Source organism: Leguminivora glycinivorella, chromosome 19 (assembly GCF_023078275.1).
Source record: "Leguminivora glycinivorella isolate SPB_JAAS2020 chromosome 19, LegGlyc_1.1, whole genome shotgun sequence".
Taxonomy (NCBI): domain Eukaryota; kingdom Metazoa; phylum Arthropoda; class Insecta; order Lepidoptera; family Tortricidae; genus Leguminivora; species Leguminivora glycinivorella.
Genome location: NC_062989.1, coordinates 5,401,007 through 5,473,095, shown reverse-complemented (window position 1 = coordinate 5,473,095; position 72,089 = coordinate 5,401,007). Strand labels below are relative to the sequence as shown.

The 72,089-nt window shown below is 39.0% G+C and overlaps 2 protein-coding genes across 2 annotated transcripts; both read right to left on the bottom strand.

Moving 5' to 3' along the window:
- Positions 1–28,700: 28,700 nt before the first annotated feature.
- On the bottom strand, positions 28,701–34,184 carry LOC125236738. The gene is made up of 5 exons (XM_048143657.1): positions 33,951–34,184; positions 33,035–33,194; positions 31,984–32,075; positions 29,107–29,224; positions 28,701–28,803 (listed from the first exon to the last, which is right to left on the bottom strand). Exons 1-5 carry the CDS (start codon positions 34,182–34,184, stop codon positions 28,715–28,717), a joined length of 693 nt encoding a protein of 230 aa, XP_047999614.1. The 3' UTR covers positions 28,701–28,714.
- A 9,898-nt stretch (positions 34,185–44,082) lies between these two features.
- LOC125236737 lies at positions 44,083–46,123 on the bottom strand. The gene is made up of 3 exons (XM_048143656.1): positions 45,890–46,123; positions 45,181–45,352; positions 44,083–44,434 (listed from the first exon to the last, which is right to left on the bottom strand). The coding sequence occupies exons 1-3, from the start codon at positions 46,121–46,123 to the stop codon at positions 44,202–44,204; spliced, it is 639 nt and encodes a 212-aa protein (XP_047999613.1). The 3' UTR covers positions 44,083–44,201.
- Positions 46,124–72,089: the final 25,966 nt, after the last annotated feature.

The window sequence follows — 72,089 nt, the reverse complement described above, 5'->3', positions numbered from 1 at the left end:
TCGACCCTGTACCGTGAAGATGTTAACGGTTTGAACGCGCTGAACAAACCGTTGTTACCTGCGGCGTGTCGTCTTGTTTCCACGCGTACCGCGCACTCTTACCCGCTCCGGCGCAGATTCCGCAACGATTTACATAGACCGCCGTAAAATTGCCGCGTTTCACGACCAACCGCGCAACTATATGTATTCTCTGTGCTATTATGGTCAGTTATAATTTCAGTTTGGATTACGAAGCGTTACAATTGTATAAGACTGTGCTGGTGCCGTAGCCGAATGGCATTTCTCCGACGCGAAACGAAAACGAAACGCCGCTAAAGGTAGGGAAAGGTAGGTAAAGGGTATCTCTGTCGCGTCAATACGCAAGAGCGATAGAGATAGATATCTACGAGCGTTTCGTTTCGTGAGCGTTTCGTGAGCATTTGTACCATTCGGCTACACACCCTGAAGAGAAGACACAGTAGGTATGTAATTGTGTATAGTATAAGGCCCCATACAATCCATGACTCTTTTCGAGCAGTCTAGAATGCTGGTGACTGGTGTCCAAACGTAGTAGGTACAGTCAACCGATTGGAACCCTAGGCCACTCTACAACCATGTCAAAATGACAAGCAGTAAGAGATTTCTTACAATCTGATTTGTAACGTCACTGTGACATAGTTCTACAGTGGCCTAAGGTTCCAATTGGTTGACCGTACATAGGCCCCAATGAACTGTTTATTTTATTCTGGGACCAGGCAGACTTAAATATAAGAGAAGATACCGCCAATAGTGGCATCCAAACCCAAAAGGAAACTGAAATTTGGGTTGTATGTGTTAATACGCATAAACTGCCTGTATTCCCAAATAAAGCGGACAGAGCTCACGAAACGCGATTAAGATTTAGTTCACGGCAGTTTAGGGGTATTGCAGAGACAGGTTTAGTCGAATCCTATTACACCCACGGGAAGAAAGAAGGTGGTGAAATTCTCACCTTGTCAACACAAAAAAGTAGGTTCTTCAAGCTATTGAAATGATAAAATTGAGAACACGCCGAATGCCTTGATAGTCCGAGCCGAATAGTTGTAAGAACACCGTATGAAGTAACATGGTTGGACCTTTGCTCGCTGTTTTATAACACCAAAATAGTTATTTGTTTTACAAAGGGGCAAAGTTGTTGTTTAACCGCATGTGCCAATATTGATACCCGAGCAAGCGAAAGATTCCAATACTGAACCGCGAGCGTAGCGAGTGGTTCAAAAAGTGGAATCTTGAGCGCTACGAGGGTTTCAAACATACTTTGCCACCGAGTGAAATACAAAATTGTTCACCACATCAACACGATCAAAATAGAGGTACCTACTGACTTTAAAACATCAAATTAAATCACATCCATTAATATATTCAGTATTTATGATTAAAAATCATCATTTATTGGTTGGTTTGGTATGTATTAGCTTATGACATCAAGTTATAATTTGTATGAAATTACTTTGCACTCTTGTGGATAAAATGCAATTTGGCTATCTGTTTTCGAATAGCAAAGTAAGCCCTTACCAGTTGGTGTGGTGAAAAATGCTTTTTCAACCCACTGAAGTGAAAAATTTGACAACATCCCACGTGTCAGCGATGATCACACGCCGAATGGCTTGATAGCCCGAACCGAATAGTTATAATCGTGGTATGGGTGCACTGGGTGCGACATTTTTGCGCCTTGCAAAAGAGGGGTAGGGGCACCGTGAAATATCTCGTTTTGCGTAATGACGCGCATTTATTTCGACGACGAAATTCTTTGTAATCTTAGTTAGTAAATAAATAATTAATAAATATTGGGGACACCTTACTCAACTTCGCCCCAAACTAAGCAAAGCTTGTACTTACATACTTAAATAGATACTTATTTATATGTACCTACATAAAAAAAACCTCCATGACTCAGGAACAAATATCTGTGCTCATCACAGAAATAAATGCCCTTACCGGGATTCGAACCCAGAACCACGGCTTACCAAGCAGGGTCACTACCGAGCGTCTGAGACAGACCGGTCGTCATCAGTAAACTTCTTATTTAGTGTATATTTTTTATTTAGTGTAAGTACTATCCTTCAGACCTTCATTTTGGAATATATGAAGGCTTAACCAATGGAAAATTCTAGCATAAGTGCCTCATCATCAGGAGTTTGCTAATAATGAAAACCTCACAAATTAGGTTACTCATAATATCATAACGTACGTTTGATGTAAGCCTGTCTCATTTTCGTTTCAAAGATATTTAATCTAACTTAGACCCTTTAACAGATTTTGCCCAAAATTTTTGATTATCAATCAGAAAGTTATCAACAAAGCCTGCATACTTAAGTTCATTGGATTTTTCGTTAATTATATCATAGGGGTTACTGAAAAAGCACTGGTGGCCTAGCGGTAAGAGAGTGCGACTTTCGATCCGGAGGTCGCGGGTTCGAACCCGGCTCCTACCAATGAGTTTTTCTGAACTAATGTGCGAAATGTCATTTGATATTTGCCTGTCGCTTTCCGGTGAAGGAAAACATTGTGAGGAAACCGGACTAATTCCAATAAGGCCTAGTTACCCTTCGGGTTGGAAAGTCAGGTGGCAGTCGCTTTCGTAAAACTAGTGCCTATGCCAAATCTTGGATGGATGGTGATGATATCACAGGGGTTCCTGGAACATACTAACATTAAACACTAGATCTAAACCAAGGACTTATTTCCTCAATCCACTCAGAAAAAATGACATTCACGAGTCACCTGTTGATTGATGACGTGGAGCAAAAACCCGCGCATGACATGGGATGACATGATGCTAATTGTAGGTTTTCTAAGTTATTTATGACTTGGGCATGATCTTAGACTAATGACTCGGCTATCCGTCGTAACTACAGTATAATATAGATACTATACGTACAGTATAACTCCCTGCTTCCCGCTAAAAGTGCCATCCACCCGCTCTCGGTTACCTCGGTTACCGCCTGTCAAGAACGCGACCAGTCGATATCTCACTCATACAAGTATAGTACGCGTTCGCCTACACGATCTTAGACCGTGTGCGTAGGAACGCGTTTCTTTCATATTATATTTGATCGCCAGTGTCCGAGGTGTGGATTTCTGGTTAAATCTATAACTTTGTAATTTAATAGTTATTTGTTTTACAAGGGGGCAAAGTTGTTGTTTAACCGCACGTGCCAATATTGATACCCGAGCAAGCGAAAGTTTCCAATATTGAACCGCGAGCGTAGCGAGTGGTTCAAAAAGTGGAATCTTGAGCGTTGCGAGGGTATCAAGGCACGAAGGTTAAACAAACTTTAAATAAAATAAAATACTTCAATTTATTTAACGTTTATGATGCAAAATCATCATTTATACGTAAATTCCAACACCCAGCTTTAGACATCGAGTTAAAATTTGTATGAAATTACTTTGCACTCTTGTAGATAAAATGCAATTTTGCTATCTGTTTTCGAATAGCAAAGAAAGCCTTTATCAGTTGGTGTGGTGAAAACAAAATTTCTTGAGTTTCAAGAATCATCATCATCAGCCTATCGCAGTCCACTTTTGCCCATAATCGCCACGCTGGGCAGACGGGTTGGCGATCGCAGTAGGTTGGTGTTGTGCTGATAGTTGACGGCGCTGCTGCCCACCGCCAGCATGTTGACCTTAGTCGCCTCTTACGACCCCCACGGAAGGAAATGGGGTGAGCCTATTCTATGCCGGGCCCACGCAGCTCCAAATTATTGGGAAATTATCGATATAAATTTTCTTCAGTAATGAAAAATTGACGGACGAACAGACAGATGCACAATGATAGCGTTTCCATTTTTCCGTTTTGAGGTACAAGACCCTAAATTCATGCAAAGTTGGATACTGTCTCTTCGCATAAATAACGATTCCGCGTAACAAGTTTTCTCGATTTTAAAAATATACGTGCCAAAAACGTGTTAAAAACTATGGCAAATTGTTTTAAAAGAGTTGACCTTGGGGATTAAGTAGTACCCTAGATGGAAACTAATCGATCTCCCGATATTGCATGCAACTGCGTCGAAATATCGGGAGCTCGACAAAAATCAAAAAGGTAATCACGGTCTATATCCCGGTCAATATAACTCTAATGAAAATAACCGTGAATTATTCAAAACTCTTAAAAAGTTTAAGGTATCTAAGCGGGGCAAATCTCGACTGGGAGGCAATTGTAACTAATCCATTTTTTCCATTAGGTATTACACTACGATGTTGAGTTCTACATGTATCCACTGAACACGCCTGCCATATATAACCGGTAGACACTCTATTTACTAATGCAAACATTGTAAAACATGGAAAAAATGGACCAGTTACATTTGCCCCCCAGTCGAGATTTGCCCCGCTGTACCTTAACTATAAAAAAGTGTTCATTGTGTTTATATTGGACACAATTTTAATTTATCGCCACTTATACTTTTTCTTTTCCGCACTTGTATCGTAATGTTCTGTTGGTGTGCTAGAGTATTAATAAAATAAAAAAAATAAAATAAAAATAGTTTATTTGCCAAATAGTGTAGCTACATTTATATTTTTACCTTTGACCACCACCCTAGGCTAGGCCTGTCTCGTGGAGTCAGTCCAAACATTTCCATTTAAGGTCAATGTCGGGAAGACCGTCTACCTGGAAAGACCGTCTACTGAATATAACTTTAGTATTTATATATCTACGGCTTCTTACACCTCCGAAGGTAAGTATACCAGTTTTTCATCCTTAAGAGGATACGGTAGCGAAAATGGAAAAATCTTTAAAATCGAGGTTCCGCTCTCGACTCTTTCCTCCTTCAAAACTTAATCAATCGGGACGAAATTTGAGAATCTGAATAACAATGAAATAATCTATGTCGGACCGTTTAGCTTTTTTGGTTAATTGTTACCAATCTTGAGTATCACATCTTTTTTTGCGCCACAATGAAAAAGGCCGTTTTTGGAAATTTTTGATTGGCTCTAGAGTCTTTAAAAAGCAGAATATCAAAAAATACAAAACGGTCCGACACAGATAAAAATAATAACAATCTGTGTTGAAAAAATCATTGCTCTATCTTCAAAAACCAGGGAGGAAATAGTCGAGAGCGTTTGTATGGAGAATTGAACCCTACCGTATCGTCTTAATCTATTGGTCTTCAATAGATATTTAGTTATGTGTTTGAATTTATAAACTAACAGTATGTTTTTTTATAGCTTATCTCTTGATTAAACAAGTTGAGTCATTTTTAGCAATGTTCCCACATTAACATCAGCTTATAAAATATATCGGCGATCTAAGCCCCTTTGCTACAATCGTATTGTACAAAGTGTTGAAAGAGCTAATGCTTAGTGGAAGGGGTCGCGAATTGTGTGAGGTTTGTGCCTAAACGTATTGGTCTCTGAGCGGCAATTTTTTTTTGTTATGTCGTCATCTATGAAAATTGTGTATATTGGTTAGGTAGCCTATTTTTTCCTTGTTTTTTATACTTTTTTTTTTGTTAGCCTATTTGAGTGTCCCACTGCTGGGCAAAGGCCTCTCCCCTGGCTCTCCATGACTCCCTGTTCTCTGTTTCCTCCGGCCAGTTCTTCAAAAAGGCGTCAAGATCGTTTCGCCATCTTTGCCTGGGCCTGCCCGGCCCTCGCTTCTTCGTCGGCATCCACTTGGTGGCTATGTTAGCCCACCTATCCGGATGCATGCGATAGACGTGGCCGGCCCAGTCCCATTTAAGCCTGTCATGGATGTTTTCTATGTATTAAGTATTTGTATATTATATATATCGTTGTCTCAGTACCTGCAACACAAGCCTTCTTGAGCTTACCGTGGGACTCAGTCAATCTGTGTAAGAATGTCCTATAATATTTATTATTATTTATTTATGACTTATTACACTGTGGTGCCACAGTTAATACTCGATCCTCTTTGCTACTATTTATTACCTACTTCCTCTACAAATTCATAATCTATGGCCATAAGTGATCGATAGATCCGCTCGTGAAAGCTCCCGCGCACGTGACTTGCGCGTGGCGCCTCACCGACTCTATGCCGTACAACTTAAGGGTGATTTTGGTGTAAAATGGTTGGGAAAGGCGGATTTCGAAATGACATTAGTCTGATTGATCTGAGTTGTAAATAATGTGCTTATTAGTAAGCTCATTTGTGTGAAACGGTAGCGGGCATTAGAAACTGTTTGCTCGACTTCGTCGGTTTTTTTAATGGTATTTTCTTAAGACGATACAGGAGCGAAAATGCTAAAATGGAAAGGAGCCCCCCTTTAAATTTGGGAATTTTAGTTAAATATGCTAGTGTTATTATCTAGATTTATCGAAAAAAAAACAATTCAAAACAACTCACTTAAAAGATATTTCGAAAAATCTTTAAAATCGAGGTTCCGCTCTGGCCCCGTAGCCGAATGGCATTTCTCCGACGCCAAACGAAAGCGATACGCCGCTGGCTCTGTCGCGCCAATACGCAAGCGCGATAGAGATAGATATCTACTAGCGCTTCGTTTCGTGAGCGTTTCGTGAGCGATTGTGCCATTCGGCTAGCCACCCTGGACTGTTTGCTCCTTCAAAACTTAATCGAAACGAAATTTAAGAAACTGAATAACAATGAAGTAATCTGTGTCGGAGCATTTAGTATTTTTGGCTACTTTTTACCAATTTTGAATACCACACCTTTTTTGCGCCATAATCAATAAGGCTATTTTTGGAAATTTTCGATGGGCTCTAGCGTCTTTAAAAATAAGAATATCAAAAAAATCAAAATGATCCGACACCGATAAAAACAGTAATAACCTGTGTTGAAAAAATCATTGCTCTGTTATAAACTGAAATAGATAGCATACACTAAAGAAAAAGCGATCAAGCCCACTGGTGGCGAAGCCGGGAATCGAACCCGGGTCTCCAGCTAACGCGGCTGACGTGATAAACCGCTACACCACCCCGACCGCCGAGGTACCCGTCGAAATTTCTCTAGTGTTTGTTATCTCTGAAGGCTAGGCGCCTTTGACCAACTCTAAGGGCGAGCAATCCTAATAACGCAAGGAGATGATGATGATGTACATATACAAACAACGATCTATTTAAATATATCGTTGTCTGAATACCCACAACACAAGCTTTCTTAAGCTTACCGTGGGTCTTAGTCAATCCGTTTAAGGATGTCCTATAATAATATTTATATTTATAGATAATAATATGAATACAGTTTACAGCAAACTGCATAATTATTCCTAATTTTCGTAGCGTGCCCTCTCTATAATTAGAGTTGTGGGTGTCAAGTCAGCTTTTATTTAGCAAGCCAAAACAGAGGCTTAGCCACTGGTGCCCGCCGCCGCCGCTACGATTCTACTTGTTTGGTCTAAGTTACAAGTGACATGTCGGGTTCTTATTTCACAATCATTTTCGTGTTCAAATCAGACTCAAAATGTGTAGGAAAATTTTGAAATTAACATCCATTGTGCATTTAATAGCAGATATTGGAATCAAAAGCGGATATCGTAGAAACGTCGTGTTAATATAGATCTCTCTTGTTATTTACAGAAAAATACGCAGTTAAGCTACCACCACAAGCAATTTTTAGAAAAACTGCGTTACCTGCAATATTAAAAAAAGTAATTTCATACAAATATCAATTCTTACTCTCCATAAGGTTGAACATAGTTTTTCTGATACATATTTACTGACTCCCGAGATACAGGCTGCCTGCGCCTAGTTTGGGGCCGACGGATATAACCTTAATGGCAAAAATGTAATTTATTTTAAGTTCTGCTTGAAAAATGTACCTATGTAAATATTATTTTGGCAAATAAACGATTTGTGATTGTGATTTGTGACTATTGAGTTTGCTAGACTAGGTAATATTTGAACGTAGTTACGCGAAAACGTCCGATCCGATATCGGATGTAGGACCGATATGCTATATAAATATTAAAGGCCATCTTTGATTTTGCCTTTGACGTCCTACCTACATCCGATATCGGATCGCATAATGTGAAAACGGTCTTACGCGAAAATGTTCGAGCCCACAAAAATGTTGCAATAAAATAAACCATTTATGAATAGACTACTTTTTTAATGATATTTTTCTACTCCCGTACTGTTATTCGTGAGTTACAAGGTCGTGCATAGAACTTTAAAACCCTACATAAAAGATGTCAGGACAAGTCTATCTAGTCTATACCCTGAAAACATTTAGTAGCAGTAGCACGATATAGCTGTTACACTTCAGTAAATACATTGCTACCAACTTAACAAACCAATTCGCAGAGTCGAGACTCCTTCGTTTTCTGCTGCGTTCATTGGCGACGCGTCGAATCGCATTCAAATGTATGAGAACTCGATTCAACTCGGCTCGATTCGTCTTAGTGGCCAGGCTTCAAAGAACCATACCATAGACAGTTTTATTTTCATGTTTGCACTCAAACTGCATATTCAAAATGGTAGGCGGTCCACTAGATAACTAAAGATGACTGAAAGTAGGTATTTGTTGATTTATAATTTTCTTTCAAAATAAGTGCTTGGTCGTAGAAAAAGTATTGTATGCAACGGTGTTTAACTGAGTCAAAAAATGCTCGTGGCGTCTTTATTAACAATTTTCGGCTTCGCCTCAAATTGTTACCCACGCCACTCACCTTTTTTGACCTCTTTTAACCACCAGTTGCATAAAATACTATTTCACGGGACTAGATATTAGAAGAATTTTGCGTAGCTACGTCCATTTTAAACGGTTTTTAATGAGCGTGATATAATGTCAGTGTGCCGACATTATATCCCGCCAGGCGGCGCCTGTGCAAGTGTCTAGGCATGTCACTGTCATTCATATGTGAGAGATAGCAATTTACTAATAAGGTGGCGCTATCTATCATACCTTTGAGTGTGCCTCCTCATTGATTGGAATCCGCTCGCGCCCGGCACTCGTGCGCACCCCCAATGGCTCACACACGCGCGCGCACACACGGTGTTGCGTGAAATGTAAATTTTTGCTATTCATTGCGGGCGCTGTTTTTGCTCGCGCCCTCGAGGGGTGGCCCTTTACTTTCAAAGGGGCAGCTGGTACCGTCGCGCACGAAACTCGCTATTGAATTAATTCGCTGTTAATTTTGGAAAAAACGAGTCTTATGTCTTGATTTGAGATTAACAGCAATGAAAAACATCAGAAATGCTATAAATATATTGATTTAAACTAACACGCACTATACTGGAAGAAAGTCAACCTGTGGAACAGGCAGGGTTTAGAAAGGGCTTTTCGACAATTGACCACATTCACACTCTTGAGCTCCTCATCGAAAAATACCAGGAAAAAAGAAGGTTACTCTACATTGCTTATGTCGACTACCAAAAAGCTTTCGATACCATCTCACACAACAGCATATGGCAAGCTCTGGAAATGCAAAATGTAGGAGTGGATTACATAAAGATTATAAAAAACATCTACGAGAATGGCAAGAGCAGAATAAAACTGGAGTCACCAGGGCCTTGGTTTCCGATCGAAAGAGGAGTACGGCAAGGAGATCCCTTGTCTCCAAAACTCTTTATAGCCACCTTGCAATACATATTTAGTCAACTAGATTGGAGTAGACGCGGCATAAGGATCAACAATAAAAACCTAAGCCACCTAAGGTTCGCAGACGATCTGGTAATACTCGCGGAATCTGCCACAGAACTTCAATCAATGTTAAATGAACTAAACCAGGCTAGCACGAAGGTAGGCCTAGAGATGAATTTAGCTAAGACGATGCTAATGACCAACAGCAACACAAAACGTCCAATATTAGTCAACAAGAAACCTCTTGAGTACACTGAGAAATATATATACCTTGGAAAACAGATAAGTTTCGATAGAGCGAGTAATATTTGGGAGGTAGAGCGAAGAACACAAATTACATGGAACAAATACTGGAGCTTAAAAGAAATATTCAAAAGTAATATGCCAATTGCCATAAAAACTAAGGTATTCAACTCATGTATTATACCATGCCTAACATACGCCTGTCAAACATGGAAATATGACAATAAAGTTAGAAATAAATTAATCACATGTCAGCGAGCAATAGAGCGAAGCATGCTAAGTATAAATAAAATACAGAAAATTAGACATACAAAGATTAGAGATATTACAAAAGCAAAAGACGCTCTGGAGCAAGCATTGTCATTGAAATGGAAATGGGCAGGCCACGTATCACGTATCAGAGACCTAAGATGGACGAAAATTCTGACAAAATGGAAAGGCCCGTCAGGGAAAAGAAAACAGGCACGACCTTGCGCAAGATGGGAAGACGAGATCATAAAAACAGCAGGAAGAAACTGGCTACAAACAGCCCAAATAAGGGAAGACTGGCTAACTTTGGAGGAGGCCTTTACCTGCAGAGGGGTTCTTGCAAAACCAATTTAAAAAAATAAATAATAATAAAATTAAATAGGTATATAGTTTATTAAGTAAAAATTTAGTCACTTGTATGCAAGAAATAAAAGGCTTTTTTATTTTTTATTTTTTTATTTTTTATTTATTTTATAAACTAACACGATTAGCACTCATCATTTTAGAAATAAACGGGACTTAATCGCATAACACTTGCGTAAATTATCAAAAATGCTTTTATGTAGTAAAATCCTATTATATGTTAATTACTTTAGATAGAATATTTATGAAGGTACAGTCAGGTGCAGAGAGAGAGGACTCCCCCTGTAAATAAATGTATATGTAGGGTGGGGGTACTGGGGATCCACTTATTTAAGTTACGGTATCTAAAAAAAACTAAAAATTGATTGTTGTAGTTGTCCGTTTATGGGCTATTTTCATACAAAAATCAATTCGACTGTCGATGTTTACCTACTGTCTCGTTATATGCTTATACAGCGTGTGGATTCCATACGGGCGAATAATGTATCCAGTTAAAGTATCTGATGATACGAATCGTATAGGATAATCAATTTGTTAAAAAGTGTTCTTAATTAAGAGCAATGTACACCACAGCACCACACCATCCAATTAACTTGACATGACATAAACGTCATGTCGTAATGACGTTTAGGTAGGTACGCTAATTGATGTGGACATAATACATTGCGTGCTGAATAATAATTAATAATAATGTATGAAAAAAATATCTCATCTATTTAAAAAAAATAAACATGTAGTTAGGCTGCTTAGGTCCGATACTAATCGTCATTAAGATATTCGCCCGTATGGAACACACACGCTGTATGTATACGTATATGTATGTATGTATCAGACTCCGGCTGTCTCACTAATTGTCTAATTATTTTAGAGTAAAAAGCGAAATAGAAGAAACACTTTTGTCAACGACTCTACTGTACCAAACGATTGCAAGCAGTGCACATCGCAAGCATTCCCGGCGCGTCTGAACAAATTGAGAGGCCCAAGGGTCGAGTGGAGGAGACCGCCGCGGGCCATAAGTCCCGACGCGACCATTATTGTTGTGTTTTAGGGACTTTTATTAAGTTTTGGCGATTTCGCTTTGTGTAGTGACTATTCTGGGGCTACTAAAACCAAGTTTATTTTTAGAGGATCATCCGTCGGAAGAAAATTACAAGTAGGTAGCTCCTAGATAATGTACTGATCAAAGAGGATCGAGTATTATAGAGAGTTACTGTCTAAGTAAAATGTGTAATCACAGTGCATAGACTGCCATCTCTTGACACAGGCTTAAAACTTTTGAACCTCAGTTTTGACAATTTGTCCCATATTCTTAGCTTGATATGTGATAAAATGTCACTTATTCAAGTGCGTCCCCCTAAGGTGTATCGCCATCTAGGTCACCGTACCTTTTTCTGTATGGTTTTGAGGTACGTTTTATCTTAGACTTTAGCTGTCTAAAAGGGATTACATATATGTATTTGGTACTGAATGTACTGATGTAAAACTGTACCTACTTATCATTATTATTTAATTCAAACTATTATAAAAATAGTTCTACAAACATGTTTGTCACTAAAGCTGTAGATGTGAATACCGCCTGTAAAATATGTATACAATTCATAATTCATTTATTTCTTCCTTTTCTGGGTTTACAAATTTTACAATTATAGCGTGTGACACTGGCTTTACGCCTAACGCCTCTCAGAGAGGCGGCACGAGTCAAGAGAGAGATAGACGACTCCCTAAGAGAACCAATCGAGGTAGACCCCCGGCTCGCTTCCTGACGGACTAAGCCGCGGGTCAACCTTAGCTGGTTATTGTGTGCAACTAGCTTCGTTCAAAACACGTAGCGGCTGGCAGCGCGGCGTTTTCGTCAGACAGTGGCCGTTAGCTTTCACTCGAGAACGCACGCGTATCCGCACGACCCCTTTGTCTAATTTTTTTATTGTGTTAGAATGTTTAAAGTTAAACTGCTGTGTTACTTTAACTAAAATATAGCTTGGATTCATTAAACCGTTGTTGTTACTTTAAAACGTCCCGCTATATTCTGGCTGCCCAACGTTCTCGAAGTGTGTAGGTACGCCATATTCTGGCTGCCCAACTTTGTGGGTCTGGAACGTTCTCGATGTGGGTGTGTTACACTAGCTACGTATAGTGTTTTGTGACTATTTTTAGGGTTCCGTAGCCAAAATGGCAAAAACGGAACCCTTATAGTTTCGTCATGTCCGTCTGTCCGTCTGTCCGTCTGTCCGTCTGTCACAGCCGATTTACTCGGAAACTATAAGTACTACAGTGATGAAATTTGATGGGAATATGTGTTGTATGAACCGCTACAAAATTATGACACTAAATAGTAAAAAAAAGAATTGGGGGTGGGGCCCCCATACATGTAACTGAGGGATGAAAATTTTTTTTCGATGTACATACCCGTGTGGGGTATCAATGGAAAGGTCTTTTAAAATGATATAAAGTTTTCTAAAAAACATTTTTCTTAAAGTGAACGGTTTTTGAGATATCAGCTCTCAAAGTCGTAAAAAGTATGTCCCCCCCCCTCTATTTTTATAACTACGGGGTATAAAATTCTAAAAAAAATAGAGGTGATGCATGCTAATTAACTCTTTCAACGATTTTTGGTTTGATCAAAGTATCTCTTATAGTTTTTGAGATAGGTTGATTTAACTGTAATTTTGGTTAAGTTATTGGTTTATTATATTTGCTGCTACGGAACCCTTTGTGCGCGAGCCCGACTCGCACTTGGCCGGTTTTTGTGTTGCGTTTTCAAAATGTCTCGTGGACGTCGAGCTGGTAGACACTCGTTGGGGACGCATAACGATGACTCTGATGCTGACAACAACATCACGATGAATCAGGATGCTCTGACGGCGATGCTCACGACCTTGCAACAGACTCAGAATGAGTTTTGCCAGCAGTTGTTACGTGAAGTTCGGTCTTCTACCCCGTCACAGGCCGACGCCACGGCTGCTGCAGTCGCCGCGGCCACCACGTTTGCGGCGGTAAATGGAAATTTCGCGCAGTGTACGGCGCGTTACAGCGGCAGCAAAGACGAGCATTTAGAAACTTTTATTGACAGCATTGAAAGCTACAAGTCCTGCATGCACATAACGGATGAAAATGCCGTTCGTGGTTTGTCTTTGTTATTAACCAAAGACGCAGGTATTTGGTGGCAAGGAGTAAAGCTTGAGATAAGAACATGGGAAGACGCAATTAATAAGTTACGATGTGCATTCGGCGAGCGCCGTCCTCCCTTTGTCATTTACACGGAGCTGTTTTCTATGGTACAAGGTGAGGAGACCACGGAATTGTTCGTCGCGAAAGCAAGGGCCCTGTTAGCTAAGCTCCCGCCAGAGGACCTAAGCGAGCGGGTCCAGTTAGATATGGTGTTTGGCCTTTTGGATCGCCGTATACGTAAACGTCTTAAAAGAGAGAACATAGATTCGTTTGCTACCTTGTTGAAAAACAGTCAAAGCATAGAAGACGCTAGAAAAGAAAATCATGTTCCTGTTTCGAAGAAAAACATCGTTCAAAGCGATCATCAAGGTTCGACGGCGAGCGTTTCTCCGAATCGCGGCGGAAGGTCGCGCGCAAGTGGCGCGAGCGACGTTGCCACTCCGCGCGCCGCCGCCTCCTCTGTCGACAGCAGCGCTTCAACGTCGCAGCGTTTATATTGCGTATATTGTCGTCGCGGCGGTCACAATAAAGACAAATGTGAAAAGCTAGGTAAAAGTGAAAAAAGTGATAAGTGCGTAGATAACAAAGTTGTTGATAAGGTTAAGTGTTACGGTTGCGGTGCACCGAACGTTATTCGGTCAAAGTGTTCAAACTGTAACTCTAAATCGCCTAAATCCGGTTCGGGCTTGTCGTTTTATGCGGTTGATAACGTCGACGACGCCGCTGCTCCGCGCAAAGGCGCGTCGAGCGTAAGCGGCGCCTGCGCGTCGCAACCTGCACCGCCGCCCGACGGTGACGGCGCGGCTTCGCGTGCACGGCACGGCGAAAGTCCGCCGCACGGCGAAACTTAAGTCCTGCGCGCGCCAACGAGTACTCGCGAGAGCGCGATACTTACGCCGCCGGTTATGAAGAGTCGGCGGGCGCTGCGGATGCGCCGGACACCATTACCGCGCCGATTGTTAACCCTTCGCCTGCGCACTGTAGTAGAGGTAACCCTGCTCATGCAGTGGGGAATTTAAATGTTAATGTTAAATCTGTTGATTGTAAAACCAGTGTTTGTCAAACTTTTTGTGAAGAGGTCGGCGATGTTAAAACTTCTCGCCGTCCTATTTTGAATATCAGTATACTTGGTGCAAATGGCACTGCACTTGTAGATCCTGCGGCTAAAACTAGTGTCGCCGGTCACACGCTGTACGCTTTCTTGTTGAGTAAAGGACACCCATTAGTGTCGTCGACGCGAATTGTTAGGTTGGCCGACGGTGTCAGCAGCGAAAGAACTGTGTTCACTGCAGAGGTGGAGGTGACACTTAAGTACAAAAAGGGAAAAGTTAAATTTGTTATTTTCCCTGAGTCCGTAGCAAATGAGTCGCTTCTAGGAATTGATTTTCTGAAAAGTTTTGATATTGACATTCACTTTGGAAAAGAATTTTGGTATTTCGGTGATAACATTGGGGAAAAATTTAAATTAGAGTTCGAAAGTGTTTCACCTCCCACTCTGTGCGTTGCTGCGTTAGAGGCATTAAGGGAGGACGAAGCCACATCACTTACCGCCCAACAGCACGGTTTGCTTGCCCAGTTGCTCACCGAAAATAGTGACCTGTTTGAGCCAGGGGGAGGGCAAACTCCTTTTGCCGAGCACAGGATCGACACAGGGGACCATCCACCTATCGCGGTGCCGCCTTACTGTGTCACGCCGGCCAAAGCTAATGTGGTCGCCGATACGCTCAGTCGTCCTCCTTGTGAAGAGGAAAGTAGAGATCAGTGTGGTGTGTGCGCGGTCGTCGTAGACTTACCTGCCCGCAGCCCTACAGACCTACGACGTGCTCAGCTTGATGACCCGGATCTGGAAAAGATTATAGTAGAATTAGAGAGTACATCAGATGCTGCAGCCGTTGGAGCAAAGCGTTGGTCTGAAAGAGGATACTTCATGCAGCAAGGCGTCTTGTACAGGTACAATCCCGATGTTGATAGTGAAGAGCCGCAGCTGGTGGTTCCTGTGTCACTGCATCTCGACATCTTGAAGGAATGCCACGATTCTCCATTGTCGGGGCACCAGGGGATTGAAAGGACCTTTCACAAGATCTCGCAACGCTTTTTCTTCCCAGGTATGCGTCGTATCATCGCTGAGTACATAAAAAGTTGTGTACCCTGTCAGCGATACAAAGCGTCTAATGAGAAGCCGTCTGGCCTTCTCCAAACTCCGGTTCTTAGTCAACGCAATGAGGTAATAGCTATCGACTTGTTTGGTCCTTTACCAGAAGGCGAGAAGGGAGAGCGCTGGATCCTCCTGGTAGAAGATACTGCCACACGATGGGTGGAGCTTTACGCGCTACAAGAAGCTACCTCCGAAGCTTGCGCGCGTACTCTTGTAGAAGAGTATTTCCTCAGGTACGGTTTCCCACGCAGGGTAGTCTCGGATAATGGGGTCCAGTTTGTCGGGGCGGTCATGCAACAGTGTATGTTTGTCCTCGGCGTCAAACAGAGCCTCATCCCACTGTACCACGCTGAGGCGAATCCCGCCGAGCGCAAGAATCGCGATCTTAAAACACAGCTTGGAATGTTGGTTGGAAACGACCATACGTCGTGGCCAACGAAGCTGGGTGTGATTCGGTTTGCTATGAACAGCGCCGTGTGTCAAGCCACTGGTGCTACTCCGGCATACCTAATGTTTGCACGTCAGATGAGATCTCCTATAGAGGTTAGTTATGTTATGATTTAAGAGCCGTTCTTGATAAGGAAAATTTTGTTCCTCAGATCACGCCATATCTTCGCTCGTTCATTAATTCTCTGTCAACAGTACGTGATCGAGTTGAAACTCAGCAGGATAGGCGTAAGGAACACGCTGACAAGTCTCGTCAGCCAGGTGATGTATTTGAAGTCGGGGACAATGTCTTGATTACGTCACACGTTCTTAGTAATGCAGGAAAGAATGTTTCGGCCAAGTTCGTTCCAAAAAGAGATGGTCCTTACCTGGTCGTTAAAAAGGTTAGTCCAACAACTTACCTGGTAGCTGGTCCTAACTCACCCGCTGAGGTTCTGGGTAAGTATCACGCCTCTCAGCTTGTTCGTTTTAATGGTAGAGATGATGTGCTTCCTTCTCCCGTGGTGCCTAAACGAAATAGAGGACGTCCACGTAACCGAAATCAGAATCGTGAAACTCGTGAGCGAGTCCATGGACGTGGGCGTCATCATGAACTCGAGGGGGAGTATATAGCGTGTGACACTGGCTTTACGCCTAACGCCTCTCAGAGAGGCGGCACGAGTCAAGAGAGAGATAGACGACTCCCTAAGAGAACCAATCGAGGTAGACCCCCGGCTCGCTTCCTGACGGACTAAGCCGCGGGTCAACCTTAGCTGGTTATTGTGTGCAACTAGCTTCGTTCAAAACACGTAGCGGCTGGCAGCGCGGCGTTTTCGTCAGACAGTGGCCGTTAGCTTTCACTCGAGAACGCACGCGTATCCGCACGACCCCTTTGTCTAATTTTTTTATTGTGTTAGAATGTTTAAAGTTAAACTGCTGTGTTACTTTAACTAAAATATAGCTTGGATTCATTAAACCGTTGTTGTTACTTTAAAACGTCCCGCTATACAATAGATTTTATATAGTCATGAGCGCTTTTACCACACCGGTAAGGCAATGGTACAAAATACGAAAGAAACAACTAGGTAGCTAACTGCTTACTTAATACGTTATTAGATTTACTAGATACTAGCGTTTGCCCGCGGCTTCGCTCGCGTTAGAAAGAGACAAAAAGTAGCCTATGTCACTCTCCATCTCTTCAACTATCTCCACTTAAAAAATCACGTCAATTTATCGCTCCGTTTTGCCGTGAAAGACGGACAAACATATATAATATTAGTATGGATGGTATAAAATCCAGCTTTCTTTGATTCGCAGCGTTTCCCATACGACCCGCCACGCGTTCTCTTTCGCCACGCCGCCGGTATTGCCACTATCAAAACCGTTTGACGCATCACTAATCTCACCACTACACACCAAAAACCACCCTGTACCCTTTAATAAAAAGTCCATTTTAGGGTGCACATATTATGAAAATTACTTGGGTGTGTAGTAAGCAGAAGTGTACTTTAGAATTGAAATACATTGGGTTCTTTTTAGGGGAGGTTTTAGCTTCCAAATTAGGAAAGATAGTCGAATTCGGGATGTAGTTATAAATTAAGCGATATGAGATCTTATTATAAAGTATTAGGAGAGTTGATACAAGCATTTTGTTAATGCGAAAACTATGGTTTATAAGCATAAAATAGCTAAATAGGATTGTATATGGGTGTGTAAAATTGTGTTTTAATATATTGGTGAGGCGTGCTGCGCGTGGCTCTAGTTAGTTCCCGTGAATATTGCGATTATTTTGGAACCATGGAAAAGTTTATTGGATTTGTTTACCCTAGTTTGGACAGAGTCGTAATTGCAAAATAATTTTATTTGACTTCCTTTTTTAGTAAATTTGTTACCATTGTTCAGCTACTTCTAAAATGGTAACATCATTTTTCAACAGGCAAACAGTTAAGTTCCAACTAGAGTGTGATAATTTTTTTAAGGATCGGTCTCAGAAGATCAATTTTTTAACATTTATTTTATTGTATAAAACGTGTATAGTTATAGTAGTACATGTTAATAAGTTTAAAATGAATTTTATACTTGTTTAGCTATACATTAAATATATCTGCTATACTATACTACAGTACTAGTACTTACTACAAAATGTATTCTGCAGTCAGGTGTGATCGTGGTCAAATGTCTGCCTATTCATACAAAAAAAATCATATAACGTAAAATAAAGTAAAATAACACTGAAAATCATCCCTTAAAAAAATCAGTTTAAATCTGACATGACAATTAAATCGCAATTTGTATTTAATTTTAAATTGTACACCAAACAACGAATAAAGCGATTTCTTGTGCACACAGAAAACCCATTTGCAGCCTAATCGAATAAAGTAATCGATCAGTTCAAGCTCTGGGTACAGCCAAATGCACAAATGCTTACGATAAGGTAATGGCGCCTATTAACGTGGTACTTAGGCAGAATTCAAAAGATACCAAAAAATTAAGGGTATCAAAGCTCATTAACGACCACAAATATTTTTTTTATGGAAGAGTATTTATTGAACTATTAGTTTTGGAGAGTTTTAGGATCATTTTAGTTTATTATATGTCATAAAATGATTATTGAAGCCAACATACCTAAATTTTCTATTACCGTGGTAATGAACAGGTTGCAGTTCTATTAACGCGAATTGAGATTTCATTACCGAGGGTATGAATGACAGTGTTTTTCTGCCATCGGTAAATAGAAACCCATCTCAAAATTCGGAGCTTAATACCGACGGTTGAATATACAAATTATGACAAATACATATACCTATACTATCCTCCTTTATGAATACCCACAGAAGACTCAGTTTCACCTAAGAAATCTGTACTTACGGTACACTAAATGTCATATTTTGATACAAGACTAATATGTCGCTCGGTAATAGATACTTCTATAGGAACCCATTACCGACCCAAACAAATATTGCATGGATCGGTAATAGATTCTTATATATTCTATTACCGAGGGTTATCTGATCGTACCATCGGTAATAGGCATAAATTGGAGTATTATAAAATCTAATTCCGACCCATAAAAACAAAGTCATACAGATGTATTTTCATTACAAATCAAAATAAAATATTGCAACCTTATATTAAAACCAAGTTTACATAACTGGTAAGTAAGCATCAGACTTTATGTCAATGTTTAAAAAAATTGACAAATTAACGGTTTTCATAGAAACTACGAAATCAGTCATGAAGTTTTTGCTAAAAATTAAGGTTTTGTTGAATAATTTTCATACCGCGTAAATAGTTCTTTGATAGCGTGAATAGATCAAGATTGAAACAACTGTAAGACATTATATAACTGATCACATATACTTAAAATAAAGCAAAAAGAACTAATATCACTACTTTAACTATTACCGTGGTATACCACAGTAATAGAATCTACTCACGAAATGGCGCCTTTCACCGCTGTCTTTTAATTTCCACTTTAAACACATTTCCAGGCTAAACAATACGTAAAAAGTACTCAGAAGTCATGTAGAAAACTATAAACAATAATTTGAAATGCATAACTTTCACCTGTTTGCCATAATTATTACGTAAACTACTAAATGAGATTGGAGTTCACTTATGTTTAGCGTCACACGTCAGTATGACACAACCTCTTCTCGCGGCCCCGTGGCAAAAACTGTCAAATAGCGAGCGTCTTCTTTCATTCACACTCTCTATCGCCTATATGTGCGTTAGTCAACTAAACAGGCTTCCTTTGTGTGAGTAACTTTTTTTAAGAAATTGGTCGGTTTGCCTATAAAATGCGTATTTGCAAATGCGGCGGTAATGGACGTCGATTTCGATACCCGCGTTGATAGCCGCCGTTACCTTAATATCGTTATCGTAGCAAGCTATCTCTATCGCTCTTCAGTATTGGCGCGACAGAGCCAGCCTGCGTTTCGATTGGCGTCTAGCGTAAACGATTGTCATTTCGGCTAGGCCGGAGCTCTTTACAGAATCACTCTTTCTTGAGGCGACAAAAACGAATTGGATCTGCTTCTACATTAATTGTGGACACGATCTTACATTTTACACGATTTTACTGCGCCCTTGCAGGGTCATATTACTCCCACATGTTATATGTTTGTAATGTGTTTGCAATAAATGCTTTGTTTGTTTGTTTGACTTTTGTAGTCCGATCAATGAGTAATTCTTAATGAATAAAAATATAGACTATTGCCTGGCTCTTGTGAATCTACCCATGAAACTAGTATTTTTATATAGACTGCAATATTGTAAAAAATAAGGAAACTCCAAGTCTAAATTTAAGAAAAAATTGTAACAATATTTGTAAACGACTGTTTGTTTTCTCAAATAAATAAATAAAAAAAAATTCATAGTCGCTTTATGATCATTTTCAGATGAAAGGATAGGATGGCCTCGAAATCGGTTTTCCATACGCCTATATGTAATTCTAGGCTCTAGGCTTCTAGGTTTATATGCTAAGGCCCACTTGCACCAACCACTTAACTGAGTTAGTGGGCTGACAACTTTCAAATTCCATATCCTTCCTTATTTCCTACTCATAGTGTTGTGTTCCTGCCGGTGAGTAAGGCTGCCAGAGCTCAACGAGGGTGCGGTGTGCTGATGACGGGAGGACTTACGGAACTAACTTGTTCCGTCTATTGTCCTTTGAGTCGTCGGCAACCCGAACCCTCCTTAGAACTTGTACACTACTTAACACAGCAAAAGGGAATGTATAAGTTTCTAATGGGGTGGCAACGCGCATGTGACACTGTTTGAGTTGCAGGCGTCCATAGGTTACGGTGACCGCTTTACATCAGGCGGGCCGTATGCTTGTTTGCCACCGACATAGTATAAAAAAAAATATATATAAAATGGAGGGTTAACTCTCGGGTTAACCCACCATTTTCGTTGATGCAAGTGGCCCTAACGGGTTAAAATAATCCGAAATTGTGAACTTGTAGTGACAGATTGCTAGTTCATCGCTCACACCAAAATCTATCGTCCAATGTCCTCTTAAGATTCAAATAAGTCCGACTATGGATTTCATTTTTGACAACTTAAAATGTATTTTTTATATGTAATTTTTATAAAGGTCCTTTAAAAATAAACTAGAAAAAAAACAACTTAAAAAAAGCTCCTAATTATTTCATCCTTGATTCTAGTAGGAGTAGATAAGATAAAGAACAATATTTTTAAATTAAAGTCCGGGACCATATGGTCCCGGCAAGGCCAAAGGTCGCAGGTTCGAGTCCTGCCGGAGGTGTGAATTTTTTCCATTTTTCCTTTAATTTAAAAATATGTAGTATCGCTCGCAGACGTTTCTGCATGATAAAAAACAAATAAAGAACAATCTTTTAATTGCAAGAATAATGACTTCTAGAACACATAGGTCTTGTTATGTTAAATGGTATACAGTATTCAGTCGCACAAAACGACATGCAAAATATTTACATAGAAATGATCTTCCACCTATAATAATTATAGCTATTATTTAAAATTTAATATTATTTGAACAATTCATAACAAAAGATACATAAAGTAATACATTCTTAACATTTAAACTGTACCTACTCATTCTATAAATTATATTCTAAATATTCCTTCACGCTATAAAAAACAGTGTTCTAGAATAAAACTGGTCACTTTTTTCTTGTATTCCAGAGCACTTAGCGTTTTTATACTATCGGGAAGGCTATTATAAATAACTATGTATAATAATAGTAGTAGGTATCCTTAACTAAAAAGTACATGTCTAATACCTACCACTAGGTGGTATTTTTCACGATGTTCAAAACAAGATCCATCTTCATTTCACTAAGGAGTCGGCAAACACACTCGAACCAATCTGTTACTGTCTACCGCTTGCCATCCTACGAAATAATTACAAACACTAAAACTACAAAAAACCTTCCCAAATTAGTTCCCGATGACAGTCAAAAAATATATGTATATTTTTTCGGTGTATGTTATAAAAAACGCGGTCGAAGCGCCAGCGACAACGCGCGGTGCTTTTGGGCCCAGCGGGGTGCCTCTGGACCTCAAGGCACTAAATTTCCTTGTGGCATATTTATTCTTCGAAGCCTGAGATTATTTTCTACTAGATTTTTATGATAATGTTGGTAACGCACGCGGTATTAATGTGGGTGACAAGTTTTTTCGTGTCATTAGGCGATGTTAACACGTTAGTGACGCGTTTTTGGTTGGAGATAAAATCTTGCTTTTTTATTTTAGTAGTTCTGATAAAATATTTTAATCTGAAATTGTTTATTCTGATTACCAATTCTAACATTTTGATTATTTAGAGGAACAAATAATGATTCATATAGTGAGCCGTGTTTCGGGCAAGAAGGTCTTTTCCTTGTCACAAACCTGAGATCCTAAATAGATTACATTATTTAATAGCATTAAACATAACTAATCCTTAATTTAGTACGAAACATTTCTTCAAAATTTCAAAGGTAGTATTGATCCGCAAAAAAACAAAGAGGGACAACTCATCAATGGAAATCGTCCATCAAAATTATACCATAACTTCAACTTCGCTGAAAAGTGAATTTCGCCGTTACGTCATAGAATGTACAATAGTGGCAGAATAACTAAACCATATGGTTTACTTGTACCTAATACAATTTAATGAATACAAAAGTCTTGGCAAAGAATACCTTTTTGTACCCTTTGGTGTAGAAACTCTAGGTCCATGGGGCCCCAGCGCGAACAAGTTGTTCACAGAAATCATAAAGCGTCTGGTTGAGGTAACTGGTGACTGAAGAGCTGGCGACTTCCTCGCCAACGTTCAGCATTGCGATACAGCGAGGAAATGTTCAGTATCCTGGCAATGCCTCAACCTATTTTAGACATTAGCTAGCTTTTAAGTTTAGTCTTAGTTTCTTATATAATTATGTAAATATGTTCATGTAAATAAAGAATATTTTTATATTTAATGAAACGATGAAAACTTATACTCAGTAAAGGTCCTCCATATTTCAAAACTCATTAGTTAATTACATCCTATCAATATTGATATAAACTTGCAATTTTGTTTAGGTCGTAAATCCAGCCCTGACTTTCATGTAAGCAGGGCCAGTAAAACTATAAGAAAATTGATTATATATATTACTAACTAGGCTGTAAAATTTACTCAATTTACTCACCAGTACCTGTAATTAACAGTTTATTAAAGGCAACTTAACTTAGTCGGCAGCAGAAATATATAAGCAGCTAAGGCATAATATTAATGGTACTGAGGTCCTTCCTTAATAATTACACATCTCCCTTATGGAATTATCCCTATCCTTTTAAAGAAGAATACGAGACAATTCCGAATTATTTCTTTAACTACCGTCGCCGTCGCGTCTCATACTTCCATATCGATAAGGTTTGATTTCGTATGCGTCGCATCGCCGTCGCGCGACCATCGCGCGACCGTCGCCCACGCAAGACACGGCGTAAGAGAATTTCCCGATCTGAGGTACCGAACGAACGCCGACTTCTAAGTACAATATTAAAAAAATGTATAAAGTAATGATATTACCTCAGATGCGTTATTATAGGTAGAACAGTTACGTACCAGTGGCGTAGCGTCAATACAACTCGATTTCCATCGGGTTCCCTAAAATTCTCCAGTATCTGTAGTCTATACAAAACAGATCCCGACCCGAAAACTCCTCCGGCTTTACCAACGAAAATTTTCACGCCCCGCCACTGATAGGTACCTATAATATTATGCTTTTTTTTCTCACGTAATGGCCTCACCAGAACACCAGCGCTGGAAGTCGCCAGCTATATGCTGAGGTGAGGCCATTTCGTGGCTCTTCATATTTTATCTGTATGTCTCGAAAATGGTTTATTATCTGTGTGCCTACGAATAAATTCTAATCTATTCTATTCTGTTCTATTCTTATTACTTACTTATCTCATTTTTTAATCGTACAAAACAATAACTTTTCCTACTCATTTTAAATTAGCTATAAAATAAATAAATAAATAAATATTGGGGACATACAGATCAACTTAGTTAAGCAAAGCTTGCTATGAGTGCTAAGCGACGATATACATACTTAAATAGATAAATACATACTTATATACATAGATAACATCCATGACTCAGAGTTTTACACAAATAAATGCCCTTACCGGTATTCCCCATTTTTCGTCAGATAAGAATAAGAAGTTGCCGAAGTTACTGAAACAGTTTTAGAACCCATCTTTTTCTGAAACGAAAAACATTTACTTAAACTGCTTGTAAAATACCTACATATAAGTTACATAATTCTATTAGTCATATGATAAATGGTCGCGGCGGGTCAAGCGACAGAGCGCCGGCATTAATCACACGGACGGACAGACGGACGGACACACGGTAATTATTGATGCTTCGGACAAACTGATAACAAATTGGTTGGAACCAAATTAGGCGTAATATTGAGGATACATTTCTAAGTAGGCGGACTACATATATGCGTAAAGAATCTTTCGGTTTCTTCATGTTAGACCGTGTAATGTATTTTTTTCTTTTTTTTATAAATGGGCTTACTCTTGGCCACAGACTAGCCGAAGGCAAAGATGTGGCCTACGATGGAGTGAGCTCGCCCAGAAGATGCCTGTTCACTCTTGATTCGAAGGTTGCCGGGTTATATGAGCTCGGAAATATATAAGGTAAGGAGGACTATAATTATGTATGCAAAAGCTGCCCGCGGTTTCCCTCGCCTTAAATCCGAAAATTGCGGAATACTCCGTACAAACTTAGAGATATGTACAGTTACCGGCATAAATAGAGGTATTTGTGATGATTTCTATACCTTGTCATATTGACGTCTGGCTTGAAATGTCATACGAAATTGTCAAACGATTTAAAACGACAAGGTACAGAAATCATCACTTATTTATGCCGTTGACTGTAGCTATGAAAGAGAGAGCGTTTTGTGAGCGTTTGTGCATTCGGTTACGCAAATACGCACACTGGTCGCCTATCGCACTTACAAATAGTGCGATAGGGACGGCCTGATGTTTTTAAATCATTTATCGCGCGACCATGCTTGCCTCCCTGTTGCACTAGCCGACCACGGTGTGAAAAAATGTGTACACTAACCTAACCACAAAATTAAAATTTTGAAAAAACCCCCGACCGCGACATAGTAGACCGATTTTCATGAAACATGGCTAAGAACACTCCCGACTAACTCAGCTTTCAGACAAAAAAAAAACTAAATATAAATCGGTTCATCTGTTTGGGAGCTACGATGCCACAGACAGACACACACACACAGACAGGCAGACAAACAGAGAGACAGATAGACAGACAGGACACGTCAAACTTATAACACCCCGTCGTTTTTGCGTCGGGGGTTAAAAACGCGAGAACTTAAAGTGTTATATGATTGTAAACGCCTAAAAACAGATATATGTTGCACAATCTTTCGTAACATTTTTGCTTTAACATTTCGAACTTGATCGACTGTCGCCATAATGATCGATTCTGTTACAATAGGGTGCCCACAAAATTACCACAAAACATGGTCAAAAACGAAATAATGGACTCACTTAATAGCCACAACTCCGTGAACCAGCGCTGCGGTTAAGCTAAGGTTGCCATGAGAAAAAAATATCCCATAAATTTAGTAATTTATATCCCACTGGACGGGTTATCCCAACACATGAGAAATCAGTCCAAAAGATCTTATTTCCTTTGCTTACTTTGTTCTAAATTAGACTTTGGTTCAACAGAATTAGGTATATTCTTAGAGTTATAAAGATATACACCCATATGTACTTTTAAAAGGTCAGTTTTGATCGTGTAGTCGTCCCGTGCCAGCTAAATGGACACGTCTCAAAATTTTTGATTTTTGAGTTTTTTGCAGATTTGGCTTCAAATTATCAAATTACGACTTTAATTCGGAAAAAATTATAAGTTTCCTATAAAGCAATTTTGGAAAATGCATACGGCCACATCTTCACAAAAATCGTCAACTACTTTCCTGCAATACAGCTACAAATCCAAATAGTATCCTATTATACCTACCACACCAACTGGCAAAGGTTCTCTTTCGAGAAGTGGAATCTTTGTGAAGTCTCTTTCGAAAAGTGGTTTCAAGGCACGAAGGTTAAACCAACTTTGCCACCGAGTGAAACACAAAATTCTTCACCACATCAAACACTAAATCAAATTCATTTTTGAAATATTGTACCTATAACTAGCTTTATTTATAGTGTGTGAACCTGCCTTAGAAATCTATATTACATATTTATGGTCGTGGTTCGTTAATATTTCTTGTATGTGGGTAGCTTTTGCACATTGTAATTTTTCCTCAGTCACGCGTGACCACGAACGCTGTAAAGTGTTCGAAAGTTCGAAACGTCGGGATGAATTGTAAATTCATTATACGCGATTTAATCCGTTTCCATATTTTATTTCATAAATCAAATCCATCAATTAATTCAATATTTATGATTCAAAATCATCAATAAAAGGTAAATTCCATTAGCCAGTTTAAGACATCAAGTTAAAATTTGTATGAAATTACATTGCACTCTTGTGGATAAAATGCAATTTTGCAATCCGTTTTCGAATAACCTTTACCAGTTGGCGTGGTGTAAAAATGTTTTTTTGTTAGATGTGGCCGTTTAGCAGAAAGGGGACGTAGTGGTCGCGAGGCCTTTATGTAGGCCGCTTCCTAGCCATTAAAAGAGTCTAGATAATAAACGTCACGGTAAACTAAACAGAATGTCTTTTAAAAGCCTAGTTCTCGGTTTATGATTCGAAAGCACGTAGCGGTGTGGTACAAACGGTGTTGGACACTTTTAGTGTTTCTGCTTGCTTCTATTGTTGATTGGTAAAGAATGCTTTTTGGCATCAAGTCCACCACTTTAATATGCCGAAAGAAAGTGCGAGATGAATACAAGAGAGAACTGGGTGCGTAGCCGAATGGCACAAACGCTCACGAAACAAAACGCTAGTAGATATCTATCCCTATCGCTCTTGCGTATTGACAGAGCCGGACTACGTTTCGTTTTCGTTTGGCGTCGGAGAAATGCCATTCGGCTACGGGGCCTGGCATGAAAGAGACAGCTTAGCATGGGCTCCGATTATGTTGGAGGTTTCCGATTAAAAAAAAACTACTTTCGGTAGCTCTAGTATATAAGTAACCTTCTGGTCGTAATAAACGTATTTTCTTTCTTTCTTTTCTTTCTTTCATTAGGCCAAAGGTCCGGTTTCGGTGGGTTTTGGCATTCACCGGAGTTTATTCGTTTTCCCCTCACTAGCTCGGAAACACGTGTTTTGTCCTTTAATACCAGCGGGTAAAAACGCATTTTATCCACTAGTGGGTAAAGTTATTTGAGCTTGAATAAAGTCAAATTAACTGCTTTAAAATTAATAAAAGTAGGTGAATCTAGTAATAAAGATGATTTACCACCTGTGGAACTACTGGAAGCAGTGATAAACGCATTTTTTGCGTTGTAGTTTCCTCGCTATAGTGAGGGGAAAAGTTTTGTGTTACACTCGGGTGCAAATGTATTTTACTTCTCGTGTGTTAAAAAACTCGCAGGTTCAGGATTCTATTCTCGAACCACTCGCTTCGCTCGTGGTTCAACTATAGAATCCTTTCACTTGCTCGTTTTTCAATTCCACACTCGGCGTTAAAATACAACTTTGCCCCCTTGTATAACAAATAACTATTTTTTAACACTTTACAGGACTCCAACTCGTTACAGTTTAAATCCAGCCAAGTGAGTAGCCAGCATTTTCCGAAAGTTTTGAAAATTATTAAGGAAATGTTAGTACGAGTAGGTAGGTAGGTATTTTAAATTGTTTCAGTTCATAATTTAGGACAAATCTGTCTCTTTTTCATCTGCATATTTCCTCGTCCTCTCCCATTATCTGTACCTACTTTTAGGGGCCCCTAATGTTCAAAGTTTACCTTTAATGTAGAAATGAAGTAAATACTCAAACAATTGGATAATTAAGCCCAGGGGTAACAATAGATTAAATATTCATAACGCTAATAGGGGACTATTTGAGTCTATTACGTTTGACACGTCTCTGTTGCGGAAAATGCCTTTGAATTTCCAGTATTACGTTTCTGAAAAAAATATAGTTCATTTAATAATAGATTAAATATAAGAACATCATACCTAAATTCCATACGTTAAAATGAGACGGCTAAAAACGCGCATACACTACACTACACCACATATAGATGGCGCCAAAAAAAAATGTCTTGTAGCTTTCGATTATACTTGTAGATGGCGTTAAATGTCACTTTTGACACAGATTTAGGTCTCGAAAGTGACACTGAAATAATGGCTAATCTACAAATAATCGATGGCAACAAGGCATTTTTTTGTGGCGCCATCCTATGTATGTGTAATTGTGTATGCGCGTTCTCATGCGATCGCATTTTAATGTGTGGGATGGTATTATGATCTTCTTATATTTAATCTATGATTTAATACAAGTGAGAATTGGTTATCTACCTATATTTATAAGGAACTCTCGGTGGGCAAGTCCGATTCGCACTTGCCTGATTTTTTGAGGTAAATATTACATTTAATAAAACTCTTTATTTTGTTATTATTTTTATTTTTCACCATATCGTGTCAGCCGTAAAATGGTCTGGTCTCTCTCCCCAGTAGGCCGACTCGTCCATTTCGGGGATAGGCATCCAATGGTGACCTAGACCAATAAGTTACATGTTAATACTTAACCAAGGTACATACACCGTGTTAGTTTAGTTTAATTCGAAGAAAAAATACGAAAATAACGGGCGCAAAAAAATGCTAAGGCGACGTATATTTTACTAGGTAAGGTTTTTCTTCGTACCGTCTTTTCTTCGTAGCCCTGAACAAAGTATTTTCTTTTTTGCTTGGCAATAAATAATTAAAATTCAAAGATTTGTCGCATAGGTCCTCGCAAAGCCAAGCAATAATACTTTTTTCCGTTGAATCATCTTAATTAGTTACTGATAGGCTAGCTTACCTTGGTAGAGGTAAGATTTGCCGCCTCGACTCCGATAGTTGAGCCGATTTGCAGCATCCTGTAGTTCGTTCCTGGGAGGCACTTCGTTTACCCGCGTCAAGGCAAATACTATCTCTTTCTGAAAGTTAAAATTTATAATGTACCTAAACAGTGGAAAGTCTAACTGTATCGCCGTGGTTTGACTGAACGTCGGTCGCCCGACGGCGACGCAATGCGAAATCAAACCTTCGATCTCTATGGAAGTGTCTTAGGACCCACAGGTCGGTAATGACTATAACGTCATGTTAAGTTTTTTCTTTCTTTTACAATATTATTCTTTAGAAACATAAGTATGTTTATAGATTATTTGAGACCCAAATAATAGTTTTTTTCAAAAAGCTATTAACGACATACACATTTGTACTTAGTTTTCTTCTTTTGACGTTGTAAAGTTTACTAAAATAACAATATTTTTGGAAAACGGATATTGTGTAAGACATTGTTTGTGAAGGAGTTTTACCCATAAAAACTGATTTTATGTCAAAAATTTTGAATATCACGTAATAACAAAGTGTTTAGTAGCCACAACAATAATAAAATAACAATAATAATGTTGTTTAATATGGGTCGGTCATACATTTTACGTTAGTGCTTACATATTCTTTCAACGACTCATAGAAATCGCTATTACAAACCATGAGAAGGTATGACCGATCGTTCCTAAATAATTAGGTTATAATATTAAGGATATTATTAAAGCCATACAATTATTACAAACATACAAGTTTTAACAAAAATGTGGCTTTGGTACTGTAAGAGGTTTCGCATTCAGAATGAAACCTTTTACAGCAGTCATGGTCGCTGACTGGCAGTCCCTGATTTAAAATTGGAACAGTATAAGAACGTCAAGGAAAACAGACACTTCAAAGGGGCATTCATATAGAAGCAGCGATTGAGAGTGCTGTAAAAGGTTTCATTCTGAATGCGAAACCTCTTACAGTACCAAGAAGAGTTGCCTAATACAGCCTCTTGGGTTGTGCCTCTCTTGCAGCACTGTAGGAAAAAATATCACGACAAAAGTTAAATTTGCTTTACAAGGGGGCAAATTTGTTGTTTAACCGCACGTACAAATATCGATACCTACTATCTAATAATGATACTCGAGCAAGCTAAAGACTTCAATATTGATCCATGAGCGTAGCGAGTGGTTCAGAATGTAGCATCTGAGGGTTGCGAGGGTTTCAAGATACGAAGGTTAAACAAACTTTTAAAATTTTTAAAGTAACACAATATATAATTGTTTTGATTTGTGATTTCATTTTGTTTTATTTCTTAGTGGGCATGATAGACGTGAAAAATGTTATATGAATAGGTACAAAAGTAGGTAGGAATAGGTACAATAGAAATGAATCTTCGATGACAATGCTGAACATGTTTTTAATAAATTACCCGTTACCTGTGGACTATGCCACTATACTAGGTGTTGCTGTACTGTGTACTCGCTGGGCGTTCAGGTAATTACTCATACTTATAATATATAAATCGGTAATAGCTGCTTAAAAATCGTTGATGTCTTCATATGCATTTTTATGGGTCGCTAATGGTAGCAATCGACTCAGTAATTTAAAAATAGATTTTTAATATCATAATGTTTAATTTGAGTACAAGTAACACAATATTTACCTTTTTTAATTATCATAGTATCACATATAATAGGAAAATAAAATGTTTGAACAACGTGTATACTTAATAATTAGACCCGATTGTAAATAGCCTTAAGGGGGGCGTTAATAGCTGCGTTTACCCTACTTAGGGTGGACGATGTCGATGAACTATACTCTGTCAAACAAGTCTGTCAGTAAATAAGAACAAAGAAAACTATATGCATCCTTTTCTTTAGGGTGCTAGAGAAAAGGATACCTATAGTTTTCTTAGTTCTTATTTACTGGCAGACTTGTTTGACAGAATATAGGTACCTATCAATGACAGGCGACGGTCGCACGACCGTCATTCACGCAAGCCACGGCGTATCTCTACCCTCAAGAGAAACTCTAAAAACTTCGTGTTAAAAAAAAAAATCTATCTCTATCTTAAGTTGCCATTTTTATTTATTGTATTTATGTATGTATGTATTATGTATATGTAAGGTATATTTATTTATGTATTCGGTATATATGTATGTGTGTTTGTGTTAGTTTTCTCTATATTTTTTATTGTTCTTGCACTGCCTGTTAACTTTTGTTTCTGTTCCGTTTTTCCAGCTACCCTAAGGTTGTCTGGAAGAGATCGCTTTTTAGCGATAAGACCGCCTGTTGTTACCTAGTTATACTCTCACTCAACATTCTGTATATTTATAACATGTAAAATGGTGCAATAAAGAATATTTACTTACTTACTTACTTAACAACGGTTTGTCTTGTAGGTAGCAGTTTAGGAAGGGCATTAATAGTTTGGAGACCTCGATTGGGAAGCCAAAGTGACGGGAAACCACGAGCACAGTATAACAAAGAGTACTATCGTACAGTATGGCCACTTCCGCTCCCCGCTGAAAGTGCCGCCCACCCCCTCTCGGTTACCTCGCAGTTACCGCCTGTCAAAAACGCGAACAGTCGGGCTGTCATATGTCACTCATACAAGCATAGTACGCGTTCACCTACACGAGCTAAGGCTGTGTGCTAGGAACGCGTCTCTTTCATATATTTGATCGCCAGTGTCCGAGGTGTGCCACGAGCCAGATAGTCGGACATCAAAAACACGGCAGGGCCGACCTGGCACAGAACCGCCTCATATAGAACGGAATGGAAATCCATGGAAGAGGCATAATTATGTTCAGCAGTAGACGCAAAAATACTGAGAAAGAAGATTATAAGTTTTTCGTCCTAAAGACGGGATACCAACCTTGCAAACCATCATGCCGACGATCTTGTTATCCCCTGTCTGTTTCATACGGATCTCCAATGGCGTATGTAGTCCTCCTGAGTTATACATGCCTGAAACATCAAATATTGCGATTATTCTTCCAATAATGTAGAATAATAAAGATATTGTATGCGACTTTTCATCCGGAGGTCACTGGTTCAAACCTCGATACGCATGTACATACAGTCAACCAATTTGAATCCTAGGCCACTGTAGAACCTTTGCACAGTAAACGTCAATGTGACTTCTTATGGCAAATAGAACATGGTTTAAATGAGACAGGGTTCTAGAGTGGCCTAGGATTCAAATTGGTTGACAGTACAACTGAGCTTTTCGGAACTTATATACGACATGATTTTCATTTCATATTAATTTTATCGATCGCTTTTCGGTGAAGGAAAACATAGATCTTTGGCGAAGGAAACCAGTCTAATCTTAGCCTAGTTTGCCCACTGGAACGGAAGGTGAGGTGAGATAACAGTCAGTTTCGTATAACTATTGTTAAATTTTAGAATTAGTTGACCTCATACGTAATGCCAACCGCAGATCCGTTAAACACGGTGTAACATAAGGAAATCGAATAATTTTAACAGCGTATCGAAGAGTAAAATGTCATATAATTTTTATTCTGGATTTCGCCTACTTTCAGAGTATAATCATTAAAAAAATAACAATTACTTATTATTTCCCAGAACTGAGCGCTGTTTTAATGGCGATGATGCCGTTATCGGACATAATCTAACTATCCTCGTTGATAGATATCAAAAAGTAACTAGTGAGTCACTGCAAAAAAGTATATTTTTAGAGAAAATATGTAAATTTTTAGTTTAAGTAGATAAGTTTGTATCATATATCCAAAAAAAACTAAAATAAAATTATACAAAAAAATTTTTTTTTGTCCAAATTTGCTTGACGTCATGTAACATTTTATCTTTATTTTGCCCTCAGAAATGCGTAGTTACAATTTCTCGGTTTCCTCATGTTACACCGTGTATTGTTATTAAATCGTCCATAAAAAAATAATACTCACCAATCATCGACCTAACGTTGTACATCAAATACTGCCCTCTATCTCCTGTCTCCACCAACAGAGATATGTCACCCCCTATTCTGAGCATGACGTGTTTAGCCGTCCAGTTGACGGGGACGGTTACGGTGTCGTCCAGGCAATGGTGGAGGTAGGTGTAATTCTGTAATCAAAACAATGTTTAATTACTGCAATATAAAAAAAAAATACTTAAGGTGAAATGCCTAGACAGTCTTAAACATTCATAATCTTAAGAAAAGACGTGATTAGCAATCTGTCGCAGTTCAATTCTCGAAAATTATGTCAGTTTGAACTGACAAGTTATCAGTTAGTGAAATCGCTTTCTGATTATGATTATGAATTTTCGGCTAAACACTGTCTGTGCGATCCTTCCATGTGATGCCTAGTATACCGCTGGAAAGACAGTGTGGTGGCGGATCTGTGGCAGCTACAAGCCGATGATTGGCAGGAAACTACGATGTCCAGGTTTCCGCTCGGTACAGAAGTAAGTACTTAGGACAAACGCTTGGAAAATGGGGACGAAGGATCCTCTCGAATTGGCCTATACAGTCACGTCAGTAAAGCAAAGGTCTTAAGTAGTGAGATCACATCTAGGTATCAGTATATCAAGCCACGTTTATTGGTGGCACTTAAGTTTACCTAACCCTTGTTCCTTAGGTTTATCTTACGCACTAGTGCGAGAAGTGGTTCATTATATGCCAGGTCGAAACTTCGGAGGGCCATCTGTACTGAAAAACGTCGTACGATACACGTGCGAAAAGGAAATTCGTAACTCGTGTCGATTTAAAACACTCCCTTCGGTCGTGTTTTAATTTATCGCCACTCGTTTCGAACTTCCTTTTTTACGCACTTGTATCGTAATGTACTATTATGAAAATAACTTAAAAATAATACTCACTTCCTTTGTAGGCAAAGTAAAATGGAAAAGGAAGTTGTCCGGTTGTGGGGCCCAGTAGTAGAACACCATCCACGTCTCATTGGTGATACTGTAGGGGTTGAACCGCGCGTACTGCCCGAATTCTGAACACGACGTTCGCTCGTGGTGGTCCCAGTGTGGGCCCAGCTTTACTTTCTTGGATAGCGCTGGCGTTATTAGTATGAGAACGAGTATTTTGAACGTTTGGGATATCATTTTGGCTACACTTTAAGTTCAATTGAACACAATTTAAAGTTATTTAATATAAAATAATTTATTTTTGTCTAATCAAAGCGGTAGTTGAACATGTCGATTTTCGATGCGTGAATGAAATTGTTGTTTTTAAGTGCTTTTTTAACTTGTTTTCCGGTTAATTAATGCAGTTAGGTACTTTGATTTGAATTACGAAGATTTGAAATATGTAGGTTGTGGTGAAATAGGTAGGTACGCGAGGTGTCTTATATGAATCTTTAAAAATATATATATCTTTTTATGAATATGTTATAGTTTGTAAAATTAAGCACATGTAAGAAAATTAAACTAATAATAATTGTATGAGTAGGTATGGACACTCTGCAGGCACTTAGACAACGGATAATAATGCACTAAACTTAAGACATGATTCTAAACACTTTTATAACAGATGAGAGGATGTTGCAGCATTCTTTCTCTATTGATTTTAGGATGTTACATGTTTCGATCTGCTTTAGACTAAACTACAAATTCCACAATTGTTGAGTCAACTGTAAATATTTAGGTATTCAGTTCTCCAAGTCTCATTTTGGGCACATTGAGGCATTAAAAATTAATAATCTGAGTACCAAAATGAAGAACAAAGACCTAATTCCTTAATTTTTTTTAAATTAATATTTAAACAATTAATTAATTAACATTTTTTATGTATCCACGAATCGAGTGTCAACACAAACCTGATAGGGTTTCATGGTACTCTGGTCTGGTGTATGAACAAATGTAAGATTTTTAATATAGAATAAATAAAAAAAAAAATATTTTCTTCTACATTACCATATCACTAAATAAATTTACACAGTATTTACAAAAAAATGAATACCATGATTTCTTAAGATAATAAAATAAAAATTTCCTTTCCGAAACAATGATGTGTAAGGTACAGCGGGCCAAATTTCGACTGGGAGACAAATGTAACTGGTCCATTTTTCCATGTTTTACAATGTTTGCATTATTAAACAGAGTGTCCACCGGTTATACGAGTACTTTTTTTTTTTTTTTTTTATTATAAACTGGCCAGTGATTGACCTTAGTCGCACCTGATGGAAAGTGACGACAAGGCCGAGGTTGTAGCTCACTGGTTCAGTAACAGCCTATTTACTCTTGACTTGAATTCACCCAGATTGTATTCGCCCGGGAATACAGATGAGGGAAGCATGTTCCATTCCTTAGCAGTTCGCATTAGGAAAGAAGAGGCAAACCTCTTCGTGCGAATGAAAGGTATGGTAGGCGTGTTCAGTGGATACATGTAGAACTCAACATCATAGTGTAATAATGGAAAAAATGGATTAGTTACAATTGCCCCCCCAGTCGAGATTTGTCCCGCTGTACCTTTAGACAAATAATTGGCAAGGAGTGTTTAGTTTCATCTGTGCGTCATTCAAAATGCGACTAAAATCATCGTCATAATTATTGTACTTAATTAAGTTAATAGAAATTTTAACCCCCAACGACAAGGTGTTATAATATAAGTTTGACGTGTCTGTCTGTCTGACTGTCTGTTTGTCTGTCTGTCTGTCTGTGTGTGTGTATCTGTCTGTGGCATCGTAGCTCCCGAACGGACGGACCGATTTAGATTTAGTTTTTTTTTTAAAGCTGAATTAGTCGGCAGCGTTCTTAGCCATATTTTCATGATCATCGGTCCACTATTTCGGGGGCTTTTTCAAAATTTTCATTTTGTGGTTATTGGAAGGGTAGCGTAGTTATTTATGATTTATTTAATTAATAAAATCGTTTGCATAAATAGTTAGTATTAAAGCACCATTGTTTCTCTCCTTTTAAATTAAATTAGCAAAAGGCCATCTAAGGAGTATAGAAGCTCTTAACAACAGCTGAATGCCGATCCAAATTCATCTTCTCCTCAAAGTCCTCGAACCGGTCGTCCTTGGGCAGCCCCACCTGGCCCTGCTTCGTCACCGGAGCCCCGATGCCGTGGAAGCCGAGCTTGGCGGCCTCCGAGGCGCTCTCCTGAGGGTCTGGCTCCTCGCCCACCACTGCCAACATCATGGCTAAGTGCTCCTCGCAGAACATCATGGCTAGGTATTGGTCGACCATTTTCATTCGGATTGTGGCGTGGGGGTACCATGTTGTTGAATCTGATATGGAAATGATTGACTAAATATTAGAATAACACCTAATATTTTGAATAAAACAGAGATACATACGTTTTTATTATGGAATAAGAGACAAACGACCACACACGCCTTCTAACATAAGTAAACCATCTCCAATGGGTTGTAACAAGTACGATGCTGGTTAAAATACGATTTAAAGATGTAGAAAATGGGAATTGGTATCGGTCAAGAAGCCAGGAACTTTCTAGAAGAACGCACACCGCACTGCTTAGAATTATCTTCTGCCTAATTATTATTCAGGACTCGAATACGGGATTTCTTGCTTTGTAGGCAATATACGTTTCCCACATTCACAACCGACAGGCTAGGAGATCAGTAAATTCAAAATTAAAACTTACTTCTGACATCGTCTGGGATGGCAGACTTCGGGATGCCATAGAACAGGCCCCTCTTGTCCCCGGCAACCAGAAGCATCTCCAACCAGTTACGCAGAAGCAACATGGGTGCTGTCCAGTCTATTTTCTTTGTCAACTTTGACTCGTACAATTCTTTGTATTCGCGAACAATCTAGAAAAAAACATTTAATTCGCTTAATCCATTTTTTGAGTATAAATTAATTACAAAACTTTTTTCATCTTCAAGGACCAGACCAGCGTGCGTAGCCGAATGGCATTTCTCCGACGCCAAACGAAAACGAAACGCCGCGCCAGTTAGTCTGGCTCTGTCTCGCCAATACGCACGAGCGATAGAGATAGATATCTACTAGCGTTTCGTTTCGTGAGCGTTTCGTGAGCGTTTGTGCCATTCGGCTACGCACCCTGTAGTACCAGAACTAATAGTTGTCTCGTCAAGTAGTCTTAGATTGTGAAATTCTTTAGTTTTAAGAGCACGTACAACAATTCACTATTCGTAGTTTATTTGACGATATTCTTCTTCTTCAACTTAACGTTTTCCCGGCCTATAGCGCCAGGGTCCGCTTTCCTGCTCAGCCTTCTCTACTTTGCCCGGTCTTCGGCGTCCTGAGGTGAGAGATTGTTCTCTTCCATGTCCGCTGTCACGACGTCCAGCCAGCGCTTCTTAGGCTTACCGCGGCCGCGTGACCTAGGGCCTTGGACGGTGAGGTTGAGGCATCTGTTTCCGACGTAGTCTACCGGTCTGCGGCGCATGTGGCCACACCATCTGTACTGTAATTCATTTGACGATACATACAAATATGAAACCTAGAGAAACGCATTATGGTTGGCATTATGGTTGGCATGGTGGGTGGAGGAGACGGGGAAGTGGCCATCCACCGACCCGCTGGGTGGACAACGTTAAGAAGGCCGGCCAGGAATTAACACAGGCGCCTATTATAAGGACTGCAGAAGACCGTGCGGAATGGAGAGCTTTCGTGCGAAAAATAACGACCTCATGCGGTCGCGACCCTCAGCCATGAGGAACCGAGGAAGGAAGAAGAAGAAAGACAAATATTGACTCCGCCTAGTTAGTATATTTATTTACTAAAGGATAATCTTACCCTCCTCGTAGGATATGAGAATTTGAACACCTCTGGGATCGGATAGGTCTGCATCGACCACAAGTAGAACGGGACCCAATCCACCCCCGCCACGTCTCTCGGGTGGAACCGCGCCTTCTTCGCGAAGTCGTCGCAACTCGTCCACCGAATCACATCCTCGTTCACTCCTGCCTTCATATCGAACATGTTTAGAGGAACCATATCCTCAATCTTAGGAGCTTCAGGTTTCGACGTATTTTCAAATCTACCTTCATTAAACAAGGCCTGCGTTTTAGCTATTCTTTCCCTATATATTTGAGGTCTAGCAAGATTTAATGATTGGACAGTTTCAAAATCGAATAAAGCAGGCATTTCCACCGTATCAGATTTAGATGCGACTATTTTTGATGAGGGATTCTGCTGTTCCCGCATCGCCGCTGCATGTTGGAGGAAAGCGCGAAGATCTTCATCAGATTTCCGTTGGTGTACCAAATACATGGCTAGTCCATCGTACGGCTGCTTCTGACCAAGAGACGGGTCAAAAACTCCGGAAACGCCCATGTTTAAAAAGTCTATCGGTATACTGTTATCATATATGTTGGGATTTGACTGTACATTGAAACCTTTTCTAGACTGACTGCGGAGTCTTTTGGGCCTTGCTTTGATGAGGATGATAAGATGGAGTAAGAGCACAAGACGCATGTTGCCCCACTGAATGACAAATGAGGAAACACAGTAAATATTTGGCTTTATACCAGAAGCGTGAGAATGATGAAGGACTATGAAAATTGTTTAATGTTTAGGTTTATGTGGTTGATGTTGGGCAACTGTTTGTAGGAAATAATCTTGCGTTTTGCGTGCGTATGGGTACATGTTTATTTACTATTCTTATGTCTACACAATCGTAGTCACGTTCTTACTAGTAGTATACTAAAATAGTTGTAGGCATTTCACTAAAATGATCGAGATACCTACACGTACTTAATGTATGAATATGAATGAAATGGTCACACTTATGATGTAAAGTTGTTTGTAACTGTAAAGTTAATTCCTGGTAATGTTTTCTTATCAGTATTTTGAGTATTTAAACATATTGTATAAATATATGACTTGACATGAATAATAACACTAACATTTTACAGTAATTAATTATTATAATCATTATTCAATAACTTTAGTGCGTTTTCACATTATCCGTGGGATGTCGGACTGATATCCCATACATTACAGCCTATCTTATATTTTTTTCCATTGAAATCCTTCTGACATCCGATATTGGATCGGATAATGTGAAAACGGCCTTTAAGCTAGAAAAGTGTTTATCTAACCTAGGCACTGGTTAAAAAAAATATTCACGGGAATCCCTGTATAAACAGCGGGCATAACACACTAGTTCGAGTTTGAGAGCACACTTTATCGCATCGGTGCGTGCGTCCCTGTCGCACTTACAAATAGTGCGAAAAGGGCGGCCTGACGTTTTATCGTTTATCACGTTGTTTGCCTGCCTGGTGACTGTTGGTGCCCTGTCATAGGTAGTTAGTACGTACAGTCAGCATCAAAACTATATTCATAATAGATGGATACAAGTACCTACGCATCTGTTGTGATATTAACGCTAGTACTATTTAATGCATGTTAATTATAACATTTATAAGATGTATTGTTTTGAATAGAAGTGGCTCGCCGAGTTTCTTGCCGGTCCCATAGTGGATACCCCCCTCCGAACTGAACTGAACTGAGGGGACTGAAATCTTCTCGAGGCTGAGGCGTAGGGTTAGAGCCGGCGTAGCTTTATTTGACGTTCATATGCGCATTGTCATTTTCATTTCATTTTCATATACTATTGACGCGTTTTCTTTCGTCCGCTACTATTGCCCCTGAGCCCCTGACCGACAGTAGTCATCAAAAGCTCTCTAGAAAGTGTTAAAATGCCTCTCAAACTCGACGTCGTCGTCATCCGGGTCGTACGGCGGTGTGGTCACTTCGGGTTTCGGCGTAGACCGCGTGAGGTAAGACCGGCCGAGGCTGTTCCAGAACTGCAGTCGGGCCGCTGCTTCTGCTAACTGGATATAAAATATTGTTTGTTATAGTGACAGTTTATTGCCAAAACAGAAAGTAGAATATAAGATGGAAATAGGTAGTTAAGGCATAGTACATTGTAATCGAAATATTTATACTACCAATGCGTTTTTTGGGACTTGTTAAGACATTGATTAATTTGATAATATTTACCATGTCTCTTTTGCGATGACGGAAAACATCATATGAATCCCAATAACATAAGATCTTGTTTCCTGTCTCAGTTCGAAGGCCTGGGTGGGTACGTAGCCGAATGGCACAAACGCTTACGAAACGAAAGGCTCGTAGATATCTATCGCTCTTGCGTATTGGCTTGACAGAGCCAGACTACCTTACGCGACGTTTCGTTTCCTTTTCGCGTCGCAGAAGTGCCATTCGGCTACGGCACCAGGTGGTGGATGCCAAGCGGATCCGAGGCTTTCATGAGCCTGGGCAAAAATCTGGGACAAAGTGATAAAGAGAATGTAGTAGGTGTGTGTCTTACATAATTATCATTCGGCATTTTATCAACCGGAGCCAAGGCGTAGCAGTACCGTAGACCGCAGTTCATGATGCCCAGGTACCCAGGCTCCACCACTTTCAGAGCTAGGGGAGCTTTAGGTATGTAGGGCACTGGAAATGTATGCACGATACAAATTAATCTAAGATATAAATTTTGATACTCTTGATTCTAAATGTTAACTATTTGCAAATAAGTTTTTTTTCCAAAAAAAAAAAAAACATTTTTGGCACAAGCTTTTATCGCCGACTGTACCTTTCTTTTAACAGTTATCTACTGCTCTCCGAGACGTTTCTAAAAACCCCTTACTCGATGGGATACGACGTTTCAAGTTCCTATGACCACCTTCCTGCTCTATCATCAGATCAGCTTCATGATACCATAATATTGCATTGTCACGTGATTTATATGTGTGCAAAAATTTAGCTCAATCGGAAACCGGGAAGTGGGTCAAATTTAGCTTCTACGTTTTGACGCACATTAACATACTAACAAGGCAAGTTGTAAAAAAAAAGATATAGATTTATTTTGGTGATAATTCCGAGTAACATACATAAAATTATTTTACAATTAAAATTAAACTAAATGAATCTAAAATTTAACTAAAATGAATCTAAAAACGGCACCTGTGGCGTAGTACCGAAGTCGCTGGCAACATTTCCTCGCTGGATTGTCAAGCTAATACGCTGAACGAGGAAGCTGCCAGCTCTGTTAGATTTGTTATCAAGTTTGAGGATTTTCATCATAGAAAATTGTATAAAATAATATAAGCAGTATTACTCATAGTCTTGTTGTGTATTGTATGGATGTAGTGTATTGTATTGTATGGATCTGAATGCAGGGCGACAAAGGTGGAGGATGAAAGGAGAGTGCACGACTGCACGTAGCAGAAATGAGAATGTTGAGATGGATGTGTGGAGTGACCAGAATGGATCGGATCAGGGTGGCTACCAGAATGGATCGGATCAGAGAATGAGTATATTAGGGGAAGTTTGAGAAAAAGTCGCGCCAATAACGGAAAAAATGAGGAGTGGCAGGTTGGCGTGGTACGGTCATGTAATGAAGAGGGATGAATGTCATATAGGCAAATGAATGTTGGAGATGAAGGTTGATGGATCGAGAGGGAGGGGTAAACCCAAACAACGATGGATGGATTGTGTGAAAGATGATATGAGAAAGAAAGATGTGAGTGTTGAAATGACAAAAGATAGAGGAGAATGGAAGAGGAAGACGTGTTGTACCGACCCCACATAACGTGGGACAAGGGTAGTAGGAAGAAGAAGAATATAAGCAGTATTACTAACCATGAAAAGCGGTATGCGGGACAATACGGTACACGCCAGAAACATTGGTCTTGATGAAGAGCGCCGTGAAGTCTATACGGGTCTCCATAAAGAGCTCCGAGTCGTTGAAGTTGACGTCCTTCAGCTGCTTCTCAAGCTGGATGCGGTACCGATTTACTAGCTACGGAAATACCTCATTAGTTGATAATGTCACCTTCGAAATTAAAAATATTATTTTATTAAAAATTACACATAGTTAACAGTATAACACCAAAACGTCCAAAACACTTATGTAGTAAATTGGCCTTGGAGTTATGGTCTTCTATTATCATTCATCAGAAGAACCCAATAAGTACAAATTAATCATTATAATTTGTTATAGACGGATCGGCGATTCACCCTAGTCACACCTGATGGAAAGTGAAGACAGAGTCTGAGATGGAGCTTGCCGATTCAGTAATAGCCTATTCCTGCCTTAAAGAAACTGAGGTCGAACTTTCCAGGGAACACCGATGGTCCATTCCTTTGCAGTCCGCATCAAAAAAGGTGAGGCATGTCGTTTTGTTACAAATCAAAAGCCTAAATTCATACTAATAGCACTAATAGCTTCTTGATGGCACTTTAGTGCGGTAAGGAAGGATATAATCTCTCGTTGTTCTACTGTATGGCAATGAAGACTCATCTTTCTCAGCCGATGACCTAGGTAAGTGAACAAAATATATTTAGCTATGCCCTGAACCTGAAACTTATACTGGTCCTTCTAACTCTATGGGCTGTGGGCCTTCTAGTACTACGGATTCTTGGTACTGTAAGGGCCAAGGGCTCTCTAATGCGTACACGTAACATGATTCTGGGCAGCTATCAAATACACCCAGAGGATGTGAGGTATCTCGATCTCAAAAAGATACTACAAATCTTCGAATTTGTAGGACTTGATCGAGAGTTGTAGTAGGTGGCGATCACAATAGATCAGAAATGGTCGCAGTGATACATAAGGCGCCCTGAAGCCTTACATAGCCCCTAACCAAGAAGAAGAAGAAGAAGAAGAAGGGCCAATGCACTTGCACCCACGAAGATGGTATGTTAACCCGAGGGTTAACCCACCATTTTATATGGAATTTGACAGATGACAGTCCACTAACCCCGAGTTAAGTGATTGGTGCAAGTGGGCCTAAGAGGTTTAATATACAGAATGAAACCTTTTACAGCATTTGATGTTCGGTGACTGGCAGTAAGCCCCGATTTGAACTTAGAATAATATTATGTCAAAGAGAACGAATACTTGACGGGGCATTCGATTAAAAGTAGCGATTGAGAGTGGTTGATTATAATTTAGCTCCCATGGATAAAAAAAAATATAGTTTAAATCCCATTTGAAATGTTTTAATGGATGCCCTTCACTGATAGGCTGTCTCTCTTATATGGTGGAGGTTGGGGGCTTCTATTAACTAGAGGTACGTATTATCACGTGCTTACCTCCTTCGTAGGCCTCGAGAACCAAACATTATAGCTCTCATGGAACATACCGTCCCAGGAATAAAATATCTTCCACTCAATATCCACAATCTTGTCCAAGTCATGAGTGTAGTTGTACATGAACTGCTCGCAAGTCGTCCAGTTTTCCATGCTGACGTTCCGAAGGTCCAGGTCGGCTGATGCCGTGGTTACCGACAGGAAGATATACCAGAACATTTTAGCTAAGACCTGAATGAGCACAGGTTCAATTCTATGGCAACTAAGACACTTAAACTGGAAACTAAGTAATTTAATTTTGTGGTAAGAATGATACGAGAACTCAGCTACTGACAACTAATGACTGTTCATTTCATTTTGTTTTGTTTATATATGTATTGGTTGCGACTATTTATTTACTCTTTTCAAAGGATGCTGGGTTGCATTACAGAAAATATAAACAAAACTAACCTTATTTCATATCAACAATACAGTCAACGGTATTTACATCAAATTATTCGATGGTTTTTAGTATTAAATAGTAAAGTATGAATTCAATCGGAAATGAAATCACTGTTAAAAATAATACTTATATATTTATCATAACATGCATTTTAACATTCCAACAGTCTCATCTCCTTAAAATTCAACATAATTATTAATATGACTATATCTCACCGAAATATCACGGCGGACTACCACAAGGGGCCTACCGCGGACACCAAAGTTTGCAAATTGCGGGCATTCTCTATTTACTTCTATGAAGTCGTATTTATTGACTAATAAAAACATCATTCAGCAAATTTTATCACGGTTATAGTCCTCTGAGATACCTTCAGAGCTTTAGGAGTTGGTACATTTGGTAGACCTCGATCTTTAGCCAATAGTACCATCGCTTCAAGCCCCGTAGCGTATCAGACCTAAATCTTAATCGGTCTTCCTTATTGGGAATCGTTCGCCACGGAGCGTAATCGATTGAACACATAACTACGGTTCCTAGTGAGATATATAATTTGAAACCCATTAATACAGCGACCCATTAAGTAGGCTGTAACCCGCATTGGTAGTACTGACTAGTACTGCAAGTTTCCGGAGACCATCTTAGAACTGTATAGGTTTCTTCCCCTTCATGCACGCTGAGAATCCCTCGCCCAACCCCGCCTCCGCTACCGCCTCCGCTAACTCCTCTTCCGTAGGTGGTTTCCCGCTGTACCGTGCTGAGAGGGACACGGCGCCGATGTGGCAGTCCATCATGATGAGGAACTTGCCATCGCGGATCAGCTTCAGCTGGAACTTGAGGAGCGGCACGCTGGCTGGGTGCGGGAGCATCTCGACTGGAAAAGAGACGAAAGGTTGAAAGAGCTTAGTTTGCTGTGCTAAGTCACGTCATAAACATTTAAGCGCCGACTGGATCTAGCATGAGGCATTCTTAACTGCGGTCAAAAAATGAAGGAAACACTTCTCCAGGCCCCGTAGCCGAATGGCATTTCTACGACGCAAAACGAAACGCCGTGAAAAGTAGTTTGGCTCTGTCACGCCAATACGCGAGAGCGATAGAGATAGATCTGATATCTACGAGCGTTTCGTTTCGTGAGCGTTTGTGCATTCGGCCTTGTACCACGTGGAGGCGGTCAGTGGAGAAGGAGGCTGGCGCAAGTGGACTAGGCTGGAAGGATTTGGCAGCAGTCGCCCAGGATCGTGAAAAGTGGAAGATTCTTCTAAGAGCCCTATGTCCCTAGTGAGGGACTCTCTCACTCTTAGAAGAATCTGTGTTCTTATAACAGGAACACATCATCATCATCAAGAGCATTGGATTCAATCATATTCAATGTCAGCACTGGACCAGTAGTATCAGAGTTCATATCAGAGGGACAGAGTTATGCAACTGGGGTATAACTGCATGTGTCCCTTTCTCTCGATGTAAGTTGAACGGCTTTAGTTCCTCATGGAGAGGGAGAGAGACAGAGAATAGCAGCATCTGATGGTTGAAGTATCCCATGGTCACCTGTATAGCCGCTTCGCACACTAGCTAAGTCTCCAGGTGATATCTTAAACTACATTTTAAAATGATGGAACTCACTAGCTCGCTGTGAGATGTTCGGTATCCCTATAAATTTTCCAGCAGGTCCAGGCTCGGAGAATAGCAGCATCTGATGGTTAAAATAGCCCATGGTGACCAGCAGAGAAGCCGCCTCCCACACTGGCTGCGTTTCCAAATGCTTGTTCATGTCTGAGTAGAAGCGGTTGATAATCTGCGAACCCAAAAATGGAAAAGTAACTATACTGACGTCCAGTTTGCGAAAAAAAGTCCAAACAAAGAAATAAGGTTGCCTATTTGACACTTCGGCTGTTCTTCTCCACACATTGTAAGAGTGAGTGTACTGGCCCCGAGCCGAATGGCATTTCTACTACGCGAAACGAAAACGAAACGCCACGAAAGGTAGTCTGGCTATATCGCACCAATACGCAAGAACGATAGAGATAGATATTTACGAGCGTTTCGTTTCGTGAGCGTTTGTGCCATTCGGCTACGCACCCTGAACAGAACGGGACACTGCTAACTGCTGAAGCAGTCGCCCCATGATAAGAAAATTAATTTATAAAACAATTTTCGCCACGAGGTACCGGAAATGTTATCTCTGAACCTTAACCACATGGAAAAATACTAGGTCTTCAGTTCCAATCATTCCATCAAGGTTTTCCTATGTCCCCCCGATTCCCAGTTATCAGTTTGGATCCCCGTCTTCAACACTTTATATCTGTTTCGGTAGTGATGTGTAGGTACTCACCAACGGATTAACAGTTTTAAACGTCATATCAAGGCATCCAAAGGACAACCTCAAGTTCCAAGTATAGTATATCCTCCATTTTGTTTTCAGCACCAATTCGGGGTCAAATAGGGCATTCATTCCAAATCGTGCGCACATCGCCTCGTTCTGTTTGAGGTCACCACCATAGCGTTCATCACAGACGCACAGTTTAAGGAGGGCAATTAGGACAGCTATACACGATCGTATACTCATGGTGACTGGTTGACGCGAGTGTGTGTTCTGTTTTATAAAGATCGGAGGTAGCTGTTCTATATACAATTAGGCGATGAGTACACAGTTGGTTCTGACAGGCATTTCTGATTATATTACTACCACTACTACCTAGTTTTACTTTTGGAGTTTAGGTAACAATACTTTTATGGTCGCAGTGAATTACTTCTTCATTTTTACGTGGACTATGCTTTCCTACTAGTCGAGCCGTCACATTAGAAAATATGAAAATGACATTCACAAAAACATATTTTTATTGGAAACCTCAAATTAGGAACCTAACACTGTTTAGTAGTTTTCAGTATATCTGTGTACCATTGCATACTCGGGAAGAGAATAAAAATAGCAAACCTCTTACGTCATTATCCTCCTTGCGTTATCCCGGCATTTGCCACGGCTCGTGGGAGCCTGGGGTCCGCTTTGACAACTAATCCGAAGATTTGGCATATTAGGCACTAGTATTTAAGAAAGCGACTGCCATCTGACCTTCCAACCCGAAGGGTAACTAGGCCTTATTGGGATTAGTCCGGTTTCCTCACGATGTTTTCCTTCACCGAAAAGCGAATGGCAAATATCAAATGACATTTCGCACATAAGTTCCGAAACTCGTTGGTACGAGCCGGGGTTCGAACCCGCGACCTCCGAATCGAAAGTCGCATGCTCTTACCGCTAGGCCACCAGCGCTTCTTATGTATCGACCACAAATAGATTTATGTATCCACCTAAACCAATCATCACTAAAAGTAATTAACTTAATTTGTAAGTTTAGACCCAGTCTGAACCTACCCTTAGAGAATGTTTTGATCCTTTGTCCGATTTGTTCCCAGAGTGCTATGAGAATGACTAACTTATGACTTATCAACAAATGTAGCGACTGTTCACTATTCTGACAGACAGGTCGGTGAATCATTAGAAGTAAGTTGACATAGTAACTGCCATAGCTGGTCGGTAGGAACCTATTAACTTAGTTCCACGACCGAGTGCTCGTCACTTCAAACTTATTCGTATGTTACATATTAGATATGAGTGCCTAAGTGCAGGGTGTCAATTCGGTCCCTACATAGAACTAGATTTAGATAAGAAAAAAAAGTTCATCTAATTTTATAGCGGCCGAGCGTGTCAGATTTTGTACAAGTACACACAAGTAGTTACTTGTCTGTGATTTTAAATATGTCTCAGGCCCTTGAATGTTCATAATTTTTGTGTTGTTGCTATTAAATATCACGTAACGAGGCATTGTTAATGTTTTTGTTTACTTCAACTTACAAATATTGTCGCCAGCACGGGAAGCATGGTCGCGCGATAGACGATAAAATAGCAGGCCGTCCCTATCGCACTATTTGTAAGTGCGGTATGGACGGCCTGATATTTTATCGTCTATCGCGCGACCATGCTTCCCGTGCAGAAAGCAGCAAGCTGCGAATAAAGACGGACAATTCAGTGGATTTTACTGAGTTCATTTAACACGCTAAGTAGATAAATTTGTTTGATCTATGGTATATATATGACATCTGTGGTCCCTACCTTGATTTTTGTCGTCTCTGAATACATAAAATGTATAGTGTATGTTTGGTTCTACTTAGTAAGTAATTTTTGAGGACTATGAATGCCATTTTCCGTGACTTTTGCGCCATCAAGTCAATCCATCATCAATTCTGAGACGTCGAAAAATCATGCTGGAGTCTCTAGTTCCCCTGAGTTTTACTCTTAGCGAAAGAAGCAAAGTAATATCAACGGGCGCATATCAATTTTATTTTTTACATTTCTTATTATGTACGAAATAATAGTAAACCAAGATAATTATGTACAGAATGCGCTCCCAAGTTGCACCGACTCATTTGTAGCGGGGGCGGTCCGTCCACCGATGCGTATCTTCAGCAAGCAGAATTGGTAGGCGGAATATTATTACTGGCCAGTGACAGTGATGACGAACGACCGACGCCCAGCGCAATTAAAATAGAAATGATAAAAACGGTAGGCTTTTGTTTTTGAGTGTAGTTTTGAAAAGCTGGTAAATACTGGCAGCTGATAGAGCATTCCACAGAAAGGTAATACGTGGTAATACTGTCAAGGACGTGGCGCGCGTGGTCCTATGAAAGATTTCTGTCATAGGATTTAAAGTAAAACTTCCAATGAATACCTATATGTACAATAATAATATTATTGTACATATAGGTATTACAGAGATACATAGAATATTCATTTTACTAATATTTATTTCAAGTTAAAGCTAAATAATTTGTTCGCACTCTAAAACTTCTAAAATATAAATAAAAATTTTGTAATCAATAATATGAATATACCCCAATATTGTACTAGTTTGGTACAAAAGTGTGCGTTTGGCCTACTTAATTTAAAATTCCTACAATTATACTTGATATTATAATATTATAAAAAAAATAACTTTTTATTAAGTACCACTGAATGACATTTAGCAGTTATTTTTATCGCACATCTCACACCCTTAATATAAAACGTCATCTACACTTAATATTACCCTTATCAGTAATATCGATCTCATATTCAAACCAGGTTCCATTTATTACGTGTATTTTATTAATTAGTAGTCATTATGTATCCAGGGCCCGTAGCAAAGAGTACAATCATTTACGCACTGTAGCGTTCATTATTACCTACAGTTATCCTTCTCAAGCAGTCTGTCTTATGGGTGCGACAGAAACAGTTGTTTACTCGTATCAGTGGCCTATTTCGCAATAACCACAAAAACAACAATTGTCGCCCGACAGCGACACATCGTCGTTCGTTGCCTGTTCAACCAGGAAATATTGACGCTGAGTAACAATGTTACTTATCAACCCAGAAATAGGCACATAATTGTCAGTGTCGTGTCAATGTCACTGTGGTGAAATAACCCACTGGCTACAGATTGCATATCGTCACTACTTTGAAAAATCTCGTATCTCACGCTGCTCCTCAAAGTTAAAACGCAGTAAGTCTATATGCATTCCATACTTACTACAATGTTCTTTTCATTGACAGACGAAGATACAAGTTAGTTTTTTTTAAAGTAGTAACGATATCCAACGCGCCAATCGTTTACGTTACTATCCGTAGCGAACAACAATATCAGTGCAACGGTCACTGTCGCACTAATATTGAAGAGCGAAAGTACACATAAATATAAATGTGGCATTCGTTTTTACATAGCTTATACTGATACACCTTTAAATACTGGTTTTTCTTCATATTTTCTTACTAATATATATTTACTATGAATTTTTTTCCCAGAGTTAATGGTGCGTGCATATACTAAATTACTAATTGTCATATTCGAACTTTAATACACTTGTAATATTATCTCTGGATGAGATATACATCGGATATATTCGTGACAAAACTCGAAAGTAACTTTATCAGCTGCAGAAACGACATTTTCGACATTGAAATATCCGATGCATATCTTATCTAAGTAGATTCTAGAACATATTTTTGACGAATCTCAAAAGTAACACTCGGATCGTGATACCACGCTGTGTCGATGCTATTTTTTTCTTCAAGGGTGTTGTACTTTTTTACCGAAGGGGAGCGAAGGTCTCCTTTTGAGCTTGGATATGCATTTCTTGTCCGACGCATTTCTCAACTGATTCTCATAAAATCTTGTATAACCTGACCAGAAATATATAATTACGCGCCATGTTGCGGAATTTCATGGAAACTATTTTCTTCATACCATACTGAACTGTCAGTCACCGCATAGGTACATCCGAATAACAGCGCCCTTCTGACTATATCTAGTCATTACAAATTTAAATAGATATCATACACGAAAGAAAAAACGACAGGGCCCACTGGTGGCCGAGCCGGGAATCGAACCCAGGTCTTCAGCTTACGCGGCTAACGTCCTCACCACTAGACCACCCGCCCGCCTAGTGGTGAGGACGTTAGCCGCGTAAGCTGAAGCCCCGGGTTCGATTCCCGGCTCGGCCACCAGTGGGCCCTGTCGTTTTTTTCTTTTTTTTTTTGTATGATATCTATTTAAATTTATAATTTATATATAGTAGTGTGACTACTTGAAAAAAGAACAAATCTAAAAATATTCAATAAAATAATTTGATTTGTTCCCTAGCTGTATGATAGTCATAATTATATTTCTAGCCGGGCTTCAAGTAGGTGTAGGTGAGTACTTTCGTTACTTGAATAAGTACAATGTAGCACTATACAGGGTGGCTCATTCAAATCGGTCAGTTTGGGAAAGTCTGAAACTATAGCTAAGACATACGAAGATCTGTTCCTAGGAACCATGTCATCGATTTTAATAAAAAGAAAAACTGCATTGATACATTTGAAAAAAAAAATACTGTACCTAGCTGGGGAATCAAACCCGGTTGTTTTGAAAAAAAACTTACATTTTTTTCTATTCAAATATCGATTGTGCAGGTCTTAAGCTGTAAATGTCTCTATGAAACATGATGTATAAAATGAATAAAATTAATTGTTTTCTCATAATTTATTTTAGTAGATGTTCGATTCGAAGTGACCAACGTTAGAGTTTTCAACAGCTTCTTTTTCAAATGCATGAATGCAGTTTTTCTTTTTATTAAAATCGGTGTCATGGTGGTCAGAGCTCAACGAGGGTGCGGTGTGCTGAGGACGGGAGGACTTACGGAACTAACTAGTTCCGTCTATTGTCCTTTGAGTCGTCGGCAACCCGAACCCTCCTTAGAACTTGTGCACTCCTTTTTGCTGCGTACTTAACACAGCAAAAGGGAGTGTACCAGTGTCTAATAGGGTGGCACGCGCACTGTTTGAGTTGCAGGCGTCCATAGGTTACGGTGACCGCTTTCCATCAGGCGGACCGTACGCTTGTTTGCCACCGACGTGGTATATAAAAAAAATGGTTCCTAGGAACAGATCTTCGTATGTCTTATAGTTTCAGACTTTCCCATACTGACCGATTTGAATGACCGAGTTGATCACAGAGCCAAACGTAAAGCGTGCTCGACAGTCACCCTGCAATAAATGTTACTGAATCGTGTCCTCTATTTGGACATTAGCGTGTTGAACACAGGTACCTTAGGTAAATATAGTAGTAAATACAATATTTATTACTGAACCGCTGAGCATCCTCTTAGTTCTCTTTCCATCAGATATGACTAGGATCAATCAGCTTTTCATTAAAAAAAAGTACTAGGTAGGTACATTATTTTTGTTAGCCGCAAAAACTTTATATTCATCGTCATCCTGCTTGCGTTATCCCGGCATTTGACTATGTTTATATTGTTTACCCAAATTACAATACAAATAGTATCTTCAGAATTGCATTCGCCAACAATTGCGCAGTGTAGGGAGGGTTTAAATCAGGCTTATCAGAAAGTTAGCTATATTTTGTCTGTGGCACGTTACAGCTGCCACATTGCTTTGGTGTTGAAGTAGGCAATATTTTACAAGCACTCTTCTTACTTAAAGGAAAATTTAGCTAGTACTTATTTATTTATGATAAAAGAAAACTATCAAAGCAGCTACATAAAGCGGACTTAATGCCATATGGCATTCTCTACCAGTAAAACCTTAGGCAAACCAGGGAGATTGTCAAGTTGTCTACGGAAGAAAGGAGGATTAAGTATATATATAAGTACTGTTAGTATTGCTCAAAGGTTAACTGGAAGAGATCCCTTTAAGGGATAAGTTCGCCTTTGTACTAGTGATAAGCTCTTTTTCTTGTGTGTTGTATTATTTTCTGGTACAATAAAGTGTTTTACTACTACTACTACTACTAGAACAAAATTATGTAGTCACAGTGCATAGACTGTCATCTTTTGACACGGGGCTGAAAGTTTTAAGCTTCAAATATGACAATTTGACCCGTATTCTATAACATTATCGCATTCTACCGTGCATTTTTCTTGATGGTTCAAGGTAGGTTTTTTCTTAGACTTTATCTTTCTATACAGAGTTACATATATATGTCTTTCCTTACGTTCCGAGAGATAACAAACAAACCTGAACGAATTGTTACTTCAGCTAGGCTAGTTAATCTCATGAAATTAAAAACATGTAGGTACGAAAATTATGTTCCACCAACGCGTAGCTAGTATGTACCTACTCTATGTACAGTGACCGCAGGCTTCGCAACTTGTATTAGGCACAATTCGAGCGCAGGCGCTCCCGGGAGATTTATGGGCTTAATTAAATACTTGCCACTAGCGCTGCCCAGTTTTTAATTACTTACTTGTGTGTAGGTATGTGCAGCTATGATTTCATTTTATCAAATAAAATTTAGAGTTTAATCAATATAAGAACTTATATATAAGATATTAAATAGATCCATAAGAACACTTATTTGGTAAGTATTAGAAACATTCAAATTCAAATTAAAACGTTTTTTTTTATTACTCTCCCACTACTGGACAAAGGCATCTCTGATGTTCCTCTGACGTATCCTCAATTCCTTATACCCTGAAAATTGTAAGCTCTGTTAAAGACGTCAAGCTCGTCTTGAAATCTCTTACGAGGTTTATGGTGATGCCCTACAATTTTTGGCGCCCAACGTGTGACTGTTTTGGCTCCCATGGCATATGGCGGACGTGTCTTGACCAATACGTTTGAGTTTGGTGGCAGTTTCAATTAGTGTCAAAAAACTATACAATTAGTAGGTACGATAGGATAGTTCCAAAAAGACGTAATATCTGATACATTTCGAATCTAGTGCACCAGATTTTTTAAAGAAAATGTATTATATTCCCACATTTTTCCGTACATTTGGACGCATTGTAGTCCTAAACGAAATCTCCTATTCTGGATTTTTGTAAACAATAGCTTTTGTAATCATTCTCAATAGAAACCCTACGTAGGGCTGTCACTTGCACGCCCGGGTGGTTCTCCAGGGTTGTGCCAAACTTTTAATACAATTCCTGATTGTTACTAACATGTGTAATTGTAAATGGTTTTGGTTTATTTTAGGGATGGGTTTACTTTAGGTAAAGATTAACTCGAGAAAGTTTTCGGATATGGGTTCGAATTTGTGACTTGAGGGTACGGAAATATTAAATTGAATTTATTAATTAATATATTCTAGTATAAAGTAAAATTAAAACCAAGAGAAGGCTTGAAACAGTTTTAGTAACGAAGTGCTTAATTGAATAGGGCGCTTAGCTGACATGCTAAACATTTATTATTCTCTCTTTTTTGACAACCTATCTGGCAACAGTGGCAACGCTTAGGATAGGTTTACACGGCGTAATTTTCTCGAGTACCGTAACCGAGATTTAAGAAGACCGTAGCACAGTGGCAGCATAGGCAGCAAACTTCTGGCAACTTTCTATTGATTGTGAATTTACGCCATGTGAATCTAGCCTTGACGTAGCTCGTAGTGGAACTAGCCCAGTAGCCGAATGGCATTTCTGCGACGCCAGACGCCGCAGAAATGTAGTCGAGCTCTGTCGCGCCAATACGCAAGAGCTATAGAGGTAGATAGCTACGAAAGAGATATTATCGTCAGCGTTTGTGCATTCGGCTACGCACACTGGACAGTGCTTTATCAGTGCTAATCAATAAACTCGGTGCTGTGAATATTTCCTTGCTTTACTGTACAACAATATTAGGATAACCCACTGCCAAGCCCTATACCGGCTTCTCTTTTTATTAAAGAAGGATCTTCGACAAATAATAAACTGTGAGCCAAACCATTTTTCAATATTTCTTATAATTTTATGAGTACCGTTTCTATATAATTTTACGGACAACCCTGAACGGGTTACGGGCGGTGCAGACGTGACGTCAGGGCTACCATTGATATAAATTACTGGCTCCAATATTAATGATTCGGAAACTGATGGGCCACTCTTTGCGGGACGGAACGTTATGACTTTCAAAATACGAAATTATTGGAATTTATCAATCGATAACATTATTTTAGGTTATAAGAGCCTAGTTTTTCACAAGAAGAGCACTTGGTCTTTAAAAAAATGTCATTTTATCCTTATTTACCTACAATGTAAAAATTTGCTCTTGGTATGTAAGTAACTTACGTTTGCGAAGTCGACAGAAAAGGTGCAAGAAAGTTGATCCTCTTCATATCCGTATGACACATAGGTACCTACTACACTAAGTACCTACATAAGTCCCACTTATAGCCTGACCCATAAGGCCAAATTTTTTTAAGCAAAATTCAAAAAGATAGTAACAAATAGAATGTGTATAGAGTTTCGTCCTCAATTTTATATTTAAAAGTACTAGGTAATAAAGAGACAAAGAAACCCAACATCGTAAAAAAATAATCCCCAAAACACGAAACAACCCAATCTATTTCGAATTTCTCTTCTCACAATAACAACTCTAATAAGAAAACTTATTCACTAGAGACACCAAAAGCCACAGCCAGTTATCTCATATCACTTTCGCTAGTTTTCCTTTCACTCCGAATAAGTTGGGAAAACATTTTCGCGTAGTTCGCCCTCCATAATCCTACCTGCAGATATAACCCGTGCACCCACTATCATATATACCTAACGATATTGTGACAATCCTAAAAAAAACAAATGCCAAGCCCACACCATCAAATTCGAACTCTAATTATTTGCGTCGAGGTTCAAAATGGCTGGATGGTCCTTGGTAGTTGTGACGTGTAGATTAGGGTTGCCATCTCCCCACCAAGAGTCTCTCGCGCCCTGCCCCATGCATTTAAATTGCTTCATTACTGAGCTAGATGGCAGACTCCAGGGTTGCCGATCGTGGAAAATGTAGTTTACTGCAAATTTTCTCTTACTTTGTATAATTCCTATGTTAATTAGTGTTACGACTTAAATAAGTACAATGTTTCAGTTCGTTTTCAGTTGTTATTGTTGTTCGGTAATTAGTAACATTTATGCAGTCAATGTTTATGTAAATAGATATGAGTTCGAATCTCGGTAAAATGATTTATTTGTGTAAATTATGGAAGTAAGTTGTGTATATTACAAAAGTAAACGTAAAAGCATTTATTTGTTATTAATCGTTATTATTAACAATTTATTAAAAGAAACGTAAAGGTGGAAAAAAACACACAAACGTGCAAAAATTATCGCACATCTAATATTTATAGAATATCCCCTTTTTGGAGCCCGTTTAATACTCGTATACATATCTTATAAGTACCTAGATTATTTTATTAGACGTTCTTTTAGTGCCCGTCTAAGCAGAGGTGACTGTTGACGACTGAATCAGACGTTACGGGTTTCAATCCAAATGGTACCAGGGTCAAAGTATTCCTGGGTGGTAGGTACTTTTGATTGTACTATTGATTCTCCACAGCTCGATAAAAATGGCGACCCGTCCCAGCCACCTTCATTGGGTAGGGTCACATAATCTCAGAAATTGCAAACTAATCTAAACCGGCCGACGCAGCCCTGAGCACCCGCCACATACGGGTATCACAGTCGCTTAAAACGACTCGTCTCCGCGATACCAGTATAAAAAGGCGCTTTTTATTGTAAATTTACTAATAATTCGCCTAAGACTCTAACGGATGATTGGCCGAAACCATAGGTTCGGTTTTGCTCTAATTTCGGCAACATCTTACCACATTCCGCCTGAAACTTCGATCTGGTATCGTACAAAATACTTATCTATTCTGCCCTTAGAGTTATTTAGACCATTTCAGGTTCTGACTTCCTTATACATGTATTTATTTCGGTTAATACTTAGGTATCTTCCCTTCCACCTGTCCTCGTCTCAACCCTCCATGTATTCCCAATACACTTAAAGTCACCATGACTTTCATTCTTCCCCTAGACATATTATTTTCACGATAATCCTATAAGCTCTTTGGAGTTAAAACTCAAAGAACATTCTAACGGTGCTTGAAACTGCCACTCGGTTAGCATTTGGAACAGCAACGGGCAGGCACAGGCGAAAAATTCTGCATGCCATGCCACTGACTAAGTAACTTACCTAATGAGTTCGAGTTTTTCAACAAAAGAACCGATATCAAGCCGAATTTCGCCCGCTATTTTGGGGGTTACGGTACCTAATCCAATTTGGCGAAATGTTGTTTTCCTAATCAGCGGCCGGTGAGGGCAAACTGTTTTTTCTGTCATTATGGAGGTTATTCTGTCGTATCGGGTCAACAAAGTGTGAAAATTATGGTTATGGCGACGAATGGCCTTTTACGTTCGAGATAATTAGGTATTTCATTCTCGAACCTATCATTGGTTAGGTATTAGTATGAATTGTTCTTTGTCAGCGTATCCCACTTGTGTGGACGCTCTTCAACTATTATACCTATGCGTTTCGTGCCACTCAATCATGGGTCCGATGAATGCTGCCCCACAGAGCGGTCTTTATCACAGACGTTATTCTGTCCACTCAACATGTGCCTATGCAGATAACTAGGTCCTGTTCTGCATTATGTATTTTTAGGCATTTCTAATCGTCTCGTATCACACATTTTGTGTCACATAGGTGACTATTCACCTCATAAATTATATACGTACTTATGTTCATGTTGTGCAATTGTACATAACCATATATATTTACTATGTTGCTGCATCGTTTAGAATTGTGAAATGCCTACATTGAATAATTAAGAACACTTTGAAAAATATAGGTATTGCTTAAAAGTGTTTCAAAAATTTAAATGAGACCTAAGAGTTGTGCCGGATTTGTTGATGTCCCAAAATAAATGAAATTTAATATACGTAGTGAATAATACGCGTACAGCGTCAGAGGTCGTAAATTGGTCATGTCTGAAAACTGGCCTTGCGTGGTTGTCAACACTTACAGAACACCAGTTTCTCACAAGCTGAATCATGGAAGCACTTTTGCCCAAGCTCTACTAGTAGAGTGGTTCCTCCACTAATGAGTGTTTTTGCTTAAAAATATGAGACTATATTAAAATGTATAGGTATGTTAATACATATTTCAAATTACTTAAATACTAAGCCTGAATTGAAACAAGTATGTTGATAAAACTTTGTATGGAGTGAACACTCTTGTGCTTACTACTTTGTCTAATATTTTACTAGTTTATTTAAACCCCAAGATCAAACACTATTTGCTCATTTAAATAAGTACTCGTTAAGCTCCTCGAACAACCCACCGGGCCAACAGTCAGCCATCAGTCGATAATTAACGAAATTCTGGTTAATTAATAATTAAAATTCGGATCGGAACTGAGCTTAACGAGCAGTGTATTCGTTATAGTTTATAGCGGCGGTGTGATTTTTCGGCAATCCCACGGTTAATAATATAGATAGAGGAGGAATATGAGATGAAAATAACGAAGTTGAGAACATTTTGGTACAAAGTCATACCTGCAGAGTTTTAAGCAAGCGGGACTATTTCGACTGGGGGACAAATGCAACTGATCCATTTTTTTTTTTTCATGTTTTACTATGTTTGCGTTAATAATAGAGTGTCCACTGGTTATATTTGGCACGCGTGTTCAGTGGATACATGTGGAACTCAACTTAATAGTGTAATAATGGAGAAAATGAATCAGTTACAATGGCCCCCAATCGGGATTTGCCATATATAGCTAGGTGAAAAAGTTTACCGGGCAAAAAATTCTAAAAAGAAAGCTGCTAACAAAAATCAGTATCTAGCAGCAGTCGTAGTAGTTTTCCTCCTTTTACTTTCCAACTTTTGTTTTGTTAAAGTGTCGTTTTTTTCTCTTTTGTAAAAAAGTAAGACAATGCTAAACTCCTCCTTTACAGACTGTCTGCCGCCTATTAACTTAGTTCCGTATATTATCATCAAGCCACTGATATAAGAAGAAAGTAAGTACTTGTGCAAAATTTCAACTCCAGTAGATCGAGGGACGTGGTTTAGATTTAAATTACAATATTTAAAACACGAGCATTCATTGTAGATACATTAACCTATGTACCTAGTGAAGATAAACAAACGTGTGCAAAAGGACTATACCTCAACACATAGGTAAAGTCTGTACATTTCTACAAAACAACAATCTAAAATCCGTAGCACGCCACAGAAAACCGTCGCGTCATTCCTTGAAATTGCACAGGAAAACTTAAAGCACTTTTGCAATGGCCGCTCACACGGCCTTTCAAATGTCCACGCTCCAGTGCCCAATGGAGTCTATTGTAGTATACTTGGCACACAGACTAACCATTTGTATACTATATTGTAAAGAAATAAGGTCTACATGCTGTATATATGTTGCTGCTTACAGCTTATGGTAACGCTGTGTGTGGTCATTGGTGAAAGTATACTGACGGAAGAGCTTTTGAAACTAGATCGCAACTTTTATGACAATTCGGAGATCTTAAAACAGTAGTTCTGTTTTATTCGGCACAAAACTAGAAAAGCTTAACCCTGAGTACAGCTTACAGGATTTACCTCGTTTAATATTATTGTTATGGGATTTTCCCCAAATATTACTTTGAGACCACGGGGATAACATCCTCGAAATTATCTGGATACTGGGGGCCGATTTTTGAGTCTCACGGCGTTCGAATTCAGAAAATTGTCACTGAAAATAATAGGCAATTCACCGTTTTCAACCGGTATTTTAGTGACAGTGAGACTCAAAAATCGGCCCCCTGGTTAGACTAGATCAGTGGTAATGAATGAATGATTTTGTGTTTTAATTAAGTTCCCCAAATATTACTTTGAGACCACAGGGATACATCCTCGAAATCATCTGGATACTGGTTAGACTAGATCAGTGGTAATGAATGAATGATTTTGTTTTTAAATTAAATATTGCTCTGGTCGTCCATTTTAATAGTTATTTGCCATAACCTTACCACAAAATTAAAATTTTGAAAAAACCCCCGACTGCGACATAGTAGACCGATGTTCATGAAACATGGCTAAGAACACTCCCGACTAACTCAGCTTTCAGACAAAAAAGACTAAATCTAAATCGGTTCATCCGTTCGGGAGCTACGATGCCACAGACAGACACACACACAGACAGACAAACAGACAGACAGACAGACAGACAGACAGACAGACAGACAGACAGACAGACAGACAGACAGACGGACAGACAGACAGACAGACAGACACGTCAAACTTATAACACCCCTTCGTTTTTGCGTCGGGGGTTAAAAATTAGTAATTTACAACTACAATTTAAGCGCCAGTATAAAAACAGATGCATTTACATAACAATAAATTTAATAACATTTACATAATTAATATTCTAAAACATCTTGCGTAAAGATTCCTCCCAGATTAAGAGTAATCTGAACGAACACTATTAAATTTCTGAATGGAACATAACTTACTGCGATATTCATCTAAGCGAATCCGGTTAATTCATGCGAACATCCGAACCGAAGCAGCCCCGCCCCATGCACGAAATTATCAAATTATATTACTTAAATAACGTTACAAAGAACTTTTTTTAATCGTCAGACGTCAACAATTTGGCCATTTTGCCGCCGAATCCGGCCCGGTGTTGCCACAATGCAAAAATCAGATATCAATAACTACTTATTCGGGATCCAATCAGCCAAAGGTGTCACATTACGATACGGCATTGTGAACGCTTTACCTATGTTTACAAACAAAACAGGGGCTTGTCATAATCTGTTTTTGGACGCGTCCTTTCTATTTTTCGGTCGGACAACTTTGGCGGGATTGATTTTTTTTTTCAAAGGCATGGATTTCAACGCCTCAGTGTTGGTTTATCTGCACATAAAGGTGTTTCATGGAAAGGGAAGGTGTTTTTTTTTTACTTGCGTGATACGGATAATGCCGGGATGCGGATAAGGTGGTCTTCTTGACTGACAGTTGACAATCTTGATAAGAAGGTTTAAGCTTCAAATAATTTTACTTTCAATGGAACTTGGTAAAAAATGTGCTTTGTTATAGAATTATGTATTGTCTAATTTGGTTATAATAGGCGTTTAAAAAGTTGCAAGCCGTGCAAAGAAGTCCCTGACTGAAAAAATAATAATATTATAAAGTTACATGTACCTATACATTCATCATCATCTACCCTTAAGCTAGGAACATACTACGCGGACGTCCGTCGTAAATCGACCGCGGACGGGGATCTGGACAATGAATATACACTTAAGCTAGGAACATACTACGCGGACGTCCGTCGTAAATCGACCGCGGACGGGGATCTGGACAATGAATATACACTTAAGCTAGGAACACACTACGCGGACGTCCGTCGTGAATCGACCGCGGACGGGAATCTGGACAATGGAAATAGACATGAAGCTCGGAACACACTACGCGGACGTCCGTCGTAAAACGACCGCGACCGCGACCTATCAGTGTGCACGGAACAAAACATCCAGAGAGCCAGATTTCGATCGGGCGTCCGTGCGCTCAAGGCCACGTCCGCATCCGTCGACCGATAGTTTGCACGGTTATGTGTAATGTCATTGTCCAGATTCCCGTCCGCGGTCGATTCACGACGGACGTCCGCGTAGTGTGTTCCTAGCTTAACCGTGCAAACTATCGGTCGACGGACGTGGACGTGGCCTTGAGCGCGTGGACGTCCGATCGAAATCTGGCTCGCTGGATGTTTTGTTCCGTGCACACTGATCGGTCGCGGTCGCGGTCGATTTACGACGGACGTCCGCGTAGTATGTTCCTAGCTTTATACTTTCATTCCTCAACATATAGGTAATACCTATTACATACCTATTTTCTTATGTAGGTTCTTATTTATCACCTTAGATTATTATAAAAATTTTACTTATTCTAGAATCTAGAGATATACCTACGTAGGTATCCGGAAATCAAATAGATTTGGGCAACATGACATCCAATCATCTGAACATAGAATTTTGTATAATCTGCCAGCCAAAATTCTGAAGAAACTGACCTCACGCTATCAACGTGCTAAAGTTTATTTTATTTGAAATATTCAAAGATCACAAGAAACCGCAGCCTAAAATGTCAGAGGCCTGACGGATCCGTCATGTCTCGACTAACATTTTATTCGCATGCAATTCCCACCCATCCGAAAATTACAAAACAAACAATTCTATACAACAATTACACTGCGCGAAACCTCAAGCGTCAAAAATGCCAGCGTTTTTTGTCTGCTTAACGTCACTATCCAACTAAAACTGAAGTCGCGGCCCTAATGTTCGAATTATAAAACACAATTTTAGTTGTCTCTGGTTTCGTAGTGATGTGAAGTGCATCAAACAGTCCGCGCGATATCGAACCATATACTATACGTTTTAGGGTTGATTTTTTTAACGATAGCGTAGTGATGTGTAGTGCAGTGAAGCATGTACACTGCAGGACAAGGGTTCGGTTTATTTTTTCGTTAATCCTGGCTGGATTAGGCAAAGCTTTGACTGGCAGCCGACGTCAGTTGCAACGATACTGGGAATTCGGGAAATGTGTGTGGCTTAGGGCTAGCAAATCCAAGTCGGCCCCCCATTCCTGGGTGTTTTGACAGGCCCTCTCTTCTTACCTACGTTTAAGACATTGTATTCGAGTGGAACTTCGGAAACTTTTAAAAATACCTAATAGGTGTATTAGTATAATATGCCATATATAACGTATACGGTCAGCCAAAGCTATTGTAACAATGTGGCAAATCGACTCTAAAAATACAAATGCTTATGTATTGAGATTTTATTACGTACATACAAATATTGAATAGTTTTTGTGACCGGTGAACGGGCACAAATGAAACATAGTAAGCATTTTCCCTAACGCTGCGATCTGCGATTGACCTGAACGATCAATCTCACTTATTTTTTAAAAATACCCAATTTTACTTTCGCACTGCTGACTACTGTTCTCCCCTTCATTCGAACCGGTCGTATTTTGCACTAGTACCCATGCAAATATGGGTACTTAAAAGGTAGAAAACAACGTTAGGATTTGGTATTAAGAATAAGCGCCCTAAATGAAAAAGTCTACTTTTATAATAACTGTCCCTATAAATGACACAATCATACTCGTATAGTGACGAACACACGTCTTTTTTCAGCCTTACTTGACATTTATTGACAAAAAGTCTTATGTGCTTTGAAGCCTCAATAAAGTAATGTTTTTTCAAACGCAGACGTAGACTAGGAATGTGCGACCTTGCGGAGCACTTAGTCCGTCACATGTCGTATCGGATTCGTCACGGACGCGTTCCCACGCGCTACTCGTCTTGCGGGTGATACGAGGGATTATGGTCTAGCGTGTAGGGCTGTACATTAGGCTTTTTTCCAATTCATAACACTACACGATGTACAATGTCTTAAGCAAAAGTATCAAAAGCTAGGGATTTATTTTGGTATAATACATAGATTCTTATGAGCATTGAAATTTTTGAATTTTTGGACTTATAAGACAGTCTTATGAGATTTTTTTCTTTCAAATCGCACACATATTCCAGGCTCTAGTTGGGATCTCATTGTGAAGACTAAATACTTAAATAGACAAAGTATTTTAAATAAAATTTGAGCCGATCTTTCGAAAGATTTTTAACTACCAAGTTAGTGTTTGTTTCGCCTAACCACAAAATTAAATAAATCGTAAGAAAATTATATTTTTGGCATTATGCAAAGGCCAAAAGATCTAACATACTTAGTTAGATCTTTTATAAGAGAGTTAAAGCGATATATCCAAGCTTGAAGATAATTTTATGTAACAACTTTACAATTGAATAAACTTCAAGGTCGGTCGATTAATTTAACATTTTTTATATTTTTTGCCTGGCAACCCTACCCCGCTGTCAGCGCGCGCGACGCGACGCGACAGTGACAATTCATTCAGGCTACCTGCGCGCGCGCCTAATCCGAGTGACACCAGTACGGACAAAGATTATTAGGCTATAAAACAGACAGGTATACAAAATAAATAATATCAAGTATCTACAACAATACTCTGAGAATCTAACACGAACACAAACTGAACAAGACGATTTAAATTAAAAAAAAATACGTAGCTACCTACTCAAAAATTAAGCAAACAAGTGGCGACACTCGTCAGCTTTCAGCTACTTTTAAATTAAGGTTTCATAGTTTGAACTTCCAGACCACAAGTCGTATGAAATCCATTTTGGTAGAGTATATTCGAAAAGTGAAGAGTGAAATGAAAACCTACCAAGTGAAGAGTGAAGATCAAGCAAACGTATCTACTTAGCGTGTCAAGTCAAATTAACTCAGTAAAATCCACTGAGTTGTCCGTCTTTAATCGCAGTTCGCGGCTTTCGGGAGTCAATTTTTGTAAGGCGAAGTCAACAAAAACATTAAAAATGCCTCGTTACGTGATATTTAATTGCAACAACACTACAAAAATTATGAGCACTCAAGGGCCTGAGACACACAAAATAACCACAGGCAAGTAACAACTTCAGTACAAAATATGACACGCTCGGCCCCTATACACATGGATGAACTTGTTTCTTCTAAATCTAGTCCTGTTATCTATATAGTCAAATATTAGATATGTATGTATAGGATAAGCATATGAGGTAGCTGAACATCCCAATGTTCCACTCCTACCCTTGGAGCGGTTTCGCACTACGACCGATTCGAATCCGTCAAAATAAGTATTTGTATGGTATTTGTTTACGCACTAGATCCGAAGAATGTCGGAAAAATAACAGATGTAGGAGATCGATTCAGATAAATCGATCCTATTAGTGCGTAAAGTACCATACTTAAATAGTTCTACGGCTATGACGGATCTTATTTTGACGGATTCGGATCGGTCGGTAAGAAGCGCGTCTAATAAGATTCAAATTTTTTACAACTCTCATGCTCACATTTACTTCCAATCCAAATCATTCAAAATCAATCATCACTTAGGTAAGGTGAGTGTATGTCAGCAGCGGCTGATCCATACAAGCCGATTCCCACAGGCTTGCCTAAAATTGATTACTAGTAAAGTACCTAACGTAAAAGTAGGTTTCTATTTGCTAAGGGTTGCCTAGCAGAAATTTTCACCAGCCGCCACTGGTGTATGTACTTACCAATTTTTCAAAGATATTTTAAATCGCTCTGACCCTTCTACACCATTGACTCTTTGGTCTCTCGCTATTGAGAATATTTAATATTTATTGGTACGCATTGCTCTAAGTGGATTAAACAAATCCGTCTAGGCCTGGCCTGTGGCTCCCACGGCGATAACGACAACAGGTCCTGTCATAGCCATTGATATGCCCACCAATTGTTTGTTTTATTGAGCTAAAAGTATGTATTAGAAATTATCATAATTATTTACAAGATCCATATCGACAATTAATGACTGCATCCTGTTAACGAGAATCATCCTTTTATAGCCACTAGCTTTTGCCCGCGGCTTCGCTCGCGTTAGAAAGAGACAAAAAGTAGCCTATATCACTCTCCATCCCTTCAACTATCTCCACCTAAAAAATCACCTCAATTCGACGCTCCGTTTTGCCCTGAAAGACGGACAAACACACAGATGACACAGACACACACACTTTCCCATTTATAATATTACTAAGTATGGATATGGATATGGATATACCAATGCATTTCGTCCGATTCGGACAAGTAGCAATTTGCACTTTGGCTACGCAACCTTTGACATTTGATTTTGAAGAATAATATGAAAGGCATATTTTTTAAATCTTATAAATTATTCGTTAGAACGAAGATAATAGGTACTATGGCACTTTTCATAAAGTCAACTTATAGGTGCCATGGAATCTTGATAACTCAAACTTCAGTAAGGCGAAAGTAGTAGGATCTAGTTATCAAACACGAAACCAAAGTCAATGACCTCTTTTAAGCGACGCTTTGTTAATACAAACTTTTCCTACCTATGGAGGTCCCACTGTATTTTTAAGTATATTCCCGGATATTAAAACAGATCTCCAGAAATTGCCTTCTCCCATTGTCCGCGTATGCAAAGCTAGCCTATTGTCCCGTAAAGCTACTCCTTCCCGGCCTGGTCCGATCGTCAGCTAAACCGGAAGCGCGGACAATGGCGCATCGTTCGAAATTAGTGCCATCAGTGCGCAGGAGTTGAAATAACGCGTAACGCACGGGCTGGAAAAACGCCGCGTTTTTTATTTACGCAGTGATCGGTTGATACGATCATTTTGACACGATAAAGATAAGTACTTAAAGTCTTTTATAGTAATTTTTCTAAAACACCATACAGGGTGTAACAAAAATGGTGGTGATCCGTTTAAGGGCGTATTCAGTATCGTATTCTCATCAGGAAAAAGTAGGATAAAAAATTTTTTTCGCAAAAATTTTTTTCGCAAAAATTTTTTTTATCTTTGTATGGAGATTCGACCGATTGCGCGGCCCGGCTAATACAAAAGTGAAAAATTTTTTAGCAAAAAAAAATTTTCTACTTTTTCCTGATAAGAATACGATACCTACTGAGTACGCCCTTAAACGGATCACCACCATTTTTATTACACTCTGTATGTATTCAAATTTCAGAAGATGAATGTAAAGAACAAGAAATTATGCATTACAGCTGCTTGGTATAAGATTAGCAGTAATGATTTCATTTCATTTCATCTTTATTAGCATTCACACACTATACATAATATACAGTACAGCACATGAAACCCCTTGAGGTGTAGCAAAAGATAAAATCATTCAGATTTCATCAGATTTATTCTTTGCCTCTCTAAAGGATATACGGAACGAATAACGAATACTAAAAAACGCAAGAGCGTATGTGCTAATGCTAACGCATACCACTGTTGTACTACTGCTGTAGTAAACTTAACTGTAGATAAACTGAAGTACATAAGTTTAGTATCTATTTAGTCCAATATTGTGTGTCCGCCAAAAAGTCTTTTATCAGATTTCCCAACAAAGTTTCTGTCTGACAGCATGTACGGATCGAAATGGACACCGATGCAGTTAAAGTGCGCTGAGTTGAGTAGTTAAAATTAAAAAACGCAGCGTTTTACCCATCCAGTGCGTACAAAGATGCCAATCTCAACACAGCGCATCAGCTTACGACGCGTCGTCACATAATCGCGTTTTTGTATTTAAATTTGGAACATTTGAATACAATGTCGGCTACTGGATCGATCGCGACGAGATGGGATGGGCTGCTTCGACCAACTGTTGGTTATTGGTAAATTAATGGCACACGCCTAAACAATCACGCCTCCTTTACGAATTTTGAATGTTAAAAAGTTGCTGTCCTAGTACATTTCGGCAAACTGCCATGTAGTGCGATATCCTTTGTTTGAAAAACGGCAAAGGCTGCAAAGAGGAAAAATGCAGGCGCAAAGGATCGATCCCACAAGTGCGAGTTAATAACTTGGAATGGAAGGAATGGAAGGGCTCCCCGGCCTATTGTCTTCATAAAAAGTGTGCCTTCCTAAACCATGACCAGTACCATGACGATAGTACTCTTTATTATACTGTGCCATGACATTGGCGTAAACATTGGCGAGCCGAACCTAGCATTTAAAAATTGACTTAATTCCCATAGAAAATTTTATTTTCGCGCCATTTTTAGTGCCAAGATTTGGTTGACCGTTTACATATATCAAGGAAAAATCTGTTAAAAACAGCATTACACGACCCCACACTAGGTCCTATTCCACAAACCGCAGGGTTTCTAAAAAACTAAATTTAAATACAGTAGCCCAGGTGTCGGCTGCCAGTTTTTTACTTTTAAACTGTAGGTGTCACAGATCCTTATCAGACGGACGGATTTAACGATCTTATAAGGCGCGGTCGTGTCAACCCGCTTTTTTATGTTTTTTTTTCTTTGACGTCTAACGTGTCACGTCGAATTAGGTAAATCCTTTTGGGTTGGGAATATCCTTGTGGGTGCGAAGACAGTGTTCTGTGTCAGTTTAAGATGAGGTTAAAGCGGTGGGTTTAAATGATACTTACTTTTGGAAGACTGAAGAAATATGTGGACAGGTGTGAGTAGGTACTTAAAGACAAACGCGGCAACAGTACGTGAGAAAAAAATATAATTATTAAACAAATCATAAGTATTCTTTTACGTGTTATTTACGGACTTACTATTAAAATATATTGTACGAACAAAAATAAATCCATACTAATATTATAAATGGGAAAGTGTGTGTGTCTGTTTGTTTGTCCGTCTTTCACGGCAAAACAGAGCGACGAATTGACGCGTTTTTGTGGAGACTGTTGAAGGGATGGAGAGTGACATAGGCTACTTTTTGTCTCTTTCTAACGCGAGCGAAGCCGCGGGAAAAAGCTAGTCCATACTAATATTATAAATGGGAAAGTGTGTGTGTCTGTTTCTTTGTCCGTCTTTCACGGGAAAATAGAGCGACGAATTGAAGTGATTTTTTTTAAAAGGATATAGTTGAAGAGATGGAAAGTGACATAGGCTTCTTTTTGTCTCTTTCTAACGCGAACGAAGCCGCGGGCAAAAGCTAGTATTTTATAAATGAGATGACTAAATGTAGGACAGATATAGTTACATAATATATAAGACCTTGCTAAATGTCCTTTAGGTAAATCTTAACTGATTGGATATACCGATTCAGAATCCTCAGGAAAACTATTTTTTTAAGGGATAGGAGGCAAACGAGCAGAGAGGTTTATTAAATATTTTGGTCATACTTATGCCCTGTTTACGTAATCATTTTAATAAATCATGGCCATACGCATGCAACATTTAAATCGAAACTTGCCACTTAACACCCAATTTAATAACTAACAGGCTACCAACATTTTTTAAAAATTCAGTCCACTGATTTTCTATTAACTTGCAAATTAATCTCTATTTCACCCAAATAAGGGTTTAAATTGTACCAGAATTGGACACTATTCGAACATTTGTCACAAAAACATGCAATTATAACTTATAACTTTCACAAACTCTTATTTTTTATAATTCATACATTTTTAATGAAGCTTTATGTTAGGATACGTAAGGTTTATTATCTAAAAACTCAAATCATTCATGTGAGTTTTCGATAGTAACCGGTAGATATGTTGGGATCCCTAACAGTTATTTGACAAAAGAACTGTTTAATCGGACCCCTCGCGACAAATTGTAAGAATCGATTTATAAATCGTTTTAAAATGATTCCGAAAAATGATTAATGTTACTTGATGTTACGAAATGTTGTATTGAGAGTATTGTGAGCTTTGTTGTATTTTACTTTTCAATATACAGATAAAATGGGATTTTGATGGTGTCTTAATTTAGAATCTTAAGGGTTAGATGTTCGTGCAAAAGTAAAAAGAAAAAATAATGAAGATTCAATAGCTATACGGAACTTACGGAAGGCTCTGTAAATGATATCTACTTTTAAATCAAGTAAAAGCAAGCTTTTATTTTTTATAGAGAATTATATACCTAGGTAATAATCGAATATTTTCACAGGCCAGTTTCAAACATATCGTCACTACTTACTTTGAAAAAAAACTTGTATCTTCTTTTCTGTCAATGAAAAGAAAAATGTAGTAAGTGTGTATGGAATGCATATAGACTTACTGCGTTTTAACTTTGAGGAGCAGTGTGAGATACGAGCTTATTTCAAAGTAGTGACGATATTTTTCTTTTAATTACACTCAATTTTACGTCAGTTTTTAAAAAATCGGTTAGCAATTAATTAGGTTAAAAATAGACAAAATTAAAAATGTGGCAAATAAAATACAAACAGACAAGACAAATCTACACCCGTAATCCTCACTTTCATCCGTCATGACCCCACTTGTGAATCAAAACAATGCTCAATAAATCACATGTCATCATACATTTTATTTATCAATCGTTGGCAACCCTAATCTCGGTGGATCTAATCATATACGCACTACCAACTTACATTTGCCGTTGTCTTGCACGCCACTGTAAAGTAATTTCTAAGACCTCATTTTTTGCGGACCGCATCGTTATGTTGGTAGTGACTCGTGCGCAGATGTGTGGCGGTATCAGAGCGGCAGAGTCGCCAGGGTTGGCCAACACGGCATTTGGGACCTCAGGGACTAGCGACCCTCATTACAGAGGGTTGAATTAAAGATTTATTCTTTATTTTGTAAATGGTGATAGCAGTTTTACAAAAGCTTTTGATACTGTAGGAATGACTTACGAGTATGGATGTATTTTAAGCTTAAGCTTAGCTTAAATAAAAGTTTTCTAATTATGGCTGTCACTCTACATTTTAATACGATACAAGGTAGTGGCACAAAATTTGGTACCTAATTATAAAGTGCTTTTAAGTAATTCTCCTCAAAATGTTTTTACACCGACTGTTTTTGTATAAATTGTTTTGTTACACCTTAGACTCACTAACCTCTATGAAAATCTCTACAATGTAGTCTACTTATTAGTACACTGTGCTACTAATTTAAATTTGCCTACAAATATAGCGACAGTATGTACAACAAAAAAATATAACTTCACCCAAATCTCCACTTTCAAAGTAACAAGATCGCATCAACTCACACCCACCGTACCATTGTCATCCTCTGTCAACTTCAACAATATATTCGAGCATTCATCTAAATGTTGAATTAACAAATAAAAACGCACAATGAGAGGGCAGTAACCCTTCAAACGGCGGTGTTAAAAAGACACCCCTGTTGTGGCATGTACGGCTTCTTAATCAAAATTGGAGCTTGTGTTGGCAATTATTTGAGATTCTTTGATGTTTTGAGGCTTTAAACTTTTTATCGGGATTTAAAATAAAGCTGTTGATGTTATTACTTATTATATGACAACCGGTCTGGCGCAGTCGCTAGTGACCCTGCCTGCTACGCCGCGGTCCCGGGTTCGAATCCCGGTAAGGGCATTTATTTGTGTGATGAGCACAGATATTTGTTCCTGAGTCATGGATGTTTTCTATGTATATAAGTATTTATATATTATATATGTATATCGTTGTCTGAGTACCTGCAACACAAGCCTTCTTGAGCTTACCGTGGGACTCAGTCAATCTGTGTAAGAATGTCCTATAATATTTATTTATTTATTTATTTATTTTATTTATCTTAATTTGTTCAGTATAACATCATGCTTAATGTATTATTTTACCGGTTTTTGCAGGTTATGAAGTTTGACGATCGTGATTTCATTGTCTGGACACTGGATTCGACGATAGACCCACCCAAAGTGCCATCAATGCCATCATGTATTCTGCTGTATAGGTTTCAATTTATTTATTTCAAAATTTACTATTGCACCTTAACAGCTACGGCCACAGCGGCGATAAAGAAATAATACTTAATTAAATCCAGTGGCGGCTGGTGAAAATTTCTGCTAGGCAACACTGAGTAAAAAGAAACCTAGTTTTACATTAGGTACTTTACTAAGTAGTAATCAATTTTAGGCAAGCCGGTGGGAATCGGTTTGTATGGATCAGCCGCTGCTGGTACCTATACATCATGAGGTATTTTTTTTTGTTGCCGAGTTATAATATAAATTAATTTGCTCAAATAAACAACATTAAACATTTGTGCCACTATATACTTCAAATCCCAAACTACTTCAATTTCCGAATTATCCAAAAACCCACTTAATTTATCCACAAAAACGGACCACACATGTTAAAACATTTAATTCAAGACCACTCGAGACCCCACAGATAACACAAGTTCCACCAGTTGCGCTAATCCTCGATGTAAAACATATCAGTATCGCAACAGTTGTTCGCAATGTTCATACATTTTAACAGCTTGTATCCCCTTTGATAATGAACTGTATTCGTAAAAGAATACAAGTTACATAGAATTTCGGAACAGCCCTCCTGGGTGTGCTCAATCGGAAGACGCCTTATGGCGTAGTGCACGTACTTTATGATCTATTTATCGGAATTGGTTTAGTAATGGTTTTGGTGGAAAATTACTGGGTAATTGTGGAATAATGTGATTTTGGCAACCGCGAAACACAACAATTTTTGGGTCTAAATAATATTTGACGCAGATTTGGAAATATCAATGTTCCAAGTTGTACGACGGTACGTGACTGCTGCAACGACCTTCTGTGAGTATTACGTACTTATTGTATTATTTTCGAATAATTATAACATTTTATTTTATCCTAATCCATTCACGTTTCCAATAAGATTCTGATACACACGTACCTATTACAAATTCGTTTGAAAGTTCCATTCACAAAACTAGGTAGGTACTTAAAATTGTATTAGTAACTTAAAAAACCCTTGTTCAAAAATATATATAAACCGGGATTTTTACCAACAAATGACCTGCCAACACGGTTCACCTATAACCTTATTGTAATTGCTGCTAAATAATTTCAAATTATTTTTCGTCGTATTTTATGTGGTAAAAGTTTTCCGAACGTTCACTGCTGCGCTGCGAATTTTACACACGCACACAGGCTAAAGCTAGGTGTGTCATTACCATTAGCATGATCAATTGATCATCGCACAGCTACATTTGAACCGCTCGTAAGTAAGTACTAAGTTATTTCCAAAACATAACTCCCAACAGCCCCAACTCGCAAGTCTCGCAACCCTCAACCAACCAAGCTTCTAAATTTAAAATTTCGCACCTCGAAAGTTCCTCTCCCAATGCCCCCTCGCGATTGGCCACCGAGATAAGGAGGTATTGTTACTGGCTGAACCGATAACGGACGAGGGCAGAAACGGGCGCAGATAAGAACCGAGGGTAGTTTTATAACGGCATTCGTGGGGATGCGTTGGAAGTGCGTAAGTCGAGATAAAGTGCGGATATGCAGGAATCAATTACAGAGATAGCAGTTTGGATGTGGCCAGTTAAGAAGTGAAGTGCTTTTTAGAAGCTTTTATTTCACTTAATGTATTTGGTAGCAAGTGGACCCGAGGCGCTACACTTATTTCTTACAGATAATGGACTAAGAAAAGAAGGGTCAAAGGACCTTACTACTCACGCGACAACTTATGTTCATTCAGTAGAAACCTTTATTAAATACTATACAGGAGGTGAGCATGATCGAAAAGGTAAATGTGACAAGTATTTTAAGAAAAAGTTGAGAAAATATTTGAGATCAGAAGTGGGAATAAAAGTATCAACAACAAAAATTCCAAGACGGGTCTCAGTGTTCAGTGTATGCCTTGTCAGAATAGTCAGACCTAGGACAACCTGCGGACAGAATACGTGTTAATGAATGAATAACAGAT

What these genes read in the sequence shown, in the direction of transcription:
- LOC125236737 (XM_048143656.1), bottom strand. Translation starts at nt 46,123, where the DNA reads ATGAGTATACGATCGTGTATAGCTGTCCTAATTGCCCTCCTTAAACTG. An exon ending in TTAAAACTGTTAATCCGTTG is followed by an intron (nt 45,353 to 45,889) that starts GTGAGTACCTAC and finishes TTGGGTTCGCAG; the next exon opens with ATTATCAACCGCTTCTACTC. An exon ending in GAACATCTCACAGCGAGCTA is followed by an intron (nt 44,435 to 45,180) that starts GTGAGTTCCATC and finishes TCTCTTTTCCAG; the next exon opens with TCGAGATGCTCCCGCACCCA.
- LOC125236738 (XM_048143657.1), bottom strand. Translation starts at nt 34,184, where the DNA reads ATGATATCCCAAACGTTCAAAATACTCGTTCTCATACTAATAACGCCA. An exon ending in TTACTTTGCCTACAAAGGAA is followed by an intron (nt 33,195 to 33,950) that starts GTGAGTATTATT and finishes TTTTGATTACAG; the next exon opens with AATTACACCTACCTCCACCA. An exon ending in CAACGTTAGGTCGATGATTG is followed by an intron (nt 32,076 to 33,034) that starts GTGAGTATTATT and finishes TTGATGTTTCAG; the next exon opens with GCATGTATAACTCAGGAGGA.